The sequence below is a fragment of the Dromiciops gliroides genome, chromosome 2 (genome assembly GCF_019393635.1).
Source record: "Dromiciops gliroides isolate mDroGli1 chromosome 2, mDroGli1.pri, whole genome shotgun sequence".
Taxonomy (NCBI): Eukaryota; Metazoa; Chordata; class Mammalia; order Microbiotheria; family Microbiotheriidae; genus Dromiciops; species Dromiciops gliroides.
This window is the reverse complement of record NC_057862.1, coordinates 98,310,084-98,371,031: the sequence shown is the minus strand read 5'-3', so window position 1 is coordinate 98,371,031 and position 60,948 is coordinate 98,310,084. Positions and strand designations below refer to the sequence as shown.

Here is a 60,948-nt window from a genome sequence, read left to right as displayed (position 1 = left end):
CAGATATTGTTGCTGATAAGATTTTTTTTAAATTAAGTTTCTTGATGCAGCTGACCAACCAACCTCTTAATTTTAATCTGACTATATATATCTTTTGCATTAAATGTTTCTTGTAAGCAGTATGCTATTTATGAACAAAAATTGTGGTATAAACATAGGAGAATAAAATGTATTGCCTTTTTTGCTCTTCAAAGTTATGTATCCACAGTGTAGAGAAACATTTGATTTAGTAATTGATCCGTAATATAGCTAATTTAAGGAACTATCTCTTAAACATTTTTCTTCCCTTAGGTATCTGTGATTTTAAACCAGTTTGATAAGATGTCAAGAAATAATTCAGATATATCTGCTTGCAAAGTGACTGAGCAGTTAAATATAGAGAGGAATGAAATCAAGCCTCCACATGAACCTTTACGAAGCCCTCGATCATATCCCAACTTTAAGTTGAAAAGCCCAGAGCATGCAAGTAAAACAGTGGGAATTGCCAAAAAAAATTTTTTGTTTTGTGAACAGACTAAACGATATTTTGCTAGTTGTGAAAACAGTTCAGCGCCTTCTAACCCTAACTGTATTAACAAAGAAGCAGTTGGATCAAAAATCGACAAGAAAACATCAACAGGTGATTTCAAATAGCATTCTTTGGTTATCTTTATTTTAGATGTTTTTGTATCTCTTGTCAAATGTATATAACCATACCATAAAAGATAGAACTTTAGAAAGGTCTCCTTAGTTTGAAATTTCAAAAGACTACCTTCAAAAATCAAAATATAAATTAAAGATCAGTTTAGATGCAAAAGTCTACTTTCTGTTACTTAACTTTTTTGTATTACCTACGTGGCTAAAATAGTAATGGTAGGCAGAAATCAAGTTTTTATATAAAAAACATGCCAGAAGCAGGTGATTATGAAGTAACTTTACTTGTGAGACTCTAATGGCTTAAATATTTTTGTTACTGTTTTAGGGTTTGATCTGTTTTGTTCTTGATGTGTCTCTTCCTTGAAGCTTTCCAGGATCTCTGTCCAACCCTGCAGCTAGAAATTTCGCCTTTATTTTATCTCCTGGAATTTTACTTCTCCCATGCATGTGTGATTATTTTAATTTGCATTACATTTATTAGTATTTCTTCTATAACATCAATATGCTCCTTGAGGACAAAGACTTTTATTTATCTTTGAATCTCTTTAAGGACCTTGAATTGTGCAGTGTACATTTTAGGGGCTTAATAAAGGTCTATGGAATAATGAAATAAATTATATATGCAAACTTTTCCACCAAAGTCCTACACTAATGTTTCATCTTGGTGTGGTGACCTTGGTGTTTTTTTTTAAAGACCGTTACCAGAGCATGAGCTCTGGTCATAAAGAGCCAGCATAGTTGAGAAACATCAGGAGAAAGTTTACTATGGGCTGACTTTTTTTTAATGAGGGGAATGGGGAGAAAGGGGTATGGTGCATAGAGGCCAATGAAGTGGTTTGTCCACTAAGGGGTAGAGGAGTTGTGAGCTGCATTGATTGGAGAGTACTTAATTTATGAAATCACAAATCTTATGAATTGTTGCAGTGTAGCCCATTTAAATGAATTAGTGATATCAGCCCTAGATATATGGATGCTATGGATTTCTCAAAAAGATGGAATTGATTACATCCTAACAGACAGAAAAAAGGCTAGTGGTCATTTCATTTCTTTTCCACAGTCAGATGACTTTTCAGTTAAAGCACCAGTTAAAACCAATACCATGGGCAGCTAGGTGGTGCAGTAGATAGAGCACTGGCCCTGGAGTCAGGAGTACCTGAGTTCAAATCTGGCCTCAGACACTTAACACTTACTAGCTGTGTGACCCTGGGCAAGTCACTTAACCCCAATTGCCTCACTAAAAAAAACAAAAACCAATACCATTCAGGAACTGAATATTGATGAGAACATATTGTATGTGATTATAGGCAGCTACCTTAGTGTAAGACCTAACTTAAGTCAGATCATCCCAAGATAATTTTTAAATGAAACTGGAAAGATGATCAATAGTCATAAATTGGAATGAGGCTGATGCTATTATTTTAACAGTTTGTGGTCATAAATATTGATAATAGGACTACAATATTTGGTTCCACCATCTCAGTAATTTTATATCGGGTGATACAGTGGCAACTAAGATGAATTTCTGAAGATGTGCTGGATCCTGTCTCAGTATATATAGAGGAAATCTACATTGAAGATAGCACAATTCTAAAGGCTTATGGGGAATCTAGTTTCCAAAATTTCTTAAGGAAATAAATATTACTGAAAAATGGGAAGGACCTACAGATTCCTGAAGAATAGAATGGATCATCATCAACTACTGACCCATATGCTGACTTGATCATTTCTACAAAATCTTTTGAGGGTGCTGTATACCTTGAAAATAGTTTTAATGAGAGGGCAGCTAGGTGGCGCAGTGGATAAAGCACCGGCCCTGGATTCAGGAGGACCTGAGTTCAAATTCAACCTCAGACACTTGACATTTACTAGCTGTGTGACCCTGGGCAAGTCACTTAATCCTCATTGCCCTGCAAAAAACAAAAACAAACATAAAAGAATGTTAAAATAGCTTTAATGAAACTAAGAAGGGAAATAGTCAATTTAATAAGCATTCGTTAAGTTTCTTCTAGGGATAGTAATGTTCTACATTATACCTTCTTAGTCATACTGTTAACTGAAAGGCATAGAAAACAAAAGGTCCTGGTATATCTTTTATTTGTTTATTAACAAAGAACATTTCATCCAGAACAGTAAATAGCCTTAAAGGCTCTTAAGTGCATATATTAAGTTCATTTAAGAATCAATTAGAGATTCTATCTCATTGAACTTGGTTTAATCATCTATAGACAGATAGATGGAAAGATAGATATTAATAACAGTAGCCAACATTTATATAGTATTTTAAGGTTTGCAAAGCACTTTACACAGATCCTCACAACTTTGTGGTAGAGTTGTGCAGATAATAAGTATTTGAAGTAGATTTTGAGCTCAAGTATTAATGATTACAAATGCAGTGCACTCTTCTCTATGCCACATAGTTAGCTACATTGTTGTTGTTTGTTCTTTTTCCCAAAGAGGACCATGATATCAGGAGGTGATGTCATGGCTTTCAGTGAATTGAATTTAAGTGAGGGAGGGCTGTGCAGCATCACCAACCTCACTCTGTCCCCCCGAACCACCTACATCCAGTGGCAAGATATATATGTGTGTATGTATGTGTGTGGAGATGGGCCTGGATATTTTAAGGCAGTTGGAGCCAAGTGACTTGTCCAGAGTCACACAGCTTGTGTCTTGAGTTAAGATTTGAACTTGGATCCTCTCAACTTGTTGGGTAGCTAGGTGGCACAGTAAGTGGATAGAGCACTGGCCCTGAAGTTGGGAGGGCCTGAGTTCAAATCTGATCTTAGATACTAACTCTGTGACCCCAAGCAAGTCACTTAACCCCAATTGCCTTAAATGTCTAGGCCCATCTTCAGTCACCCTGATATATGTTTTGCGACTGGACCCAGATGGCTCTGGAGGAGAGAGTAAGGTTGGTTACTCTCCACAGTCCTCCCTCACTTGAAATCTAATTCACTGCAGGTCATGATATCACCCCAGTGTCATGGTCCTCTTTGAGAACTAAGGACAGACAACAATAGTTACCTACAATATAGAGTATAGAATATTTTAGATAGTCAAGAGAATTTGAATCCTGCCTTAAACACTTTATAACTGTGAGACCCAAGGTAAATCACTTAACTTCCCTGAGTCTCACTTTCCGTATTTATAAAATGCAAATAACAATCGTTTTCATTTACATGGTTACTCTGAGAATCAAATGAGATAATATTGGTAAAGAGCTATGTAAATGTTAGCCAGTGTTATCATCATCATCATTAAATGAGAAATAAAATAAGGACTTGGGTGTTCTTCCCATGTCCACATTCCTTGGGATGTACTCTATACAAAGGTCAAACAGAAGAGGGTTTGCCCACTGACAAGCAGTTTCTTCAGATAACCCTATTTGCCTTTGACATTTTATGCATTACCTTGAATGACATTCTCACAGGAAACAGTTGATGAAGAATGTGTCTTGTACTATGGCATATACGAACAGGAAGTCCACTGAGTTAGTCTGTTAGTACACCCAATTTTGGACAGGAACTGTGGATGAAGGAACCAGGGCAGGATTGCATTTGAGAAGTTATACGGCAATTTGTTTGAACACAACCACTAACTACTACTAAAGCCTGTCGTTTTGTATCCCTGTTGCCGTATTTTGGCTGCAGATTGTCAAACACTGTGATCTCATAAGAATTAAAATTACAAATGACCTAAAGAGCAATGGAAAGATATAAAGCAGGTATAAAAGTGCTGCTGCATATTAATCATAATGCCTGTATCAGAAGTAGTTTGAGTCCTCAAGGACAAATATTATCAGAAAAGGAGAAGCAGAAATGAAGTTTATCAATCTGAACACTGCACCAGTGTCCATAAGATAGTAAAGATGCAGAAGATGGTTTCCATACTTGGGGTAGATCCTCTAAGGAGGATTTACAGAAAGGCATATTTGGGAATCACAAGGTTGTGACTTATACCAATAAGTAAGTAGCTACTCTGAGGTCACACATTCATTGAAATAACCAAGGTATCAATCTATAAAGTAACTCTTCCTTTGTATTTCTCAAGTAAAGCCTTTTTTGATAGTGAAATAATGATTTTTTATTTAGAGACAAGTTTTGTGAATAACAGTACTTTTAGACCATATTGATCATATAGGAAATTGGGACCATAGCTTATTTTATACTTGCCACTTTCTACCCCCATTTACATACCTATTATGTTTAGAACACTGAAAGTAGAGATGCAAAGATTAGAATAAATACTGTTACTGCTCTATTGGAGCTTTTTATCTAAAAGTAGTTATAATAAGTACTTTTATCTTAGATTCAAAAATCATTCTTAGTGTGTTTCAAGTTTTCATTTAAGTGAATTTTAGCATTATTTTTGTTTTATGAAAGAAGACTATATATAGGTATCATTTTTTTCTTCCCCAGGAAATTCAGTAACAACATTAAACATTGGAAATAATTTACCAACCAAAGAACTGAACACTGTAAGTTATCATAAGGTTTTTTAATTGTTTCTTTTCGGTTAAAAATCTAATATTGCATTGGACATAGGAATTCTTTAAATTGGAAGTAATCATGTTTAGATTCAGTTTTCTAATCTTTTATCCTGTGAAAGGCATCATGCCATAGTGAATTGAGAGCTGACCTTGGAGACAAGAAGATCTGGATTCAAGTCCCACCTCTGACATAGGTTGTGTGACATTAGGCAGTTCACCTCTTAGTTCCCTGGGCAGCTCTCTATGGTGGGTTCTTAACTTGGGGGCCATGAATCCAAAGAGAGATTGCAGGGCATACACTTAGAGGGGGGGAAATTATATTTTTATTTGAATATAATCAGTCTCCTTTCTGTTCCTTTGTATTTTATTTTATGTACTTAAAAACATTCAGAGAAAAGATCCACAGGCTTCACCGGGTTGTCAAAGGGATCCTTGTTACAAAAAAGATTAATATGTATAAATTACAGAGAAGGCAAAGGTTCCTTATCTGGAAAGTTCATCTGCTGCAGGTCTAATCCCTGTCCTTTGAACCTTTTAGCTACTAACTTATGAAAATTATCTAGATTTTAATACTGCTATATTTTCTTTATAGAAGCTTAGTACTCATTTGTCTCCTGCAAAACCAAAAATGCTACAGAATTTGAGTGAGAATCCTTTGTCTCTAAACTATGATTCTAAACTATTTAACTCATTAATACCATCACCTCGGTCAACGACTTGCCATCGGTGTGGGCTATATGGTAAGTGTATCATTTTCTCTGGGGACTCTTGCTGTGTTAAGTGTATATATCTTAAGTATTTCTGAATCTACATAACCAGTGCAACTCCAAACTTTTAGAAAAGAAAATTGGGTGATTTAAGTAAATGAATTTAACTAAATATGGGCTCTTATGTAGTGGCATAGCAAAAGGTATGATTTAAAAAAAATTAAAATGGGATCTAACTGCCATAATAGGCAACATGGTATTGTAGATAGCTAGAATTGGAATTAGAGGACCTGGGTTTGAATCCTGGATGTGTTGTGTGTAATGTAAGATTCTAAATGGGGATTCTAATCTGTTGCCCCAGTTTTGGGGGAAACTGACTAAAATCCCTGATAAAACGAGTTTAGGTTTTTATGGGTTTATTGGAAAATAGAAAGAAAAAGATTGAGAACAGAATTCCAACAGCCTGGCATTCCTATCTTTCCTCAAATTTCCTGTGAAGTCCTCTGCTGCCACCACCACCATCAAGTCAGGAACCCAAAAGAGAGAGAGCTCTCTGTGCAGGCCCTCTTTCCTCCTTCCTGTCTCCTCCCAGAAAATAGGAGGCTCCTCAAGTTGATTGGCTGGTAGCCTTGATAGACAGCACCCATGAGCAAACGTCACTTCCTGATGCCAAGGAAAAGCCACATGGCCTTGCCCTCTGAGGCATTTTCCTCATGGCGGAGCTTTCCCACAGCAAGTCTCCAGTAGGTGGCATCATTCCAGTTGATTGCACAGGTTGTGCATGTAGGGTGTCTTGGAGCACAATTTAATGGGCCAGCAGCCCTCTTTTCTTTAGTGTGTTGGGGATGCAGGGATAACTCCCAATTTCTGTGTATTTCGGGTTGCAACAGCTGCCACAGCTACTTCTAATTTCTTCGTCTGCATCCAGCTAACTTCTCTTGTTTCTGAGGACCGTTGTGGAAAGGAGGAGTGCCTTGGTTATCCCTCTTCAGTATCTCTCCCTGGAATTGCCTCACCTGCTCCAGTGGGCCATTTGCGTGGAGGAGTCCAAGGCTTGTTGACATCAGGGGGTCTGTCTGCTCTCTTCCTACCCTCCCAGCTGGCAAAAAGAATTAACATTTTTGAAAGATGTACCTCTTGTTAGTAGATCTTAAATTTCATAGAAGGTCCAGTTGGAAAGATGCTTTTATTAACCAACAAGATAATGGCCAAAAGTTTGTTGTCTGTTTGTGGGGAGGGTTTGATTCAAAGGAGCCATTTGCAAAGTTTGGTTGGGTTGTGTGTGTGTGTGTTTTGTTTTGGGGTTTTTTTTTGGTGAAGTTTGAGTTGTTTTTTAGAAATTAAGTTTGTTTTAGTTTCTTTAATTTGGTGAATAAACATAAGGTCTTTATAGTTGAATATTCCACATTTGATCCTCCCAAAATAAAATTCGCTGGGGTCACACATATCAAGTGCCTTTGGTGACCTTGTGGCCTTTGCATCTAAACAGGTCACTTGCTTCTGTGAACTTGAAGTAGATGATCTTTGAGGTCTTTTCTAATCCAAATCCTGTTGTTCTGTGTGATCTTAAATGCTGAAAAGTGAACTTTGATTCAGAGTCAGCATGGCAGAGTAGATAGAGGATTGACCTTGGAATTAGAAGCAAAGACCTGGGCTTGAGCCTTTCCATTTGACACAGAGGAGTTATAGGACTGTGAGCAAGATCAACTGACTTCTCAGGACCTTGGCAACTCTCTGAGACACTTGATTTAGAAATAAATTGCCAATACACATTTGTGGAGAGAATTTTCAGACCAGGAAGTTCTCCACAGAATAGATTTAGAGCTTCCTTCTCCCCTTCAAGGGAAACCAGCCTTTGTAAAAAAGAATTTACTTCTACTACAGCAATGTATTATCTCAATTTTACTAATGAGGAAAGAGGCTTATAGAATTAAGTGACTTGACCATCATTATATAGCTATTGGATATCTGAGGCAGGATTCAAACCTAGTTCTCTCCTACCTCCAAGTCCCAAGATTCTTTTCATTAATAACAACCACAGGGGCAGCTAGGTGGTGCAGTGGATAGAGCACCGGCCCTGAAGTCAGGAGTACCTGAGTTCAAATCTGGCCTCAGACACTTAACACTTACTAGCTGTGTGACCCTGGGCAAGTCACTTAATTAACCCTAATTGCCTCACTTAAAAAAAAACTATAAATAAAAATGTTTTAAAAAATAATAATAACAACCGCAGCAGGAGTAGCAACTAAAATTTAGATTGTACTTAAAGTCTGGAAAACACTTTGAATATATTATCTCATTTGACCCTTATAACCACCTTGTGAGGTGTAGGTACAATCAGTGTAATCATTACTGCTATAGTGATTCACAAATTTGTGCATTGTCCCAATATATTAGGACCTTTTTGTATACTAAAAAATATGCTTTAGACTTTGCTTAAAGCCTTGGAAGGAACTTTGAGGGCAGAATAATAGCATAATATAGCATATATAAGATAATAAATAATAATAATAATAAATAATAGCATATATAAGATAATAAATTTTTGGCCTTTATCATCCTAGGTTGAGGTACAGACTGAAAATATAGCTTCAGAAAAAGTTAAGAAAATCTGCTCTGGACTTGCTGCTCCTTAAATTAGAAAAGAAAACTAGGGCGATGGTTTATTATTATTATTATTATTATTATTATTATTATTATTATTATTATTATTATTATTATTATTTCACTGAAATTTTGAGGTTGATGGCATTCCACAATATGTCTTTTTACCATTGAGAGAGAACATGAGGTTAGATTGACCATTTGGGTTTAACCTAGTATAATAATTCTGATGGTCTTAATTAATACATTTTGGGTTTTTTTGGTTTGGTTTGTTTGCAGGGCAGTGAGGGTTAAGTGGCTTGCCCAGGGTCACACAGCTAGTAAGTGTCAAGTGTCTGAAGCTGGATTTGAACTCAGGTCCTCCTGAATCCAGGGCCTGTACTTTATCCACTGCGCCACCTAGCTGCCCCCTAATTAATCCATTTTTAATCTCCCAATAGGGATTATGAGTCAAAACTTTTGCAAAATAAATTTTAAAACTATAAACAGTACACTAATGTGTTGACCTGTTAATAGTTATATTAATGTTTAATCCTGACACAAATGTAGGCATAAGTAGTAGCATAAAATAGCATTCTCAGGGGCAGCTAGGTGGCGCAGTGGATAAAGCACTGACCCTGGATTCAGGAGGACCTGAGTTCAAATTCGGAACACTTACTAGCTGTGTGACCCTGGGCAAGTCACTTGATCCTCATTGCCCCACAAAAAAAAAATAACATTTAGACTTTCATCTTTGGGAGTTAAGGATAGACTAACAAGATGTTACTGAAAAAATTGTAAATTCTAATTAACTAAAATTTTGGATTTTAATTTGGTACAACACAGTAGTAACTTTTTATATTGTTTAGGATCCCTGAGGTGTTCACAGTGCAAGCAAACATACTATTGCTGTGTAGCATGCCAGAGAAGAGACTGGTCTGCACACAGCATTGTGTGCAAACCTATTAAACAAAAGTGAGTATATGAGATTTGTACTTTATTATGAAGAAAGTTGTTTTAAAATAAGAAAAGTTAAAACTGAAAGATCAATAGCTATTCATGATATTTAGAAAAATCAGTTTATTAGAGTTTTGCTATTGGAGACATTAATATTTGAAGTTCCAAGTAATATTTAACTTTTTCTTAGGGTTAGTTGCCTTTTTATTTCTTGTCACCTTGTGACAGGTGATGTAGATGATAAATATCCACTTGGTGGTGCTGCTAAAACTTAACCTATTCATATCTAGCTGATTTCCTTGAGTGTATAATACATTTAAGTCAGCAGGTGGTGCTGCTATCAGGCCACCAACCCCTTGGCTACATCAAAACCTGTTATTCTTAAGTGTCTTTGCACTGGGTTTTCCAGTGGTTATGATATCAGCGTGTGCTTGCCTACAACTTCATAGCCTGCTCTCCTCTCCCATTGTTCTTTCTCATAGGCCTGTGATGCTGACCATAGTTTAAAATTGAGCTAGGAAAATAAAAAATAGAACTATCAGTTAGAATTAAGGAAATCCCTGTAGGGCTCTGTCCCTACCCTCTATCTGAGAAATTCTCTTTAATCTGACCAACTTTCTGTATTTCATGACTACATACTATATATGTGTTCATTATACAAAGAAAAGGATTCAGTGCTTTTTAAGAGTTACTTGGTATAGCACTCACAGAGGGATGGCTTCACCCCCTCCCTCAGTTCTCAAGCATTTCTTGAAGTAGAAAATTTCCTTCTGAAAACTATTTATTTCACTCAGATGGTGAAAGTATTAGGGGAAGGAGTTGTGAGAACAAAGAAACATTGTAGGAGGCAAGAAAAGTGAGTACCCCTTCCATCTCACCAGTTGATACCTCTAGAAGCTATTAGTCCAGGTACCTTGCAATCAAGCTCTGCTTCTGATCCAACTCAGGTATTAATTCCCCATAGTTATAGAAGGCAGTAAGCATTATTGGGTCTTAGCTCTTTAACTGTCCTGTTAATGGGAGGTCCCCCTGAATCACTGCCTTGTCATGACAGAGAGGCTTGCATAGCTCAGTGATCTAAGCCTTACAGAGTTACCTAAGATGGACAGGTCATAATACAGTTCTGACAAAAGGTGATCCACTGGAGAAGGAAATAGCAAACCACTCCAGTATCTTTGCCAAGAAAAACCCAAGGACAGTACTAAAATAATAAAAGAGATGAAGTGACATTGGAAAATGTACCCTTCTAGTCAGAAAGGGCCCAATAAACTACTGGGGAAGAATGGAGGGCAACTACAAGTAGTTTCAGTATTAATGAATCAGCTGGGCCAAAACAGAAAGGAAGCTCAGGTGCAGATGGGTCTGATTTAAACACAGGAAGATGAGTCTTCCTGAGTCCAGGTTGTTGCTCTGTCCACTGTGCCACCTAGCTTTCCTAGTCACTCAGGTACTTAAGCACAAAACTAGTGTTTGATTTGACTTCTCTTTTCCTTGCTTCTCATATCTAAATAGTTATCAAGACATGTAGTTTCTAGCTCCAGCATATTTCAGATGTCAGATTTTTTTTCCTTTTTTCATTTCCAGCAGGCTAGTTTAAAAACACACACACACACACACACACACACACACACACTTGCAGTCTTTCATCTCTCTTGATTTGTTCTTTGTATTACTGTCAGATTAGTCTCAACTGTACACAGTTTTTTTTTTTTAATGGGGCAGTGAGGGTTAAGTGACTGGCCCAAGGTCACACAGCTAGTAAGTATCAAGTATCTGAGGCCGGATTTGAACTCAGGTCCTCCTGAATCCAGGGCCAGTACTTTATCCACTGTGCCACCTAGCTGCCCCCCACAGTTCTAATCATTATTTTGCTCAGATCACTTTATTGACTCTACAGCAAACCAAATAAACATTTTAGGCCTTCACCCCTGGGTTTTTTTTGTTTGTTTGTTTTTTTACCTTAGAGGTATCTCCCTTGTACTTATATAGATCTTTTACTGATTGAACTATTTGATCTGCCTTGCACATAATCTTGCACATTCCTGTTGTACCTATGTTCAAGGAATTCTCTACAATTAGAAATTCCTTTATTGCCTATTTCTTTGTGATTTTTACCTACCCTTCAAAACCCAGATTTAATGCTACTTCCTCCAGGAAAACTTTGAATTTTCTTACTTTCTTCCCCTTCAGAAATTATCTTTCCTTTTCACCTTAAACTTTTCTTGTGTGCTGATTATATTCTGTACTATGGTTATTGTATTATAAGTATATTTGTCTGCTTGTCATTTCAACAAATGTGCAAGATCTCTTTTGGATTAGAAACCTGATGAAGGAAGAGAGTATGTCTTATTTAGAATTTATTTTTCCCAGCACCTAGTATGGTGGTCTACACATATGACATACTTAATAAATAGTGGGTAAATAAATCAATTAAAAGGTACCTTATCAATGTTAATACAGAATAATTTTCAGTACCTCTTTAAGTAGTTTGTATGTTATGGGGAACCATAATACTTTCATTGCTCAGCTGTCAGGAAAAATTTTGGATATTGAAGCCATCATTTACTGTGTTTATCACAAAGAATTAATGTTTTACTTTATTGTTGCATTTTTCTGTAGAGAGATTAAGCTATTTTTGTTTTTAAGGATAGTTGTGTTTTGATTGCTGCTTTAGTTCTGTAGTATTAATATTTTAATCATTTGCTATATTCCAGTTTCCCTAAACCTGAAGATACTAAATTATCTTGTGAAACAAAGAAAGTGGAAGTAAATAAAGAGGTAAACATATTTTTCTTTACTATTAGATTTAGAATTTGGACAGCGTTTTTATTGAATTAAGAGAAACAACTTAATTATTATAACCAATCTACATTACTTCTTTGGACTTTTTTTTAATAGTACTTGTTTTGTTGGAGCAGTGGTATACCATCATATGCAATATTAAGAGTAGGGCCAAATGTTGCCAGAAATCACTTTGTAAAATGTGTTTAAAGTTCTCTTATGAGAATCTTCCCTTCTCCCCAAAGTAATCTTTTATGCATGCCCTCCAACTGTGAATTCCTGACCTTTTAAAAAATATGTAGGAAGACTGTAGCTCCTTTGATGCCAATTCTTTGTTATTATATGGGCTAGATCATTACAAATCACTACAAATTTAGCAACTGTGACTCCCACCACTTAATTGTAGACTTTTCTATAGATTCCTTACTCCTTATGTAATCATGAAATATTAATCTATCTCTGAAAAGTTCATGTTAAGATATTATTAATACACATTTCTATATATTCAAAAGGAAGCACAGAATAAATTATTATTTACTAGGAATTTAGACTATTTTGTGGCTGGGCAAATCATCTATATATTTCTCTTGAAGTATTGGTTGAATATTAGAAATAGAATAAAGGTAAAGACTATATGGTCTTTAGGATTTTAATGTTTCTCAAGTCTAAGTAGTAAAATTGGTTTTAAGGATTCTGGGAATTTTTGCTTCATGTAATATAGCATGAGAGTCAAATCATTTAAGTTAGTAACTTTCTATTTCTAAACAGGATGATTATCAACTTGGAATCACCACAGAAATAATAGGATGTAATAAGAAAATAATGTTTTCTGATTTACAAAATCTGCAGCTAAGAAAAACTATGGAAATAAAGGTATTGATTATATATCTAATATGTTCAGATATTTTCGAAGGATTGTAGATAGTTAACATTCTTACATATCCCCAGCCACCTTTATTTTCTTCACTGTTAACTTTTAGTGAAATTATGAAACTTTTCTTTGCAAATATCATTGATAAAATCATTAACATAGATAGCATTTGTAAGCTATTTTGAATATTCTTTGAATCTTTTGTTCATAAAATGTTTCTAAGAAATTAATGTTTCATTTGAATGTTAGTAATTATATATTTTCATTCTTAATGTCAAAAAAGGGTACAGTTACTGAATTCAAGCACCCAGGTGAATTTTATATACAGATCTGTTCTTCAGAAGTTTTAGAATATATCAGAAAACTGTCTACAAGCTTGAAAGAATCATATATGAATACAATGCCTCAAGAAGAATACATCCCTATCAAAGGGGAAATCTGTGTTGCCAAGTACTCTGTGGATCAGGTAATCTCTAAAATGAAACCATAATAACTATTAAGTAGAACTACTGTACACATTTATTTTTATCATTTAATCCATAGGAATACCAGTGCTTAGAAAGTCCGTTGAGTACTAATTTTAAGTCTTATCCCATAATATTTTTCTCTTTTGTATTCCTACCATTTGCTAGTTTTAGTAGCTTAGTGACTTTTTTTAATAGCTTGTACATATTCAATTGAAACAAAACATGACAGTATTACAGATACAATATTTAGTTGTACATATTAAAATGTACAATAATTGTAATAAACTTTTAGAGAGGCTTCTTGGTATTCCTTGAAAAGAAAAAAAAAGTTTTTCTTTATTGCCCATTTAAATTAATGAGATCTCATTCCATTTATGCAAAACATAGATTGCTTGAATTTTGTGTTAGATTCTAAAATTCTATAACAAAGGAGTGTGTTTTATTTTCCTGTAGACCTGGAACAGAGTAATAGTACAAGATGTTGATGTACAGCAGAAGAAAGCACAAGTGTTATATATTGATTACGGAAATGGAGAAGTTATTCCAATTAGCCGAATTCAGCAACTAAACAAAAATATTGAACTCTTTCCCCCCTGTGTGAGTTTCTTCATTTTTGTTTTCCATTAAGCTCTTAGTAGTATAAGATTGAGTTCTAGGGAACCTGAGGTTTACTTGCATTTTTTAATGGGACACTGTGAACAGGCTTTAGTAGAGATATTTCCCCTCCAGAATATTAATTATGAAATTTTATCATATCTGTGGAGATTTTAAAAAATTTTGAAAATATATGTAACATGATAAAATTTACCTAGTCCCTCCTTCCTTCATCTTTGGGGAATGCTTCTTAGACCATAATTTATAGGTTCTGTTCATATTTGAAGTACAAGTTATAAATGCTAATTGATTATGCCCAAATTAATTTAGAAATTATTGGTGTGAGATACATTGATTATGGAACAACTAGCTTTAATATGCAGGATAATTGCATTGTGAATTCACACATGTGAATTCACTGTTTTTGCTTGTTCTGCTCTTCGACTACATCTGAATATAGCACTTGGATTTTTAGTAAAACATTGATGCACGCTCTTTGAAAACCTCATTTTCGTTGCTGTTTTCCTTCCTTTTCTCCCTTTCCCCTTCTTTTTCTTCTCTACCAACCCACCCATACCACCACCACCCCCAGCTTCTTTCTCTCTCTTTATGAATAGGGATTGACTCATATTTCTACCCTTTGGAACATAGTAAGTGCTTAATAAATGTTATATTTTTCCCTTTAAAATATGCTAAATTTAGTAAAGTTCTGGTCACAAATGAGGGATTATTTCCACTTCTCAGCACATCATTTTGTTTTTTAAAAATTAGTTAAATACAACTTTGTCATACACATTCTGGAATTATTCATCCTTTTCACAAGCATTAAGTACGTCCTATGTACCAGGTGTTGTGCTAGGCACCAATGATTCAAAAGCAAAAATGAAACACTCCTTGCTCTCAAGGACCTTTTATCAAGGACACAACATATGTTTATATGATAGTATATACAGAATAAATGCAAGATAGGTTTTTTTTGTTTGTTTTTTTTGTTTGTTTGTTTGTTTGTTTTTTTTTTTTTTTGCGGGGCAATGGGGGTTAAGTGACTTGCCCAGGGTCACACAGCTAGTTAAGTGTCAAGTGTCTGAGGCCGGATTTGAACTCAGGTACTCCTGAATCCAGGGCCGGTGCTTTATTCACTGCGCCACCTAGCCGCCCCCGCAAGATAGGTTTTTAAGGGAGGCACTACCATTTTGGAAGGAATCAGGCAAGGTTTCAGTCAGTCAATAAGTATGTAGAAAGGTGGTACTTGTGTTGTGTCTTGAAAGGAAAAAAATTTTATAGGACACAGGTGAGGCAAAAGAGTATTCTAGGAGTGGGAACCCTGAAAAGACATGGAGATGGGAGGGAATATCTACTGGAAGGAACAAAAGGTGATCAGGCTGTAGTGTATAAAAAAATGGGATATTACATAATTAGGCTGGAGAGGTGGTGAATGGCCTTAAAAGCCTAAAAGAAAAGTTTTACGTGACAAATAGTGAAATATGTTTTACATGATTGCACATATATAATCTATGTCAAATTGCTTACTGTTTTAGGAATGGGGGAGGTAAGGGCGTGAGGAAGAAATTCTGGAACTCAATTTTTAAAAAATGAATATTAAAAATTATTGTTAAATGTAATTGGAAAAAATAAAATGCCATTAAAAATAAATAAAAGATAAGTTTTATATTTTATCCCAGAAGCTATAGTTAGAATCTGCAGTTAAAAATTGTTTCATATTACAAAAATAAAGGAGTTTTTAAAAGATCTACTTCTATAATTTCTCTAAACCAAAATAACTCCAAATAAACATACATGTAATATACATTTGTACAATGGTTGGCAATAAAACGTTTTTTATGGAATTTTAAAGCTTTCCATAAAAGTTTGAGGTTTCTGGATAATGCTTGAATATAAAATACAAACTTACATGTCTTTATAGGTTCTTAAAGAGGAAAATCAGTTATCATTGCCCATTCTTTCTGTATAGAATACTTTTAATTTCTTGCAGGCCATAAAGTGCTTTGTTGCCAGTGTAATCCCAGCAGAAGGAAATTGGAATAATGACTGTACCAATGCTATTAAACCCTTAATAGTAGAACAGTATTGTTCTTTTAAAATTCTTGATATATTACAAGATGACATGATTTCTTTTGCTGTTGACGTTTTGCTTCCAGGCTCTGGTAAGATCAGAAAATAATTTATTTCTCCATCCTTCTGTACAATTTAAGACATTTCAGTTTTCTCATTTATTTTCCAAGTATTCCTGAGGAGAAGGTAAGGAAACATGAGATTCATGCTAGTCATTTTTCATTATAGTATTGTTTTTAATTGTGAAAGAGATTCTTTCCTTTTCTAAGTAATTGATGTTTAAATCTGGTCAGCTGGAGGCAACTAGGTGGCACAGTAGATAAAACAACGGCCCTGGATTCAGGAGGACCCAAGTTCAAATGTGGCCTCAGATACTTGGCACTTACCAGCTGTGTGACCCTGGGCAAGTCACTTAACCCTCATTGCCCTTTTCAAAAAAAAAAAAAAAATTGGTCAGCAAACTCTCTTTGAGCAATCTGCACAAATTTGTATTTAGTCAATGTATCAACCAGGCACTGTAAGCACCTAAAAGTAATTGGGCTTTTAAATTTTTTTTAAAAGAACTTTGTATTCTAGACTTCTGGATGAATTTACAACTAGTCTTCCTTGATTCAAGCCTAATGAATTTGAAATGTTAGACATAGTGAATTCAGTTAATATGATATACTTAACACTGATCTCCCTTTCAGTTTCTTCGCTATTTTAAAATTCTCATTATTTATAATGAAATTTCTGTAACTGGACAGAGCATGGGCTTTGGATTTAGGAGGACCTGAATTCAAATATGGCCTCAGACGTTTACTAGCTATGTGCAAGTCATTTTATCAATTGCCTCCAAAACCAAAAAACAACCCCAAAAAATGGCTATAACTCTTGTCGGGCCTTTTAGAAAATATACTTTGTTAGAAGTTGTATAGGTATTAACTAGTCAAGTGACTTAGCACTATTTGACTGAAATATATGTATACTTTATTTTATTTATTTTTTTTTTTTTAGTGAGGCAATTGGGGTTAAGTGACTTGCCCAGGGTCACACAGCTAGTTAAGTGTTAAGTGTCTGAGGCCAGATTTGAACTCAGGTACTCCTGATTCCAGGGCTGGTGCTCTATCCACTGCACCACCTAGCTGCCCCATATGTATACTTTATAATAATATCAGTATTTTAATATCATTTCAGAAAATTTTTGATAATCTTAATTTTACTGTATTTTCAGTAATTCTCAATGAGATAGCCTTTAGGTATGTTAAATAATTACTATCCCAAAGTTCATGTTTTTTACATTATGCAAAATTTCCCCTTTAAATTTTATTAAATAACTAGCTATTTCTAAAACATAATCCCCTTAAGCTCAAAAGAGTTCTATTTACTAAATATTTCAAGTCTGTGGCTGCCCTTTGCGCCCAGTTTCCTGATAAATAATGTGATATTTCATAAAAGGACATTATACATTTTTTAAAGAAATAATCACTTTCTATCTTATAGGAAAACACTTAGACCATGTCCTTTTGGAAATGGGGTATGGTTTGAGACCCAAGGGACAAAATTCCAAGATGCAAAGTTCAGATAAAAGTGAGTATTTGTGTTGTTGAAATATTTTGTATGCCAATAACATTGACTTCAGATGAAGAAAATTTTTCCATTTTGAGAGTGTGGGATAAAATCTGTCTTATTGCTTTCTCCTCCACACTATTTATATAGTTTCTTGTTCCATGTATAATAGGTCACCATCTTCAATTTAATTGTGAAGAAATCTTTTTCTCCTTTTGTTTTAAATGAAGTCATACTTAATAATTTGGGGGAGAAGCTAGACTTATTTTGTTGGCATGAGAAACTTTCTACCAATGCAAATCAGCAACTCATATGTAATTCAGTCTTGGACAGTTTGGCCAGGGTACTGAAAGAATGCTAGGTGACCAGAGGAAGGATGTCAACAACCAGTCCCCCAGGTTTCCATGGCCAGACTCCTTCAGTAGACCACACTACTTAAAATAAAAATGGACATTCCCATGGTGCTTTTAAGGTTTACAAAGTACTTTCCCCATAACAGCCCTATGAAAGAGGTATGAAAATAGTTATCTCTACTTAAAAAATAAGGGATATAGGATTCAGAGGGGTTGTTTCTCCTTGATCATACAGCTAATAAGTATCAAAATGTGGATTTTCAATTCAATAAGCCGTTATTAAGTACCTTCTATATGCCAGACACTGTACTGAGCACTGGGGATACAAATAAAAAAGATTATCCCTCGTCTTCAAGGAGCTTACTATCCATTGGGGAAAGACAGCACACAAAAGGAAGCTGGAAAGGGGACGGTCAGGTTTAACAGTTTCATCTAACTGTGATTAAAATATACATATTAAATTAATGGAATAGTACCTAAAAATTGTTGGCAAATGAAGATCACTCAGATAATGGAATAAATAAAGGAATCATAAAAATTGATGTTTATTAAGAGTAATGTCTCCTTTTATAAGTGACTAAAATATATTTACAAGTTTGTGTTATTATAATTTTAATTAATTCTAAATGTGTGTTATTTGAATTTTCTGAGAAGGTGATTTTGAAGATCCTGGAGAAAAAACAAACAAAGATAAAACACTGGTTGAGTGTAAGAGTAATCTTATTCCAAAGGTGTTATCCCTAAATATTGGAGATGAATTTTGTGGTGTCGTTGCCCATATTCAAACTCCAGAAGACTTCTTTTGTCAACAGCTACAAAGTGGCCGTAAGTAAATTTCATTTTATCTACTACCTGAAGAATGTTAGCACCCGTCCTCTTTTATAAGTCTTCATATATTTTCTTATGAATTTACAAATGGATATTTTTATTTTTAAAAGCATACTTTTTTGTCTATAGGCCAGCTTGCTGAACTTCAGTTGTCTCTCAGTGAGTACTGTAATAAAATGTCTACCCAATCAGACTTTTATCCAGCCATTGGAGATATTTGTTGTGCACAATTCTCAGGTAAGAGCAAATTATAGTGTTAATTCTATTATGTTTGATCAAGGCTGCACCAGTCTAACGGCCCACTGCTACTGTTGATTTTCAACAAAATTATCTTTTTTTCTCTTTAAGTGATTTCTTGTAATTAGGACTAATTACAAACTTAGAGCAATAAAAATAAATCTTTCACAGTTTGCACCCCAAATTAGCAATAACAAAAGCTGAATTATCAAAATGAATCAATTCAGTTTTTTTTTAAAGCAATTGAGGAAGCAGAGCCAAGATGGTGGAGTATAGGCATGAGCTCACCTCAGCACTCCCAAATTACCCTCCAAATAACTTTAAGATAACACCTAAAATCTAATTCTAGAGTGGCAGAATTAACAAAAGGTTGGTAACAATTTTCCAGCTCAAGACATTGTAGGAGATTGGCAGGAAAGTTCTGCCTCACTGGGATGGTGGTAGGACTTAGAGAATAGTTCAGTGTGTCTGTGCCCTGGCAAGCCAGCAGCAGGCTTTGGAGGCAGTTCAGCCACAGCAATGACTGCATCAGCAGTTATCAGCCCACAGACTTTAAGAGGGTCAGACAACTAGTCAGAAGGAGAGTACAGGGGATCCTTTGCTGGCACTGCGTATAAGACCCTGTTGCATTGACAGTACACAATTCCAGGTTGCAGTCTCAAGGTGAAAAGGAACACAACCCCATTAACCTTTATGGCCATAGCAGAGCAGGAGCCCTGGTCACAGGTCCAGAAATGAGAATAGTACTTGTGGTTGCTCAAAAAGGAATAGGGTCCTGGTCTCAGGTTTAGGGTTTCCAAGAGACTTTGTGGTTGCTCACATAGTAGAGCACAGTCCAAGAGAACAGTGACTACACCTCTCCTTAGCTCATACCACCTTGGATGAATTGAAAATTTACAGACCAACCAAAACTAGCTCTGAAAACAGCAGCACAAAACAACCCAGAAAGTTGGGCAGTGCCTCATATACCTCAGGAGCAGAGCCTAACTTTAACACAAAGTAAAAAGTCAAGAAATAGGCTGGGAAAATGAGAAAATAACTACAACAACAAAGAACCTGACCATATAGGTTCCTGTGGTGACAGGGAAGCTCAAACTATAATCTCAGAAGACAAGGATAAACTCAAAACACCTACATGTAGGGGCATCTAGGTGGTGCAATGTGGATAAAGCACTGGCCCTGGATTCAGGAGGACTTGAGTTCAAATCCAGTCTCAGACAGTTGATGACACTTATTAGCTGTGTGACCCTGGGCAAGTCACTTAACCCCCATTGCCCCCACAAAAACAAAGCAAGCCAACAAACAAACAAACAAAAACACCTACGTGTAAATCCTCAAAGAAAAAAATGTCAGTTGATTACAAGCCCAAAAAGAATTCCTGGAAGAGCTGAAAAAGGATTTTAAAAATCAAATAAGAGAAGTGGAGGAAAAATTGGGGAAAGAAATGAAAGTGATGGAAGAAAATAATGAAAAAATCAACATGTTGGTAAAAAAGCCACAAAAAAAAATATTGAAGAAATCAACACCTTTAAAAACAGAATAGGCCAAATGATAAAAGACACAAAAATCCACCGAAGAGAACTCCTTTAAAAAGCAGAATTGACCAAATGGAAAAAGAGGTACAAAAGCTCAGTAGAAAAAAATAATTGCTTAAAAATTTGAATTGGGCAGGTAGAAGCTAAGGATTCCAGGAGACATCAAGAAACAATAAAACAAAATTGAAAGAATGAAAAAAATATGGAAAAACAACTGACGTAGAAAATATATCAAGTAGAGATAATTTAAGAATTATTGTACTACCTGAAAGCCATGATCAAAAAAAGAACCTACACCTTATCTTTCTGCATTAGTCATGTTATAAGAGAAAAAATCAGAGCAATGATGAAAAACCTCAAAATAGAAAAAAAACAAAACAACAGCACCAAAAACACAAGAAATAGTATGGTTCATTCAGCATCTATACTCCACAGTTCTTTGTTTCTTTTTTTTCTTCTTGGATTTGGAGATCCTCTTCTATCATGAGTGCCCTGGAACTATTCTGTACCATTGCATTGGTGAGAAGAATATAGTCTATCACAGTAGATCAACACTCAATGTTGATGATACTGTGTACAGTGTTCTTCTGGTTCTGCTCATCTCACTCATCATCAGCTCATGTAAGACCCTCCAGGTTTCTCTGAACTCCTCCTGCTCATCATTTCTTACAGCACAATAATATTCCATTGTATTCATATACCACAACTTGTCCAGCCATTCCCCAATTGATGGGCACCCCCTCAATTTCCAATTCCTTGCTACCACGTAAAGAGCAGCTATAAATATTTTTGTACATGTGGGTCCCTTTCCCCTTTCCATGATTTCTTTGGGGAAAAGACCTAAAAGTGGTATCACTTACACCTTATCTTTCAAGAAATTATCAAGGAAAAATGGCCCAATATCCTAGAATTAGAGGGTAAAATAGAAATTGAAAGAATCCACTGAACACCTCCAGAGCTGAGTAGAAAATTTGACTTTCAAATACAAGACTCAGGAGAAGTGTGACAAGTAAGCATGAAAGAGAAATCATAAGGGATTAAGTAATGGTTAAACTAGTTACATTCCCATATGGGAAGATGATACTTGTAACTCCTAATAATTTTATCATTATTAGGGCAGTTAGAAGGAGACAGAGGACATGAGTGTGAGTTGACTATGATGGGGTGATTTTTGAATAGGTGCTGTGTACCATTGAGAAAAAGGTATATTCCTTTCTATCCCCATTCAGTTTTCTCCAGACATCTATCATATCTAACTTTTCTAACATTCTATTCACCTCTTTAATTTCTTTCTTATTTATTTTGTGGCTAGATTTACTTAATTCTGAGAGGGGAAGATTCAGATCCCCCACTAGTATAGTTTTGCTGTTTATTTCCTCTTGTAACTCATTTAACTTCTGTAAGAATTTGGATACTATACCACTTGACGCATACATGTTTAGTATTGATATTACTTCATTATCTGTCATACATTTTAGCAAGATGTAGTTTCCTTCCTTATCTCTTTTAAATAGATCTATTTTTGCCTTTGCTTTGTCTGATTTAAGGATTGCTACCCCAGCTTTTTTTTTACTTCAGCTGAAGCATAATATAGTCTGCTCCAACCTTTTACCTTTACTCTGTATGTATCTCTCTGCTTCAAATGTGTTTCTTATAAACAGCATATTGTAGGATTTTGGTTTTTAATCCACTCTGCTATTCGCTTCCGTTTTATGGCAGAGTTCATCCCATTCAAATTCATAGTTATTACTGTCTATTTCCCTCCATCCTATTTACCCCCTTTATACTTTTTCCCCCTTCTTTCACCCTATTCCTCCTCACCAACATTTTGCTTCTTCCCCTGCCTCCCCCAATCTGCTCTACCCTTTATCAGCCCCTCTCCCTTTTATTTACCCTTTTCTCTGATGGGGTGATTTTTAAAAATTAAAATTATGGGCTAAGAGAGGGATTCACTGGGAGAAGGTCGAGGGTACAATAGGGAAAATTATCTCATGTAAAAGAGGTGCTAAAGGAAGAGTTTTTACCGTAGAGGGGAAGATGGGAGATGGTAACACTTGAATGTTACTCTCATCAGAATTGGCTCGAAGAGGAAATAACACACACAGTTGGATATAGAAATCTATCTTACCTAACAGGGAAGTAGAAAGGGAAAGGAATGGGAGAAGGGGAGGGTACTAATAGAAGGTAGGGTGGATTAAGGGAAGCGGTAGTCAAAAACCAAACAGATTTTTGAGGAGGGATAGCTTAAAGAGAAAGCAAGAAAAGGATAAATGGGAAAAAATAGGATAGAGAGATACATAGAAATCATAATTGTGAATGCGGTTGCATGAACTCACCCAAAAAAACAAGCAGATGGCAGTATGGATTAAAATCAAAATCCAACGTTTTTATAAGAAACACACTTGAAACAGAGAAACACACAGAATAAAAATAAAGGGCTGCTGGAGCAGAATCTATTATGCTAAAAAAGCAGGGTTTTTAGTCATGATCTCAGAGCAAAAGCAAAAATAGACCTAATTAAAAGAAATAAGAAAGGATTACATTATGTTAAATGAGAACAAAGACAATGAAGAAATATCAGTACTAAACATATGCACCAAATAGTGTACCATCCAGATTCTTAAAGACGTTTAATTAAAGTAGGAAATAGACAATAAAAGTATACTAGCAGGGTATCTCAACTTCCCTATCTCAGAACTAAGTAAATCTAACCAAAAAAAAAAACAAAACAAAAAGTTAAAGAGATAAATAGAATCTTGGAAATGTTAGATATATAATAGACCTCTAGAGAAAATTGAATGGGAACAGAAGGGAGTATATCTTTATTTTTTTCACCTTCACAAAAATTGACCATGTATTGGGGCATAAAAACCTCACCGCCAAATGCAGAAAGACAGAAATGCATCCTTTTCAGATCATAAATGCATTGAAAATTATATTCAATAAAGGGCCATGGAAACAGATTAAAAATCTGTTGGAAATGAAATAATCTAACCCTAAAGAATATTCTCTGAAGCTGAGAACAGGAGTGGAACCGAGAAGCAGCCCCCCACACACACACACCACCCCCCCATAACCCCCCAGTGGAGAGTTTAAAATCAAATGAAAGTGAGGCCAGGCAGGCTGAGAAGAAGCCCAACCATCCCCCGTGCCACGCTGTAGCTTGAACAGTGTGTCCTGGAAGCAGCACCACACTTTAAGAAGGAGTTAAAAGCCAAGAAATAATAGTAAGCCAGGATGAGTAGGCAGAGAAAGCAGAAGACCATCGAAAACTTTTTTGAGGGTAAGGTAGACCACAATACAACCTCAGAAGAAGAAGATAATAGGGTCAAAGCTCCAACATCCAAAGCTTCCAAGAAAAATATGAACTGGTCTCAGGCCATGAAAACTCTCAAAAGGGACTTTGAAGAGAAAGTAGGAGAAATAGAAGATGTAGAGAAAAGGAAGAAAGAATGGAAAGGGAAATGAGAATGATGCAGGAGAGTCATGAGAAAAAAGTCAACACTTTGAAAAGCCAAATGGAAAAGGAGATTAAAAAACTGTCTGATGAAAATAACTGCCTAAGAATTAGGATTGAACAAATGGAAGCTAGTGACCTTATGAGAAACCAAGACACCGTAAAGGAAATCCAATTGAATGAAAAAATAGAGGGCAATGTGAAATATCTCCTTGGAAAAACAGCTGACCTGGAAAATAAATCTAGGAAAGATAATTTGAAAATCATTGGTCTACCTGAAAACCATGACCAAATAAAAGCTTAGACACCATCCTTCAAGAGATTGTGAGGAAAAATTGCCCTGATATTCTAGAAGCAGAAGCTAAAATAGAAATTGAAATAATCCACCAATCACCTCCTGAAAGAGATCCCAAAAGGAAACCCTCCAGGAATATTATAGCCAAACTCCAGAACTCCCAGGTGAAGGAGAAAATACTGCAAGCAGCTAGAAAAAAGTAATTCAAATACTGTGGAGCTCCAATAAGGATAAAGCAAGATCTAGCAGCTTCTACGTTAAAGGACCGAAGGGCATGGAATATGATATTCCAGAGGGCAAAGGAACTGGGACTACAGCCAAAAATCATGTACCCAGCAAAACTGAGTATAATCTTTCAGAGGCAAAAATGGGATTTCAATGAGAAAGAGGTCTTTCAAGCATTTGTGATGAAAAGACCTGAACTGAATAGAAAATTTGACTTTCAAATACAAGACCCTGGAGAAACATAAAAAGATAAACAGGAAAAAGACTTCATGAGGGATATTAAAAGATCAAACTGTTTACATTGCTACGTGGGAAGATAATACTTTGAAATCATAAGAACTATCTCAGTAAGAAACTTAGAGAAGACACAGTTCTGAACTGAATATGGAGGGATGATATCTGTAAAGCATTTATGTTTTGTTCTTTGTGGGGCAGACAGGGTGGGGTGTCTTATGTCTGGGACTGGATTTGGGCTTGGGACCTCCTGGGTCCAGGGCTGGTGCCTTGTCCACTGTGCCACCTAGTTAGGTGATGACATCATTAAAATAGGGTTGAAGTATAGGAGGAACAAACTGGGGGAGGGAGAAGGGAAGTGATGGTCTGGGGAGAGGTAGTTCACATGAAGGAAACAAGAAAAACGCTTATGGAAGAGAGTAGAAGAGGGGGAAGGAGTTGGGGAGTGAGTGAACCTTAATATCAGAATTGGCTCAAAGAAGGACTAACATACATACTCGAGTAGGTATAGTAATACATTTTTGCCGTGAGGGAGGGTAGGGAGAAAAGGGGGAGGGGGGAGAAGGGAAGGAAGAAAGGGCAGATTTGGGGAGAGAGCAGTAAAAAGCAAAACACTTTCAAAGAAGATGAAGATGTTCTGCATTACTGCACCAGTATGACATATTGAATTGCTGATCTCATAGGGAGGGTTGAGGAGGGATGAAGAAAAAATTAGAACACAGAATTAGCTCAGGGACCCTGATCACATTGGAGCGGGCTCATGGAGGGAATAGATTTCATACCCAATTGGGAGGAGTAATCTATTTAACTCTGCAGGAAAGTAGGAGGGGAAGAGGATAAGGAAGGAAAGGTGAAAAAAGAGGGTGCAGAGCAAGGGAGAGGATAGTCAGAAGTAAAACACTTTTGAGGAGGAATAGGTAAAAAGAAGATAGAGTAAATGTCATGGGAAGGGAGTGGGATGGAGGGAAATAGTTATGATGACTGATTATAATGGCAAAACATATGGTACCTACTTTGTTGGGCTTTTATGAAGAAAACTCTGTCAAGCTTAAGGTATTATATACAGGTTATGATGAACAGGGTACTATCAGAAAAACCTGGAAAGACCTACATGAACTTCTGAAGGACTCATGAAGATTGCAGCCCATCTGCAGAGAAAGAACTGATAGTATCTGAAAACAGATGGAAACCCATTTAAAATTTTTTTTTCTTTTCCTCTTTGACAATTCCTTAATCTGAAGTTTTGGTTTTTTTGACTGTTTTCTCTCACAACTAGCTAATATGGGAATTTTTCCATGACAACTCATGTATAACTTACTTTGAATTGCTTGAGTTCTTGTGGGTGGGGGGTGGAAATGGAGGGGGGAAGAGAAATTGGAACACAAAGTTTTTTAAAAATTGATGTTAAAATTTTGTTTTTACATATATTTTAGAAAATAAAATTCTATTCAAAACAAACAAAAAAGATTAGAAGGGAAAGCAGAAAACTGGGGGTGGGGGTATTTTTATAACAAATTTCTCTGATAAAGGCCTCATTTCTCAAATATATAGAGAACTGAGTCTACTTTATGAGTCGTTCCCCAATTAATAAATTGTCAAAAGATATAAACAAGCAGTTTACAGACAAATCAAAGCTAGTTATAGCCACATGAAAAAATACTCTAAATCACTATTGGTTAGAGAAATGCAAATTAAAATAACTCTGAGGTACTACTACCTCATACCTATCAGGTTAGCTAATATGACAGAAAAGGAAAGTAGCAAATGCTGGAGGGGATGTGAAAAAATAGATATATTAATGAAACTGTTGGTTAAGCTGTGAACTGGACCAACTATTCTGGAGAAAAATTTGGAACTGTGGTCAAAGGGCTATAAAACTCTTCATATACACTGACCCTGCAATACCACTAGTATTAGAAATCCCAAAGAGATGAAAGGAAAAGGACCTACAGTGTACTAAATATTTATAGCAGCTCATTTTGTTGTTGCAAAGAATTAGAAATTAAGAAGATGCCCATCTGTTGTGGGATGGCTGAACAAGTTGTGGTATTTAATTGTGACAGAATATTATCATGCTATAAAAAATGATGAGCAGGATGTTTTCAGAAAAACCTGAGAAGACTCCTACAAATCAATGCAGAGTGAAGTGAACAGAACCAGGAGTACATTGTACACAGTAATGGCAATATTGTATGACATAATTATTCTCAGCTATAAATGATCCAAGACGTATGATGAAAGATGTTATTCACCTCCCAAGAAAGAATTGATGGAGTCTAAATGCAGATCAAAGCATATTTTTTTATTTTCTGGATTATTCTTTGAATTTTTTAGTCAGATTTCTATTGTAACATGATTTATATAGAAATATTTTGCATTACTACACATGATATAGATATATCAAATTGCTTGCCTTCTCAAGAAGAGGTGTGAAGGAGGAGGAGAGAATTTGGAACTCAAAATTTTTAAAAAACCAAACATTAAAAACTATTTTATATATAATTGAGAAAAGTGAAAAAAAATTTAAATTTTAAAAAGTAATCAGTCTTTGTATGAAGTAAAGTTGAATGTTTATAGAATTATGAACTTTGCTGAGATGTCCAAAAAGTGAGTTACTAACTGTAGTCTTTTCAGTACTATAGAAGCATTGAAGTTTACTGTATAGAAAATTGGCCTCAAAGTTAGGAAAACTTGGGGCAGCTAGGTGGCACAGTGGATAAACTACCAGCCCTGGATTCAGAAGGACCTGAGTTCAAAAGTGGCCTCAGACACTTGATACTTACTAGCTATGTGACCCTGGGCAAGTCACTTAATCCTCATTGCCCTGAAAAAAAAAAAGTTAGAAAAACTTTTATCCCAAGCCTTGCCTTGCTCTGACTAGCTATAACTGTAGACAAGTCCTTCAAACTGTGGTTGATCCGGGCAACTCCACAACACTGGTTTTGCACCTGAACTGGTAAAAGAAGTTTCCTTACAACAGTTTCATCTAACAGTGGACCCTCAGGCCGCCCTGGAAACTCGTGTACACACACACACACACACACACGCCATTTTTATTTTTAACCTTTCTGAAGTCAGGTCATCAGCCATCATTAATACTCTGTATCTGGCACTGTGCTAAACACTGGGGATACAAAGGCTAAAAACCAGCCCTTGCTCCCAAGGAGCTCACGCCCTGATGTAGGAGACAACAAACAACCAACCATGTACAAACGAAGACATATATAGGCTAGTTTGGGCACTATCTTGGAGGGAAGGCTCTGTGGTAGAGGCTTCTCGCTGAAAGTGGGAGTTGAGCTAGAGACCTGAGGTAAAAATGGAGGTGAGGAAGGAGAGATCCAGGCACAGAGAATGGTCAGAGAGAATGCCAGGAGCAAAGCAATTGAATGATGGCCTTGGGAATCAGAATGAAATCTTTGAGCCTTTTTTTTTGTGGAGATTTGGATAGAGGAAGACGTGTAATTTTTCTATTGCAGAGTTCTTTATTTTTGTGACATAATTAATAATAGTTACCACCAAAATGAGGTTGTATTGGGCACATTGTGAGTACATAGTAAGGAATTGTTTCTTTATATAACAGTTAACAAGGAGCGGCTAGGTGGCGCAGTGGATAAAGCACCGGCCCTGGATTCAGGAGTTCCTGAGTTCAAATCCGGCCTCAGACACTTGACACTTACTAGCTGTGTGACCTTGGGCAAGTCACTTAAGCCCCATTGCCCTGCCCCCAAAAAAAAAAAGCTAACAGTTCAAATATCTTCTTAAATGAAAGATGTTCATGATGTCTTGGCAACTACATTTTAGGAAGTGGTGGCTAAAGAAGAAATGTGCTACTGTTGTTGAAAACAGATTCCAGATTGCTTAAAATAGATTTAATATTAAATAGATGTGTTAATATAATTGTTAGAAAAGCATTTTGGTTCTAACTTACATATGTCTGTATTTTTCAGAGGATAATCAATGGTACCGTGCCTCAGTTCTGGCTTATGCTTCTGAAGAGTCTGCTTTAGTTGGCTATGTAGATTATGGAAATTTCGAAATTCTTAAATTAAATAGACTTTGTCCCATGGCACCAAGATTATTGGAATTGCCAATGCAGGCCATAAAGTGTATCTTGGCAGGTATGAAGTAGTTATAATAATAATAGCTAACATTTTTATAACATTTTAGGGTTCAGAATTTTTAAAATTAGCATACAGCTATTTACAGATTAATGTCCAAAGTAAAGGTGCTAGAGTTAGAATGAAAAGGGTATTGCTTTTTCTTGGAAGTTGAAAAGATTAGAAGAGGGTGGTATAAAAAGAATGTGAGATTTATACTATAATAATTTCAATAACGGGATGAATTTTCCTCATAACTTAGAAGAAGGTGACTTAAATAATTGGGAATTCATACTATAATTTCCATGAAAGTGTTTTACTCATTGTTTAGTATTTTGTTTTATTTTGGCTCTATGCCTCTATTAGTTGTTGAATTATTGCTTTGAGAAACATAAGTAATGTTTTTAAAATACTATTTTAAGGAGTAAAGCCATCATCAGGAGTCTGGTCTCCAGAGGCAATTTGTCTCATGAAAAAATTAATACGAAATAAGATGATTACAGTGAAAGTTGTAGACAAGAAGGAAAATAGTTCTGTCGTGGAGCTCATAGATAAGTCGGTAAAACCCAGTGTCAATGTTTCTAAAATCCTCATCGAAGCCGGCTTTGCTGTAGGAGAAGGCAAGATATTGACAACAGATGCATCCAGTGACTTGAGAGAAATTAGTGGTAAGTAAATGTTTGATTAGCAACTCTAGTAGTGTATATAGTAGAGTACTAAATGGGAAATGGTCTAACAAAATCATGCATAAAACTCAACATATGACTGATAACTTGGTTCATTCACAGTATAGGTAGACTGTGATAAGAAGAGAAATGATAGGGTTCATTTAAATATCAAGATAGTAGGGAAGCACTTATTTGCCTAGCATTGGGGATACCAAGCAAAAGTGGTCCAGTCCTTGTTCTCAAGGAGCTTATATTCTATTGGGAGAGACAAGAACATTTATAAATAGAGACAGGATTAATACAAAGTAAGCAAAAGGTAATTTTGGGAGAACACTAGTAGCTGCAGAGATCAGGAAAGGGGTTTTTTTTTTTTTTGCTTTGCTTTGCTTTGCTTTTGCGGGGACAGTGAGGGTTAAGTCAATTGCCCAGGGTCGCATAGCTAGTAAGTGTCAAGTGTCCGAGGCCAAATTTGAACACATGCCCTCCTGAATCCAGGGCCAATGCTTTATCCACTGTACCACCTAGCTGCCCCCCATCAAGAAAGATTTTATAAAGAAGGTGGTGCTTGATCTGAGGATCACAGATTCAACAGATACAACAGATTGTGCCGGGTTAAGGCAACAAGAGAAGTATTGTAGGCATGGGGTACAGCTAGTGATGAGGACAACAAGAAAAGAGTAATGTATAATAAAACTGAAATGGGCAGGATGAGGCCAAGTTTTTATGGCCTTAAATACAACAGGAGTTTATATAGTTGATACTAATATTAATTGCATGATATGTTACATGAATTATGTACATTACAACCAGTTCTTCATTAGGGAGCTGCTGGAGTTAGAGCAGGGTAGTGACATGGTCTAACCCCTAAGGAAAATTACTTTGGAAAAACCCTAGGAAGAGTTGTGTTAAGTGATATATAGTGAAGTAAGCAGAACCAGGAGAACAGTTTTTATAGTAATAACAGTATTATAAAGAAAATCAACTTTAAAAGATCATAATGATCAACCATAATTTCAAATGACATGATGAAACATGATACCTATCTCCACATAGCCTATAGGCTGAGAATACAAATTGAAGCATATTTCCTTTCTCTTTATTTTTCTGTTTAATTTTGGACATAACAAATGCAGAAATTTGTTTTGTGTGACTATATATTTTTAAGATGTTTTTAAGTGGAGGATGGGGGAAGGTAGAAAGGACAGACTTTAGACGTTAAAACAAAATAGAATTATTGGAGAAAAATAAAATTTTTAAAAATGGATTGGAAGGTGGAGAGATTTGAGTCAGAGAGGCCAGTTAGGAAGCTTTTATAATAGTTCAGACAGTAGGTAATGCAGGTTTAAACTATGGTGCTGGTTGTATGAATAATGAGAAGGGTTCAGGTAAAGATGATGCTGGGATTGGGGCATAGAAATAAGGTTTGGCAAGCATTTGAGAATATGGGGTGAGATACACTTGAGCATAATGCCAGCGTTGCAAATCTGGATAATTGGAAGAATGGTAGTGCTTTTGACAGAAATAATTAAGTTCCAAGATGGCTAAGTTATTGAATTTGAGATATACATAGGTCATCTAATTTGAAATATCTAATGCACAGGACTGAGGCTGAGGCTGAGGCTGAATATATGGATCTAAGAGTTATTTCCATAGAAATGAGAGAGACTGACATTTAAAAAACAAGAAGGGAGTGGTGGAGGGAGCAGTCTGAAGAAGGAAGGGAATTGAGATCAAGAGCACTTGTCAAGGGGCTGGCTCTGAAAGACTGACTTGTTAAAGAGTGGGAGGAGGTGATGTGGGTTTTGAAGTGCAGTAAAGGAATGGATAGGAAAACATTTTGTTGACAGATCCAGTTACCATTAGGAGACTAAGGGCTTAATGTTAAAGGTAACATCCAACTGAGATAGCTAGGTGGCACAATGGATAGAGCACAGGTCCTGGACTCAGGAGAACCTGAGTTCAAATCCACCCTCAGATAGTTACTAGCTGTGTGACCCTGGGCAAGTCACTTAACCCTGTTTGCCTCAGTTCTACTCTGTAAAAATGAGTTGGAGAAGAAAGTGGCAAACTACTCCAGTATTTTTGCCAAGAAAACCCCAAATAGGGTTACAGAGAGTTGGACAGAACTGAAGTGACTCAACAAAACAACAGCTAATTGATAATCCATCAGAAATAGACAATGTGACATATTGGACAGAATCCTGAGCTTTAAGTCAGGAACCCAGGAGTGTGAGTCCTGCTAGACACTTGATTAACTGAGTGATCATGGGTAAATCATTTAACCCCTCAGTCCCAGTTTCCTAATTTGTGAAGTAGGAATGATAAAAGCACTTTCTTTTACAGTTTTGAGGCTCAAATCAAACAACATATGTAAATCTTAACATGCTATAGAAATGTTAGCTATTAAAGGTAATACATTTGAGGTCTGTAGTATATTCATGGGAAAGTAATTTATGATCACAAAATCATAAATTTAGAGCAGAAAAGGGCTTTAGAAATCATTGAGTTAAATGATGCTCATTTTGCACATGAGGAAACTGATGCCATAGATGTTAAATAAGTACATAGCTAGTGCCTGAAGTGGAATTTTAACCTAGGTTTCTCTGATTTCATGTCTTACCTTACCAAGCTACTTATACAGTCTGATTAGCCTTGTTAGGAGCAGGCCATCCAGCCTTTCTTCCAAGACCTCTGATAAAGGAGAACCTCTTTGACTTCCATAGTTTATTACTCTTCCTCCTGTTCTCACTGTTGTTCTTATCTTCTTTCTTTGCTCCTTCTCACCCCAACATACAAAATCATAAACTCGGTCTCTGATTCTCAACAGCATCCATGTGTAAGGCATGCCAGGTGATAAGGGATATATAAAAATAACTGTTAAAATAATCCTTACCTTCAAGAGCTTAAAGTCCTAGAAAAAGAGAAAAATGTATGTACAAATAACCATAACATTAAAATAAAAGACAGATTCATAAACATATAAAATACTGTGTATTGGGGATTTTTTCTTTCGATATTCTAATGCAGTTTTCTTTTTGTCTTCATAGCTCCCCTAACTGCAGAAGAAATAGAAGACAAATTTGAATGGACTTGGGTTGAACTAGCTATTAATGAGACTGTAAATGTTATGGTTTGTATGTTATATAATCCTGGAGAATTCTATTGTCATATACTTAAAGATGATGGTAAGTTACTTATAGTTCTATACCAATTTATCTTTATATAATCTTCATTTTATTAATGTGTTAGTTTTTGACACAATATAAACATTCATCTCTTTAAAGGAAAGAAGTAAGTTATCTTTCTGTTTTTAAGAGGTAATTTACTTCAAATAACTTGACTTTCATACTTCCTATGTTAATGATTCTGTCCTTTCACTTATGTAGGTGTTCCTTCCTGTAGTGCTAATCATAACCCATCCAGGTCCTCTCACAAGTCCTCCAGAGGATCTCCCCAATGTGATAGAAACATTTGTTCATTTTTAACATCATTTAGGTACCAGTGTATCCTGTGGGTTGCCCTTGTGATTCCTTGCTCTTAATACATAATAACCAAACCACCTACTTTTCTTATCACATATATTAATGATTTTTTTCTCTTCCTGTGCATAAATTCATAATTTATATGCTAAAAACACCATTATTTTGCAGCCTGTCATTTCATTCTTTGCAGATTATAATGCTGCATAATTTGAAATCACAGCACCAGAAAAATATTGGTGTTCATAGGTTTTTGTTTGACATAATTCCTTATTATCATTGAAAGTACTATGTAGTTTCTAAAGCAGGATTCATCCTGATCTCTAACCCCTATTCAGTTTCACACCCAGATTATTATCCAGCTAGAATATCTGTCCAAGATTCATGTACTAATGTAACATCTCAGTGGACTTTTAAAAACAGTTTTGTTGCCTTTGATTCTTACACTGTAGAATCATATCCTTATCAACAGTGTATGTAACATTCTTTGTCTGTAGCTCCTTGCCTCTTAAAATTTTTTTTAGGGGGCAGCTAAGTGGTGCAGTGGATAAAGCACCGGCCTTGGATTCAGAAGGACCTGAGTTCAAATCCAACCTCAGACACTTGGCATTTACTGGCTGTTTGACCCTGGGCAAATCACTTAACCCTCATTGCCCCACAAAAGAAAAAAAAAACAATTAACAACAAAAAAATATTTTTTAAAATACATTCAAACACTAAGATAAACAGAAATGTATGTATATACATATATGAAACAAATTTCATTGATTGTTTTTTAATTATATATTAAATTTAATAAGTAACAAAATTGCCTTTTTGTTTTTTCTTTTCTGTTTTACTTAATGGACATCTTATATAACTACATATAATAGTCTAGTCGAGTAGTCTTGAGCTTATTTTTTCTGCATGGCTTTTTAGACCATACTTTTAAATGGTAAGGAAGCTCCGTACATATTTCAGGGCCTAATGCAATCTGAAAGACCAGATCATCTATAGAAAAGCCCTCTTCCATATTTTCTATGCACTGGATCTCCTTCATGACATAGGCAGTCCTTTTGGCAAGCATGTATTTCCCTATTACATGTTTTACTTGAGATTGATAACCAGAGGATTGTTATGTCTATTAGGGAATCTTCTACAATATTAACATAGTCATGGAAGATGCTTTGTTAGGAAAGTCTTTAATGCTGAATTTTGCTCTGAGTCAAATATATATTTTATAGTAAAAAATAACAATAAACCAAGGCTGGATCTTATATTCTCTCAACTTTTTAGTCAGGTATGTTAGCTATGAAGATGTGTGCTAAGCAAAAGCCTGTTTCCTTCTTAATTTTATTAAGACTCTCAATTATGTGAGTAAATAGTACTTAAAGAATTTCTAGATATGAGAAAATAGACATATGGCTTAGTAGTTATTGATTTTCTTGGTTGCCTTTTTTCAGTAGTAATATCTTTTAATTTTTCCTGATCATCTGATATCTTACTCTCTCTCTTCAGAGGTCTGAAAAATTGATCTGTCAGTGCCCTCAGAATCATCTTTTGTTCCCTTTGTATATACTTGGTATCTTACAGTTTCTCTTCCTGTCACTTCTTTGGCATATTGGGCATGGAGACGAACCCAAATGTGTTCCATTCACATACATAAAATAGCTTGCAATAGAAACATTGACAGAATTTTTCCATTTTTCATGTTGGTGGAAACTTCATGTTTCACTTCTAAATAATCATTGAGTGATTTGGGTTTTTATTTTGCTACATGTTGAACTATATAATAGCCTCTAAGGTCCCTTTTTTAATACTGAATTCTGTGATAACTAGTCATTTCTTATCAGTTTTATTTTTGTGATATTCACAACTTACCATTTCCAGAACTTTCCATTTCTCTTTTTGATGAAAGTTTTCTGGATATATAGGTATGGAGCTTTTGTGCAGTTTACAAGCCTTTGTTTGGCCTCTTAAGTATTATAATTCTGAATCTTATTTACTTTTTTTTTTTACTGTCTTCCCCTGCCCAGAGCACTAAGTTATAGGTTAAATTAGTTTATAGTTAAATTAGTTGAGAATCTTCTCAAACTCTGAATTTTCTACCCTCAAAATCCTTTACAGCAAATGTTGGGATATAAACTGCAGTTATCTTCATTGTGATCTTAAAAGTTTGGACTCTTGTTGAAACCAGTTTTTACAGACTCTTAATTTGCTTCTCCAAGGAAAGCTTATGAACCATAGTTCCATGTACTTGCATCTTTCTTATATCTTTTGATATGGTTTGTAGTAAACATGTCAATATTGACATGATTCAGTTCCTATAGTATTAGTTCAACTCACAGTCATTAGAAGATGGTCTCTTATTTAGTGTATCAATTTAAATTAACATTTATAGGCAGGCTAAAAACTGAGTCTTAGTGCCTTTTGCCCCATTTTCCAAACTATCCCAACATCACTCTGTACAAACTGAAAGCCATTTGGTATTTTTGTTTGTTTCATGGTTTGTCATGAGACTTGTGATGGTGAGCCTGTCTGTTAGGCTGATCTTTAGGTAGTAAATATAATGTCTCGCAGGTATAATGTCTCTCAGGGACCATGCTTCTGAAGCCTTTCCTGCTTAGTATGATGGTATTAACCTACATTTATGTAGCATTTTAAGGATTGCAAAGTGCTTTAATATGCCTTCTTTCTTGAGCCTCACAATGATTATTTTCTCCATCTTATATATGAATAGACTGAAGCTTAGTGAGGGTAAGTAATGTTTCCATGGTCACATAGAACTAGAAAATAAAGAGGGGAGGTTTTTTGCTTTTTGGTTGTTTTTGTTTCTTTTTTTTTTTTTTTTGCAGGGCAATGAGGATTAAGTGATTTACCCAGGGTCACACAGCTAGTAAGTTTCAAGCGTCTGAGGCCGGATTTGAATTCAGATCCTCCGGAATCCAGGGCCAGTGCTTTATCCACTGCGCCACCTAGCTGCCCCAACAGGGGAGGTTTTAAACTCAAGTATCTCTATTTATAAGGCCAGTGTTCTGTCCTTTCTATGTTGGCATGTTTTTTGCTTTGTTTTGTTTTTTAACACTTCATGAGCACCTCTAAACCATAAGCCATTGGAGTTATACTTGTAAGAAATACCTAAACAACCCAGTTTGGTTTTATATCACTTGTATTATTAAACCACTATTTGTTTTTCCAAAAATTTCTAAATTTTGAGCAAATTTTAAGTAATAAGCTTACATTTTACAAAGGAAAAAATATTAAATATTCTCCTTAAGTTTAAAAAAAGGAATCATCAGCAGAGATCAATCCCCATATAACCTGGGTTCTTGATTAATTCTTTCTTAAATGTTGATTTAATAAAATAAACTTAGATTTTATGACTGAACCCATAAGAGACACTTGGGAGATCATACAGTAAATTAGCCTTTTCATTTTATGGCTATGGAAACTGAGCACCATGGAGTTTCTGAAGTAGCTTGCCCAAAGGCATAGAGCTAACAAGAATAGAACCCAGGTCTTGTGGGTTCCTAAGCAGTGCCACAAAATTGTACCTGGCTGGTCTCAAGTTAATAGTTTCTTGTGGGGTTGGTTTGTTTGGTTCGGTTTGGTTTGGTTTGGGGGTTTTTTTTGTGGGGTAGTGAGGGTTAAGTGACTTGCCCAGAGTCACACAGCTAGTAAGTGTCAAGTCTCCGAGGTTGAATTTGAACTCAGGTCCTCCTGAATCCAGGGCCAGTGCTTTATCTACTGTGCCACCTAACTGCTCCCCAAATTAATAGTTTCTTGAAGGAAAATGAGGTCATAGTGGGATTCTATCAGTTAAATTATCAAGGTTTTCAGGGGTCTGGATTTCAGGATAAAAAACATGTAGAAGGATGTTATCCATTCTAATCCCACATTTATCACTGTTTGCTGGACAGTTCTAGTTGGATAGAAGATACTTGAACTGGGCTAGATTCCCATACAAGGAGAAAAAAGGGAAAATTCTTTCCAGGTAGAGAAACATCTTATGGAAAATTAATGGGACAAGAAGGGGCAAGATATTTTTAAGTGATTGGTCATATGGCAACCCAGGTGGAACAGTGGATAGAGTGTGGGCCTGAAGTCAGGAAGACACACTTAATAGCTCTGTGACACTGTCAAGTCATTTAACCCTTTTTGCCTCAGTTCCCCATCTGTAAAATGGAGGTGGATAAGAAAATGATAAACCAATCCAGTATCTTTGCCAAGAAAACCCCAAATGAGGTTATGAAGAGTTAGACATGACTGAACAACAACATGTGGCAAGACCAAGGCAGCTTTCCTACTCCTCTATTACTCTCACTTTATCAAGAGAACATGGTGAATATCACCAACATTTTGGGTAAACTTCCTATGGTATATTTATAGGTAGACATGTACAAATGAAATATGAGTTCAGCAGGCATGGATGGGTTATAGTCTGTGTCACTGAAAGAAATACTCATGTTGACAGAGGCACAGATTATTTCATGAGACCAGTTTGGTTGGACAAGGGAGTTTGAACAGATTAGTAGTCAGTGATGAATCTAGAAAGACAGATTGGCTTGAGGACTATGGAGGGAAAGACTTAAGCCCATGGTAAGGAGTTAGAATTGTGTCTCATGCACAATAAATGGCATTTTGATGTATTAGAAATTTTTTACCCATAGAACTTTAAAAAATTCAGAGTTAGCACCTTTATGGTCATGTAAAGTCAATAATATCATATGACAGACTAAAATATTTGAATCGTCTATTGTTGGTTATGGAACTCTACTTAAATTTGTCTGAATAACAATGTTTTTTGATGTAAGAATATCACTGTCATGGATTATTTAGGAAGATTGTGGAAATGTTTCTCTGAAAACATTTAAATGTAGAATAAGAGTTTCCTCAATCTGTAAGCGTTTGGTTATTTTATAATAAGGTATATTATTATTGCTACTGTTACTAAATACAGTTAACTTAATACTTATATGACCTTAGGATCTCTAAAAGTACTGTGATTTCATTTTACTTTTTTCTTTTAAAATAACATTTTTCCTAATTAAAATTTTTTTATCTCTGCTCATATAGTAAAATATTATTCAGGACTGCGTTTTTTCCATTTTGTGTTTTCAGCTTTAAATAGGTTAAATGAAGTGAATAGGTCTCTAGCAGAATTCTGCCAACAAAAAATGTCCAATGATTTTAAACCTGAAATTGGAGAGCCTTGTTGTGCTTATTTTACAGGTAAAATACCCATGATATATTATTGACTTCATTAGAATCTCTGTTCTTTGTACTTTTTTTGCCTTTTTACTAAAAGTATCCTTTCTTTTTAGTCCTTAAATTGAGCTTTCCTTTTGACATGGATTTTCTCTTCATTCTTCTGAGAATCTTTATATAACACTTCCTTTTGTCAGATAAATTTTTAAAAGATTATTTAAATGTTTTTTCATTCTGGAACATGTGTTAATATGTGTGAACTTCTGCTTAAACTAAGTTGATCTTTATCTTTTTTGTGCTTTAAACACATTTGTCCATCTGGTGAAATGTATGGACCCCTTCTCAGAATAATGATTTTAAATACATAAAGTGAAATATGTAAGATGACAGACCATTTATATATAAATAGTTATTAAAATATTAACTTAATGGATATAAGGTTAAGAGCCCTTGTCTAACATAGGGGTAAATTTTAGTTGAAAGACTAGCCAAATTCATTTTTTTGCAATTTAAAGGATTGTTATCGTCTATTATAAATGTTGTTTTGAAAATGTCCCAAATGAAATTTGAATTTAGGAATGAATTTGCTTGCTATTATTTGCTACTGTCATTTTATTATTTATGTCACATAAAATAAGACCTGAGATTAAAAGTAATAAAGGTAAATTATTGCAAATTAATTATCTTTTTTTTTTCAAACTTAAAAATCTTAGCTACAGCTTAACATTTATTTAATAGGTGGATTGTGTATATAACCTTTATCTTATGTAAAAATGCCTTCCCAGAATAGCTGATACTCCCCTAAGAGAGTAGAACTAAGGGACTATCTAAAAGGACAGCTAGGTGGAATAGGGGATGGAACACAGGCTTTGAAGTTAAGAAGACTTATCTTCCTGAATTCAAATCTGGTCTCGGATGCTTGCCTGCTGTGGGACCCTGGGCAAGTCTCTTTAACCCTGTTTGTCTCAGTTTTCTCATATGTAAAATGAGCTGGAGAGGGAAAGTACTCTAGGATCTCTGCCAAAAAAACTCCAAATTGGGTCACAAGTAGTTGGACATGACTGAAAAACAACTGAACAACCACAAATGATTTAGTCCAATAGCAATGAAAGATAGCAAATAACTACAGTTTACTTAACACAAAACGTTAACTTGCATACTATTGTCAATATGTAGCATGTTGAAGAAAAAAAAGTATTTTGTCATAGATGTACTCAAATTCTTTATGTAAAATCTAGGTGATGGTAACTGGTATCGTGCTTTAGTAAAAGAGATATTACCAAGTGCAACTGTTAAAGTGCACTTTGTGGATTATGGAAACATTGAAGAGGTTACTACAGATAAACTTAGAAAGATGTCATCCAAGTTCTTAAAACTTCCATTTCAAGGAATCCGATGCTGGCTAGTAGGTATGTTGGGGAATATAAAATTATTTTAATAGTAAAAATACTTAGAAAGCTCTGATTATTAAACAATATTAAATGTAAAGGCATCACATTAAATTTTTTGTTGTGTTCAGATGCTTCCATTACAATGGAAGATACTACTTCCTATTATGAAATCTTGAGAAATATGTGTTTTAAACACTGGCCCAAATAGTCATACCAGTTCCTATGAAAAGCAATTTTGAATAAGTTGAGTAATTTTAAATTATTTGGGAAGAAGATCAAATAAAGGTAAACTTAACCATTGAAATTAGAAAGTGGCTTTTGACAGTTGTTGCTAGAATAATTTTAAAGCTTTTTGAGTCTTACATGTGCCACCATGACTTAATGTTACTAAATAATGTTTTTAATTTCTGAAAGGAATTTAGGTAAGGTGTATAATTGGAAAGGTCCTAAAGCACAATTCTATTTTTTTTGTTTTATAAATTTATTTTATTTTAAAAGTGGGATTTGCAAATATAGCCTTTATGCTTAGGGATAAAAGGCATAATTGATTGAAAATTGTTAGCCTAAGTGAGCAACAAGATAATTATTCCTGGAAATTCTGTTAATGAAATTGTTGTTCTCCAGATATAAAGCCTAGAAACAAGCATTGGAGTAAAGAAGCCACAGCAAGATTTCAGATGTGTGTTGCAGGGATAAAACTTCAGGCTAAAGTAGTAGATCTCACAGACAGTGGTGCTGGAGTTGAACTCACTGACCTTTCTACTGCTTATCCAAAAATTATAAGTGATATACTTATTGATGAACATTTGGTTTTAAAAGATGAACCACCATGTAAAGATATACCAAATAACAAATCTGTTAGTAAAATTGACTTGCCATTTGAACCTGATGTGCTTCAAGGTAAGACTTCATTTAAAAATGTAATTTGTTGTAATAAAACATTCCCTTATAAATAAAGATTTTAGGATTTCTTTTTCAAGCTGGCACAATTTTCCAATAGCAATTTAATTCAGTGAACATATGGTGAGTATATAGTGTACATAAAGTACTATGTTCATGGAGTTTCAAATCTTGTATATGACCTTTCAGAAAATGAATTATATATTGGATCCAAGCCTCAGTGGTTTTGTCAATATCTATTAACTGTTGAAATGCTATAAGAAGCCACTTTGTTGAAAACTAATATTATATACAGGGCAGCTAGGTAACACAGTGGATAGAGTGCTGGGCCTGGAGTCAGGAGTACCTGAGTTCAGATCTGTACTCAGACATGTAATAGCTGCCTAGGCCAGTCACGACCCTGCTCAAGTTAGTTAAACCTTCTTTGCTTCTGTTTTATCATCTGTCAAATGAGCTGGAGAAGGAAGTGGCAAATCACTCCAGTATCTTTAGAAAACCCTAAATTGGGTCATAAAGAGTTGGACATGACTGAACAACAATAACAAAAATATTATATACATTTCTAATATAATTTTCCTAACAGGTATGATAATAGCTAACATTTATTTATGCAGTTCTTGATATAGGAAACTCCTTAGTAAGGAAATTTCCTCTCTTTATACAGGTTGGCATCTTCTCTACAACTTAGTTTTTTTTGGTTTGTTTGTTTTTGGGCAGGGCAATGAGGGTTAAGTGACTTGCCCAGGGTCACACAGCTAGTAAGTGTCAAGTGTCTGAGGTCAGATTTGAACTCGGGTCCTCCTGAATCCAGGGCCGGTGTTTTATCCACTGTGCCACCTAGCTGCCCCTCTACAACTTAGTTTTAAAGGGCTTTAAAAGGCAAATAGAAGATTTTATATTTGATCTGGAAAGGTATACTAGAGAGCCAAGAGTTTACTGAATAAGGGGATGACATCGTCAGACCTGTGCTTTAAGATCAATTTGACAGCTGAGTGGGAGGTAGGGTGCCAATTGAGTCTGGGAGACTACCCAGAAGACTCTTGAAATAATCTAGGTATGAGGGCATGAGGACCTGCACTATGGTGGTGGCAATGTCAGAGTGATGTCATTGAAGGTAAAAGAAGATTCGGCAATTGATTGCATATACAAGATGAGAAAGACTGAGGAACCAAGGGGCAGCTAATTGCACAGTGGATAAAGCACCGGCCCTGGATTCAGGAGGACTTAAGTTCAAATCCAGCCTCGGACACTTGACACTAGCTGCATGACCTTGGGCAAGTCACTTAACCCTCATTGCCCCACCAAATCAAAAAACAAAACAAAACAAAAAAAAGACTGAGGAGTCAAGCCTGGTGACTAAGAAGATTGTGGTACCCTTGGCAGTGTTTGGGGGAAAAGGGACAGAATCATGGACTAAAATCTGTATGATTCTCATAGTATTTGAATAATAATTTTTTATGCTTACTAGACTTTACCATCCCCACAAGATAATCATCTAATATATTTTTCCTGCTGACCTTTTAAAAAGCCATCTACTAGAAGTAGTGAGTTTCCTCACTACTTTTCTCATTCACTTCTAAACTGACTGCATTATAACTTCTGATCTCCCATTCATCTCAAACTGCTTTCTCCAGAATTACCAATGAACTCTTCTTAATTACCAAATCTTAGGGCCTTTTCTAAATCTCATCCTTCTTGACAGTGTTTTATAATGTCAATCATTTCTCCTTTCTGGGTTTTTGTGACACTAATCTCTCTTAGTTTTCTTCCTATGCCCGTCTGACCACTTACATTCTTCTTGCTTGCTAGATCTTTACTAGTGTCACACTTAGTAGCTATAGATCTTTACTGAAGGCTCTGTCCTAGGCCCTCTTCTCTTTGTCTATATATTCTCATTTGATTATCTCATCAACTCCCATAGGTTCAATTATCATCCCAGATCTATGTATCCAGCCCTCCAAACAGTCAGCAAGCATTGATTAAGCACCTACTATGTGCCAGGCATTGTGCTAAGAACTGGGATACAAAGAAAGGATAAAAAAAAAACCAGCCCTTGTTCTCAAGCAACTCTAACTCAGCCTAATGGTGGAGGCAGCATGCAAACAACTATGTATAAACAGGAAATGTAAAGAATATATTGGAGATGATCTCAGAACAAAGGCAGTAAGATCAAGAAGGACTAGAAAAATGTTCTTATTCTAAGGTGAGAGTTTAGCCAGGGAGGCAGAAATGAACAGAAAATTCCAGGCTTGAGGGATAACCAGTGAAAATGCCTGGAGTTGGAAGATGGATTGAGGGTCACATGCAAAGAAAAGCAAAGAGGCCAGTATTATTAGATCACATAATACCAGAGGGATGGGAGTAACCTGTAAGAAGACTTTAAAGGTGGGAAGAACTTGAGTTATGGCATGCTTTAGAATTCAAATAGAGGATTTTATATTTATTCCCAGAGGCAATAGAGAGCCACCATCGTTTATTGAGTGGAGGCAGAGGGGGAACAGTGTCAGACTTGTGGTTTGTTTGTTTGTTTTTTTGCAGGGCAGTGGTGGTTAAGTGACTTGCCCAGGGTCACACAGCTAGTAAGTGTCAAGTCTCTGAGGCTGGATTTGAACTCAGTTCCTCCTGAATTCAGGGCTGGTGCTTTATCCACTGCGCCACCTAGCTGTCCCAGATTTGTGTTTTAGGAACATTCATTTGACACCTGAGTGCAGGTTCACATGGAGGGGGAGAGACTTGAGGCAGGGAAACCAACCCAAAGACTATTGCAGTATTCCAGACATGAGATGATGAGGGTCTTCAGGCTGGTGGAAGTGTCAGAGACAAAAAGGGGGGTATATATGAGACTTGTTCCAGAGCTAAAAACAACAGGACTTGGCAACTCATTAGATACGATGGATGAGAGAATAAGGAGTTGAGGATGGGTTCACGAGGATAGTGGTACCCTTGACAGTAATAGGAAAGTTAGGATAAACTCTTTCTGGGGAAAATATATTCAGTTTCAGTTTTGGACATGTTGAGTTTAAGGTGTCTATTGGACATCGAATTTGAGATACCCAGTGTGCAATTGGAGATGTGATACTGAAGGTCAGGAGAGGTTAGGGTTGGAGAAATAGACCTGAGAATCATTTTTATATAGAGATGATTGAAATTATGGGAACTGATGAGATCACTGAGTGAAATACTATAGAGGGAGAAGAGAGCCTAAGACATAACCTTGGGGAACATTAATGGTTGTTACTTGGATAAAGATAAAGAAAAAGAAAAAAAAGATAAAGCGAAAGAACAAGGAGATGTCAGACAAAAGGAGAATCAGAAGAGTGTAGTGCCACAAAAACCTAGGAAAAATAAAGTAATTGAAGGAGATTGACAGTGTCACAGGCTGCAGAGAGGTCAAGAATAAAGATTGAGAAAAGGCATTAAATTTTACAATTAATAATTCTTTGCTAACTTTGGCGGGGGAAAAGTTTCAGTTGGATGATGTCAGAAGCCAAACTGCAAAGAGTTAAGAGAATGAGAGGAAAGGAAATGGAGACATTGATTGTATGTGGGTTCGTCAAGGAGTTTAGCCACAAAAGAGGAGAGATATAGGATAACTACTAAAGATGGATGAATCAAGTAAGAGCTTTTGGAGGATAGGAGAGACATGGGTGTGTCTATAGATCATCGGGAAGCAGCCAGGAGACAGAAAGATTAAAGATATGTGAGAGAATGGGGTTAATCGAGGGGGCCAATCTGTTGGAGAAAATCGGATGGAATGTAATCCCTTTTTCACGCAGAGATGTTTTCTTTGGCAAGGAGAAGGGCCCCATTGGATATTTTGACTGGATGTCCTGTAAGGATCTAAGAACATATCCCAAACTGAACTCATCCCTTCCTTCCCTCCTCCTGCCCCCAGCCACTCAAACTAGTTCATTTCCACAAATTCTACATTCCAGCCATTCTGCCCTACTTGTTATTTCTCACACAGGATGCTCAGTCTCCAATATCCATGCCTTCCCACTAGCTAAGCCCATGTTCTGAATTCTCTTTCCTTACCTCCACTTCTTAGAATCTCTTACTTGTTTCAAGACTCAGCTAAATACTACTTTATGCAGAAAGTCTTTTCTGGCCCCTCTTATTTGTTATTGTCTTCCTTCCTGTCTGTTAACTTTGTACCTATTCTGTATATACTATTTTTATTCAATTTTCTTTTATTTTCAGTTTTGAATTCTCTCTTTTCTCTCCCTTCTCCAACTATTTAGAAGGAAAGAAAAATAAAACCCATTACAAATATGTATAGTCAAGCAAAACAAATTCCAGCATTAGCCATATTTCCTTCCCCCTCCCCCCAAAGGAAGCAAAGAAAATATGCTTCAGTCTTCACTAAGTCTGTTAGCTCTCAAACTAGAGGCAGATAGTGTTCCATATAGTTGGGGTTTTTTGTTGGTTTGGTTTGGTTTTGGTTTTTTTGCAGGGCAGTAAGGGTTAAGTTACTTGCCCAGGGTCACACAGCTAGTAAGTGTCAAGTGTCTGAGGCTGGGTTTGAACTCAGGTCCTCCTGAATCCAGTGCCAGTGCTTTATCTACTGTGCCACCTAGCTGTCCCCTCCATATAGTTTTTAAAGTACATGCTGTCTCATTAGAAAATAACTCCATAAGGGCAGAGACTGTTTTAGTTTTTTTCTTTGTATTCTCAGTATTTACCAAAATGCTTGCCATTAAGTACTTAATAACTGCACCTTGATGAATCACATTCTTCCCATTTTGTATAGATTTAATATAAGAACTACATTTTGTATCCTCTTAGCTACCTCTTCTCCTGAGGAGTGGAAGACAATAGAATTCCCAGTTGATGAAATTGTACCAGCTTGTATACTAGAAATAATAAGCCCAAGCTTATTTTATGCATTACCAATTGAGAGTAGAGGTAAGAAAGTAAATTTCAATGCCTAGTATTTATGAAAGTTTGCTTAAAGTAATATTTATGTACACATATATAGTAAACACACACGTGTGTGTTTGTGTGTCTGTGTGTGTGTGTATATATATATATATATATATATATGCACACCCATTTAGTGAAATCTGAGTTATTTTGTATTCTTTACTGTAGTTTTGTTGTGCCCTAGATTTTTAAGAGAGAAATTTACCTGTAATTTGCTTGTCAGTGATGTAGTTTTCAAAATAGACCAAAACAAACTCTTCTGGCTGTATCTGGGTCAACACATCAACCTTGTTTCTTTGTAGTATATTTATGATATTGCATAGTAATAATAATCATAATTGCATAGTAATAATATTCAAAAAACCCAATTCATCAAAGAAACTTTAAATTTTGTTCAGTGTGTTAAGAAAGGAAGGCGCATATATCAAAAATATTTTCAGCAATGAGGGTTGAAGTGAAAAAGATTTTCTGATCAAAAGACATTGCCTAAGAATTCTGATTAATCAAGGTTTTACTGCATCTAAGTGTTTCAAGCCAGTGTTTTCTAATTTAGCCATGATAATTTTATTACTACTCATACCTTTCTACTTTTTGCATAGAAATTTATAATTGGAAGACTCTGGTATTTGGATATGAGATAATAAATTATCAACAGGAGTTGGACAAATCTATGTTGGATGGAGTTGCTTTTAAAATGGTGTAAATTAGACCTTAAAAGAGGTCTTTTTTAAAAAATAATTTAAGTTTAGAAGCACAATGAAAGCTAAAATCTGCTTTGTACATGACTTCATCTTCTCAACTAATATTGAAGTTAACTATGTATAGAGAACTGTCCCCAAAAATCTAGGGATCAAGAATTCTGACAACCCTGCAAATAACAGAAGCCAAAATAAGCATGAATATCTTTTTTTGAAAACTGCAGACACTTGACACTTACTAACTGTATGACCCTGGGCAAGTCACTTAACCCTCATTGCCCCACAAAAATCAGAAACTACAAAGGACAACATACAGACACACAGGTGTATGTCTATTTGTCTAAATACACTTGAAAGATGGATTAACTTGCTATTACTATTAATTTTGATTAAAATGTAGTATACGTAAGCTAAAACTGCTCACAGAATAAATTTTTATATGTTTTAAGCAGACCAAGAAAAATTAAATTTGATGACAGTTAAATTAACAGAACATTGCAACTCTCAGAAAAATAGAGTACTCTTTAAACCAAGAATTGGAGATGTGTGCTGTGCCAGATTCACAAGTAAGGATCTTTCCATTAAAGGAGTAACTATGTTTCTTTTTATAGGTAACTAGAACTTAAAAATGAATTAAGTGCTAAGCTCCTAAAGGTAAGGGGCTCTGTCTCTTCACTTATAGCTAGGCTGTTTAGAAGAATGTTAACAAGGCCAAGGCCATGGTGTGGTCCTAGCATGTGGAAAAACGTATATGTCAGTTCTGTATCTAGCTATTGCAGAAACCTATGCCTTTAGTCACAATTGGAAATCGGGCAAGAACATACGTTGATTTGTACAAACCCATCAACACTTCTAGAAATACAATTTGTCCATGCCCTACCTGTGGTTGGTGAGAAATGTTTTGTTTTGTTTTGTTTTTAAGTGAGGCCATTGGGGTTAAGTGACTTGCCCAGGGTCACACAGCTAGTAAGTATGTGTTAAGTGTCTGAGGCCAGATTTGAACTCAGGTACTCCTGACTCCAGGGCCAGTGCTCTATCCACTGCGCCACCTAGCTGCCCCTTAGAGAAATGCCTTATTTATATATGAAAGTGTTGTGTGCATGTGAATAATGAAAGAGATTCCATGCCATGCAGCATACAGTGGAGAGTAGTTGATTTTATTTAAAAAGATTAGAAGAGTAGAGATATATAAGCAGATCCAAATAGTCATATTTACATAAGCAGATGTGTTGGGTGTCTCAGATGTTGTTGGTTTATATCAAAAGTGATGCTTCTAGGAGCAGCTAGGTGGCACAGTGGATAAAGCATTGGCCCTGGATTCAGGAGGACCTGAGTTCAAATCTGGCCTCAGACACCTGACATTTACTAGCTGTATGACCCTGGGCAAGTCACTTAACCCCCATTGCCCTGCAAGCAAAAAAAAAGTGATGCTTCTAAGTGGATTTGTACATTCTAAGTTAAACTGATGCTTGTTGGCTATATTTTGAGTTACTGTATAAAATGCTAACTTTAAAAAAATCTAGTGGTTTGATAACAATAGAAGCCCATAATTATTATACTTAAATTTGTTCTTAAGAAATGAAAATAAACAAACTGGAATAAAATGAAAGATTAATCTTTAAACTTCTGAGTTAGATATATTTGGGAAAAAAGCATACAGATTGGCTAATCTCTCAGATTTTAGGACAGGGAAATAGTCTTGTGTGCCTATTGGCTCAACTTCTCATTTTCTGCCATAGCAGGCTTTAAGTTTGGTAACAAAAGAGGATGAAACAGTTTTAGTAGGACTGGTTAAGAGTAAAGAAATATGTATCATTTCTCTTTTCTTCGTATATGTGGATTGAAAATTTTTGAGTGACTTAGAATTATTACTGGTCAACTTTCAAGGGATGAGAACATTAAATGTAATTTCTTATTTGAGGTCTCATCTTTTAGGTGACAATTATTGGTACCGTGCTATCATCCTGAAAGTCTCAGAATCTGAGGTAAAAGTACTTTATGCTGACTATGGAAACATTGAAACTTTACCTTTTTCTCGGGTTCAGCCAATCACTACCAGCTACTTGGAACTTCCTTTTCAAATAATTAGGTGCTCATTTGAAGGTAAAGTTTTAATAGTTCTTTTCCAAATGTGAATTTTTTGTAAGTTTGTCCCATCTTGTTGACATGTCTCCCGACCGTGAACTGATGTTCTTCTAACCTCACAGCCTTCTAAGTGTTAATGTTACATACTGTATTTACCTGCTTCTGTTTAATAATATAATTGACTTGTCAATGAACATTTTAATGAGTCTAATAAGGTTTTTAAAATATATACAAATAAAGGCCATTTTTTTGATATCCCAGTTATAGATACAACTAGATGGGATAATACTGGTTCATACTACAAAGACTATTTTCTTTTTGAGAGAAGCCAGATTTATTATTAAAATTCTCTTTTCTAGGAAAAGGCAGTTTTATAAACCCAGCTAAAATATGTAAAATTATTTTGACCTTCATCAGCTGATTAAGACTACTAACTTTCATGACTTTTATAATTAAGATTATCCCTTACAGAATAAGAGATTGTAGGAATGCTGTCATTTTTCTCAGCTAATTATTGTAACTATTTTTTTTCCAGGAATAATGGAATTGGATGGGGGATGGTCTTCATTAGTAATAGAGCAACTAAAAAAACTCATGTTGAACCAGAATGTCATGGTTTCAGTAAAAGGAATCACTAAGAATGTCCATACAGTGTCTGTTGAAAAACGTTCTGAAAATGGTACTGTTAACATAGCTGATAAGCTAGTGATGGAAGGTCTGGCAAAGAACATCACAACTAAAAGTGTTTTGAATAAAGGTAATTTTCTCCAAACTTAAAATTGCACTTTTAGAATTGTTTGTTAGTAAAACTCAGTTGAATACCTCTCACAACTTTTTTTTCTTTTAATATAGAAATAGCTGAAGTGGAAGATGTGTTTGTGTTGAGTATTTTTATTTTTGTCATTATAGCACATTTTATTGATGTGCTAATAGTTTCTTATATTTTCTTATAGGACAGACTAATTGTTGCTGCATAGAGTTAAGGAAACAAGTAAGTTAAATCCCATTAAAATGAAAAGAATTTTGTAAGGTTTTAGTAATAGTGAATATAATTTTTTCTTTTATACCCATAGGTGGAAAAACATGAGGAGATACTACTCTTCCTTTTAAATAACCCAACAAATCAAGATAAATTTACCGAAATGAAAAAGTTGCTAAAAAGTTAAGTATGTTAAATGACATGTGATTTATTTTTTATACCTATTGAGTAAAATCATAGTGAAGTATGTTGTTTGAATGTATCTTACTGAATAACGTTTTGGAGTAACTTTATTCCAAAATCTAATGACCTAGAATCTGGTTTCAGGTTATCTTAATTTTTACATAATTATAGCTTTCATAATTTACTACTGCTGATGAAAATCCTATGCAAAAGAAGTTGGGGTTATAGATAGTTTGGTTCACTTCTGTAGAAAAAGTTTTGCACATATGTTTATATATACACTTTTGTAGTGGGAGCCAAAAAGCACACAGAGGTAGCAATATATTTCATGTCTAAACAAATCTCTTATTTGTGACTTTGATGACTCAGGGTTGATAAATCTGCAAATCTAGGCTTTCAATAAATGTTAGAGCAGTGTGGTGGTAGTTTCCCCATCATTTTTGTTTGCTGGCTTTCTTTGTTTTGTTTTGTTTTCAGAAAAACTATCCAAATTCTAAACCAATCTAGTCAATTAATGGAAGATAAATGGGATTTTAGGATTTTTTGTTCTGTTTTTTAAATTAGGATCACAGATTTAATTTAATTAAGGGTTTTCAGGTTTTTTTTTAAAAAATGCTTACTGACTTCTGTAGAGTTGTAAAATTTATCCTTTGTTCAGTTACTTATAAGTTGAACACATATTAAAAATCAAAGCCAGTTTCATAAACACTACTGTTGATCAATATGAACATGTATGCTAAGAACATAGCTATTCTGCCACTAAATCACAGTAAAACATTAAACAAGTCATTTAACTTCGCTGTGCCTCAGTCTTCTCATCTGTAAAATGTGCCTATCTCACAGGGGTGTTGTGAGGATGAGTTTTTAAAACAATCTATTTCGATGGAAAATGGTGTATATTTCCAGTTTTGTTAATCCCTAAAGGCAGCCTTTTGACAGGACTGGTAGATGAACCAGAAATCTGTGTAATGGAACACTGTTCTTGAGTACGTCAAAAGAGCTGTGATTTCATCGGTGTGGGCGTGCCCATCATTCAACTCCTTCATGTTTAATAGGTGGTTTCATAAGTTGCTCTGGCCAAAAAGCTCATCACCTGGTGGCTGGTCTTCTTGAAACTTAGCTAGATTGGTCCTCATGGTGATGACATTGCACCACAAGGCCTGAACTGGAGGCCTTTCCAGCTTGGTTGTAGGACCTACCAGAGCTTGTGCTCTGTTGATGTAACTTTCAAGAATCCAGGGCCACTTCTGTGCCATGATACAGCATGGAAATGGAATTTTAATGGAGAGTGACCTTCCCTATTCAGGGAACACATGTAGGATTTCATCTGCACCCTGGATGCAATGTTAGAATAACGTTTTTAGAAGAGACGAATGTCAGAAACCAAGGTCTGTGTTACGAAAAATGTTTACTTGATTGCTCAAATATGCTTTCTCCTTTTTATACAAGTCATTATTTTTTCACCCTTACAAAGCCTACCTTCAGTGGATATGTCAGATAGGTTTGAAATATATTATGAATGTTTTCTAACCATTGGAGGAATTTGTGAATTTGTGTCATGATGTATTCTACATCTTGGGGTGGAGGGTGATAAAGGACTTCACTAATAATGAGTAATTGGATTGAGAATAACTTTTATAAATATGTTATTTTTGTTTCAACCTTTTCAGTAAAATAATTGACCAAAACCAGAGAGTGCTGTGGTGATTAGGACACAAGTGGCATTGCAAGCGGGCTGTCATCTCTCACAACTGGTGGAACTATTGCCATGAATATACACATCAATGTAAAATGTATTTTCTTTTGTTTAATCATGTGGAGAGGTGGAAACTTCTATTGTATATCAAATATAAAGCCGTAGGGATGGCACAATGGAATTATTTTCTAACTGCTTGGAAGATCTGTCAGATTATATAAGCTGCTTCACTTAGACAAAACTGATTTCTGTTAGGTATGCTTAGTTTATTTATGCTCAAAAAGATGGAGGAAAAATGAATAATTTGAGAACCATAATAAGTGAGCCTGTTGTATATTGAATACACTAGGGCTACTGATTTTCCATTTTATCAGAAATGTAGTTATTACAAGAAAGAAGCACTTCAAAATGGGAAATAAAAATGGCTAGCAAAAGGACATAGTGAAATTAAGCAGTAGAGAGTCTAGACTTGTTTAGGAGAGAAAATTAAGAATCCTTGTGTTCTGGATTCTGCTTTCCTTCACCTCTACTTTTTTTGTGTTTTTTTTTCATATAGCTAACTTCAGCCATCTTCCTTCCCCACCCCCCCCATGCGGTGCAATGCTTACTTGTGTTTTTTCCTTTAAGAACAGAGCCATATAAGGCATACTCCCCTTTCACCCCGGCAGCACCACCATATCTTTCTATTTCCATTTTTTTCTATCCAATTCCAACTCTAAGCTGACTTTTTTCAGTAGCATTAGCATAAAGCATCTTTCCCACAATTTTTCTTTTTCAAATATATGGCCATTCCATCAGTGGTAAGTAGAATTTGATTCTGAATAGCATTTACTAAGCTTTGTAACAAAAAAAAGGCAGTTGCTCTGATAAGAGTATAAATTTCTTCAAAACAGCCCAGTTGAAAGGATTGAAAAAGTTTCCATGAAAACAAAGGTGCATATATTAAGGATGTCCTAAATCCATATTCTGGCAATGCAATTCAGTTTCTAGGATAGTACTTTGTATTTTCTCCTTTTCCCCCTCACAGTTTTGGGAAAGTTCAAGTCATGAATTCATAAAAAAATCTATTCAAATTTGAGACTTACCATTATTCTTCAACTTTTATTATGCTTCAAATATTATTCTTTTTCTGAGGCAAATATTTTTCTCTTCAACCAAATGTTAAAATTTTGCCATTTTGTTTAGTTGTTTTTATCTCTCGTTTCCAAACAGACTTATCCTGTCCTACTTATACATGATACCATGTATCAATATTTTTTTCATTTCCTTTTCTTATTTGAAAATAGGCTAAAAACAGTGTTTTTACTCTATTGTATTTACTATTCATACAAATTCCAGCTAAAAATATTTCCTGAAGCATCAGTGAGATGTGAAAACAGTTGAAAACATGGAATCTCAACCTTGGTTTTTTTGTACGAGAGAGAGGAAAAAAAAATATGTAAAAGCTTTAGTAAATTAGAAATCTTTCTACTTAAAAAAAACACCATGATAGCTTAAAAGATTTTATTTTATGCTTAGGTTCCTTACTCAAAAGGTGTTCTGATTCTCCCTTTGTACTTAACAATATATGAAAATCTGACTTACTTACAAAAAAAAGTTAAAGAATATAGTTTTTTATATCATCATCTCCTTATTTCCCCCCCAAAGGAGTTAAAATCAGAGGGAAAAAATAGGAAAAAACATCTTTTGAAAGAAAGTTAACTTTGAAGTGGGTTGGCAACACATGTAGTAATAGCACAAAATAGGTGTTATTTCAAATCCAGGTCAGGTTCCATTATGTCAGAGGAGTGTACATCTTATTCTGTTGTTGTACTGGAATCTAGTTGTATGGAATATTGCTTGAAATAAGTGCAGGGTGGTAATCTGTTGTTATCTACCTATTTTGTTATAACAGTTATTTATTGAAATGACAGTTGACCTTTACCAGTAGAGTTTTGGTTTGAATTTTCTGTAAAAGATCGCTTTTGATCTTAGAATTCATTTCTATGTGAAGAATTTTAAGGAGGGCGGCAAGTGATCCACAAGTTTGGCCCTCCTGCTTACTTTTATGCTTGTTCTACATGCTTGTGTTTGAAGGGCTATTGAATCCACAGTGTTGTTGAAGTAAACTCCTGTGTAAGTAACTAGTGCCTATTAATCATAATTTTGTTTTGACTTGTAATTATTTCTTTACTTCTTGATTTTGATGATAGTTTTTGTTAATTAAAAAAACTTAGTGTCATTAAATGTTCTACTAATGTTCTGGTTTGCTCTTCTATATTGTGATGAACATATCTTTTATACTTAATATAGTATGGGTTTACAAATATAGTTGATGCTAATAACTGAGTGTGGATCAAGGTATCAAGAATTTAGAGTCTTTGAGGGCAAGAAACACCTCACTTTACCTCATTAGATGATACAGGGGTAGTGTCTTTGAATAACTGAAGGAATAAAATATATTTATATTAACTTAGATTTTTGAGCCCAGATAGCAGGGGTTCTTAACCTGGGGTCAGTGGATTAGATTTTAGGGGGGTCCATGAATTTTAAATGGGAAAAAACATTACATCTTTATTTTCACTAACCTGTAACTGAAATTTAGCATTTCCTTGAATTATTTAAAAACAATATTCTAAGAATGAGTCTTTATGTTTTATCACACTTCCAAAAATGTTCATCTCTCTCTCTCTCTCTCTCACACACACACACACACACACACAAGATTAAGAACCCCTGCCTTAGAAAGGAGACCATAAATCCATTTCAGTGTGAGGGAACATGTAAAGCACTTTGTAAACTTTAAAGTGCTATATAAATGCCTGCAGTTATTATTATAATAAAATGAATTTTAATGAATATCTTTATTAAAAGGTTCTAGAAACACCAGAAAATTCCAAATTGTTCATTTGTTGCTGTGGATTGATTCCATGATAGAATTAACCCATTCATTTATTGCTTATTTTTATGGTTGCCATGATTTCTATAAATCCCCCCTCCATCATCAAAAAGCAGGATTTGAATTTGTGCCTGTTTGGTATTTTTGTTGTTTAGTTGTGTCTGATTCTTCATGACCCTGTGGACTATACCATCCATGGGGTTTTCTTAACAGAGATACTGGAGTGTTTTTCCATTTCCTTCTCCAATGGATTAAGGCAGACAGAGGTTAAGTGACTTGCCCAAGGTCACAAAGCTAGTGTCTGAAGCTGGACTTGAAAATTGGTTTTCTTGACTCCAGACCCTGCACACTACTCAATGAAACATCCAGCTGCCACTGTTTGATATTTAGCTCTGTTAAAAAATAAAATGTGTAAAAATTCATTTTGCTTTACAAGTTTACAGTATATTTTGTTTTTAGTATTGTCTTTTGCAAGGGATATGTGTTATATGTATATGTACATGTGTATGTCATATGTGCACATATATGTATATTTGTGCACACATATATAAACACTATACATAAACTAAATTTAATTAAAATAAATTATATATCTCACTTTTAAGAACTGGGTAGAGTTTTTCCCCTTGCATTCTATTCACAACTTTCAACCTATTGAATCTTGAACTCTGATGGGAAGGTGGTATATTGTTCTCTCTTTTTCTTACTCTTAATTCAGCAGTCCTTTATCCCATAAGATTTGTTATCTAGCAAGAACTGTAGAAATAGGCCTTTTATGCTTTTGTTCAGATTTTCAAGAACACCTTCATCTTTTGGTTTGTTTTAAATGTATTTGGATTTATTGTACTTTTGGGACTCCTTTTTCTTATCTACCCCCTTTGCCAGTATCACTATGGATCAAGAAAACATAATTAAAAACAATTTATAGTAATAGCCAAATGTGGGGAAATTAACCTACTTAAAATACGCATGCCCTATACAGAGAGATAATGAATCCTCTGATTGAAATAATGGAAGAATTAAGTAATTGAAGGGGCAGTCAATATTTATGAATGAAATTAGACTAATAGAATATTTCACAAATAATTTACATATTTCATACAGTAGTCATGGCATATAGAGAATTGGCTTCAGAGTCAAGAAAAACTGAGTTAAAGTTCCACCTCTGACAGACATTGGCTTAGTGGCTTTGCACAAGTTATTTAGCCTTTCATTAGCCCAGATGACTCACTGAGGTGATAAATTGCAAACAGGTATTGATCTGCCTTGGTTGTGGGAGTTTCTTCAGGGGTAATTTATACCCATTAAATCACAGGTCTTGTCTTTTCTTTTTTAAAAAAGAAATTATCAAGGAATTTCTTTATAGAACTGGATAAAATTATAATGAAATGCATGTAGAAAAGCACATAGACTAGGAATATCAAGGGACATGCTGGGTGGGGGGATGGGGGGATGTAATAATTATTGATTAAGACAGTCTTTCATTCCCACACAAACATAACCAGTTATCAAAACTATCTAGTAGAGAAATAAAATAGAATAACGATAGTTGATATCCAAACAAATCCACACAAAAGATTAGTTTTTATAAATTTGTAGAGACAAAAGACTGAAGAAAGATTTAACAAATATACTTGGAAAAACTCAGCCATTTGGTAAGGAATATATATAACAAGGCATTCTTAACCTGGATTTCTTATACTTCGTGGATAAATTTCAAGAGGAGCTATGAACTTGGATGGGGAAAAGTATTACCTCTTCCTTTGCTTTCCTTTGTAACACCTCAGTTGTGACAGGGAGATTAATGAGAACATGAAAATGTGCCAATTCATCAGACATAAATTTCTGTAGAATGACCCCCCCCAAAATCAAAATTAGATTAGGAAAATAGCAAATATGATTTAAAGTTGATAAGTAAAATGAGGAAATGTGAAAAATATTACAAAGAGAACTTCCAGGCCATAGCAGATAAAATGATCAAAGTGTGTGAAGAGATCATTTTCAAAAGAAGAAATAGTTAAATTTATTTCAAATGCTTATCTTGAATTCTAATCAAGAACTATCAACTTCATGAACACATCAAATTGGTGAAAAATAAAACTGCACTCAGTGCTGGCAGGATCGTTGAGAAACAGATGCTGCTGCTGGATCATCTTGGAGCCTAGTAATCTGAAGTGAGTTTTAAAAATCATACCCTTTGATGCAATAATTCCATTGTTGGTGCTATACTAAATGTTATTTTTTTCTCGGGGGGGGGGGTGCTGCAGGGCAATGAGGGTTAATCGACTTGCCCAGGGTCACACAGCTAATAAGTATCAAGTGTCTGAGACTAGATTTGAACTCAGGTTCTCCTTAATCCAAAGCCAGTGCTTTATCCACTGCACCACCTAGCTGCTGTAAGGTTATTTTTTTTTTAATCAAAGAGTTCATATTTATCCTAAGATTTTTGTATCATTTTAATTGCAAAAAACTAGAAGCAACTTAAATGTCCAGCAATGGAGGTGAAGGCTGAAAAAATTATGGCATATTAATGTTATATATTATAATGTAATTAAGACCAGGTATGAGAAATAAAAAGAAATAGGAAAAGAACTTCTAAAATAATGCAGAGCAAAATGAGTATTGTACATCTAAGGAAAAGGATAACTGGACAAAATCCAGTGGAGTGAGAAGGAGTGATTAAAAAGTTATATTTTACAACTTGAAATTCATTTATTTCAATGTAAATCATTTCAGTGCAACTGGTATTGATATTTAATATTTACAATAAGTCATTTTGAGATTTCATTATTAGGGAGTTGAGACTAAACTTGATGAGAGCATTATCAATGAAGATTTGAATAATTCTTCTAGCAGTGATCTTTCTTTATAATAAACTAAGTAGTTACATGTAGTAGATTTGCTTATCATGAAAATAGTTAATGGCCTTATATGATTGGCTTAGAAATGTAAAACTTTAAAATAAAGGCATTTTTTTAAATTATAAAAAATTTTTCCAAATTATTTCAAGTACATAAGGAAGACTTAGAACTTACAAAAATCCTGTGTGTAAGATAACAATTCTGTATTTTCTCATTTTTATAAATTCAAATTGTAATAGATTTGCTTATATTGTGGTAAAAATCATTTGAAGATTCTGAAAGATCTTTATATGTATTAGTCCCTTTATCCATAGTACTCCCAGTTCAATAACAGTAGTTGAGATTTGATAATTAGAAATTTCTGTCATATGTAGTGATATTCATGCAGTTACACTTAAGTATATTCTTTCTGGATACACCATTCTCAGATTTTCATGATACTGTTTTCTCTTGGTTCTCTCTATTTCCCTCTCCTCAGTCATCTTTGTTGGATCATCATCCACATCACAGCCTGTAATTTTGGTTGCATCCTAGGCTTTTCTTCCTGTATGTGCTCTCTTTTGGTGATCTCATTATACAGATTACTTCTTGATCTGTATATATACAATCCTAGTGTCTCTTGAGCTCCATTTCCACTCTGGACATTTCTAACTGGATATCCCATAAAAATCTCAAATGTAGCCTACCCAAAATGGAGGTCTTATATTTTCTTTCTTTCTTTCTTTTTTTTTTTTTACATCTTCCCTCAGGGGGCTACAGTTTATTGAGTTTACTTACATGAGACATATTTAAGTAGTCATTAGTGGAATAGGTGTTTTTTTTAGTTTTTATTTTAAAAAATTTTAATATAGTATTTTATTATTTTCTAGTTACATGTAGAGATAGTTTTCAACATTTGTTTTTGTAAGATTTCTAGTTTCAAATTTTTCTCCCTCTCTCCCCTCCTTCACCTCTTCCCAAGACAGCAAGCAATCTGATATAGGTTATATATCTACAATCACATTAAACATTTCTGCATTAGTCATGCTGTGAAAGAAGAATCAGAGCAAAAGGGGAAGACCCCAAAAAAGGAAAACAACAAAAAAAGTAGAAATAGTATGGTTCAATCTGCATCTAGATGCCACAGTTCTTTTTTTCTGGATTTAGAGAGCATTTTCCATCATTAGTCCTTTGGAACTATCTAGAACCATTATGTTGCTGAGAAGAGTCAAGTCTATCATAGTTGATCAACACACAATGTTGATACTGTATACAATGTTGTGGTTCTGTTCATCTCACTCAGCATCAGTTCATATAAGTCCTTCTGGGTTTCTCTGAAATCTGCCTCCTCATCGTTTCTTTTTTTTCCTTTTTTTTTTCCTCATCGTTTCTTTACATTGATTTTTAAAAAACTTTGTGTTCTAAATTTTCTTCCTCCTCAATCTGGATGGAATCAAGAAATTCAATATAAGTCATACATGTGCAGTTATGCCAAGCATCTTCACATTAGTCAAGTTGTGAAAGAAAATAGAATAACTTAAGAAAGATGAATTTACAAATAAAATTATACTTCAATCTGTATTCAAATACAATTAGTTCTTCCTCTGTTGATGGTTTGCATTTTTCATACATCTTTCTGATAGCATCCTGCTCATCATTTCTTTCACAGTTACTATTGCTAACTGTATTACCCTCCATCCCATTCGCTCCCCTTGATATTACTCTATTTTATATCTTCTTTCACCCTATCCCTCCTCAAAAGTGTTTTGCCTTTTACTGACCCCTCCCCCAATCTGCCTTCCCTTCCTTCACCTCTCCCCACCTTTTTCCCTTTCCCCTCCCATTTTCCCTCAGGAAAAAATATATTACTATACCCACTTGAGTGATTCTGTTGAAAGTAAGGCTCATTCTCTCTCCCACTCCTTCCCCACTTTCCCCTCCACTCCATAAGCTTTTTCTTGTTTCTTTTATGTGAGCTACTTTACACCCTTCCACCTCTGTCTTTCCCTTTTCTTCCAGTGCATTTCTCTCATGCCTTAACTTTATTTTAAATATGTCTTCATGGGTCAGTTAGTTGACACAGTGGACAAAACACCAGCCCTGGATCCTGGAGGCCCTGAGCCCAAATCTAGTCCCAGATATAAGCCACCCCACCATGTCTGCCCCACAAAAAACCAAGGATAAATGATTTATAGATACCATCCCTTCATATTCATTTCATACCTGTGCCCTCTAAGTATATTCCTTTCAGCTTCCATAATACTGAGATAGTTCTTATGAGTTGGAAATATTATCTTCTCATGTAAGAATATAAACAGTTTATCCTTTTAATGTCCCTCATGATTTGTTTTTCCTGTTTACCTTTTTATGCTTCTCTAGGGTCTTGTATTTGTTTGTTTGTTGGTTTTGTTGTTGTTGGTTTTGGTTTTGGTTTTTTGGTTTTTTGCGGGGCAATGAGGGTTAAGTGACTTGCCCAGGGTCACACAGCTAGTAAGTGTCAAGTGTCTGAGGCCGGATTTGAACTCAGGTACTCCTGAATCCAGGGCCAGTGCTTTATCCACTGTGCCACCTAGCCGCCCCCTAGGGTCTTGTATTTGAAAGTCAAATTTTCTATTCAGTTCAGATCTTTTCATCATGAATATCTGAAAGGGGGGGCAGCTAGGTAGCGCAGTGGATAAAGCACCAGCCCTGGATTCAGGAGTACCCGAGTTCAAATCTGGCCTCAGACACTTGACACTTACTAGTTGTGTGATTCTGGGCAAGTCACTTAACCCTCATTGTCCTTCTCCCCACACCCCCCACCCCCCCAAAAAAACAAAATCCCTGAAAGTCCTCTTTTTCATTGAAGTCCCATTTTTTTTCTTGAAAGATTATACACAGTTTTGCTGGGTAGGTGATTTTAGGTTGTAGTACCAGTTCATTTGCCCTCCAGGAATATCATATCTATGCCCTGTGGTCCTTTAATATAATCCTTATTGTAGCTCCACAGTATTTGAATTCTTTTCTAACTGCTTGAAATATTTTCTCCTTGACCTGGGATCTCTGGAATTTGGCTGTAATATTCCTGGAAGTTTTCTTTTTGGAATCTCTTTCAGGATTTGATAGGTAGATTCTTTCAATTTCTATTTTGCCTTCTGCTTCTAGAATATCAGGGCAATTTTCCCTGGCAATCTCTTGGAAGATGCTATCTAAATTCTTATTTTGGTCATGGTTTTCAGATAGTCCAATGATTTTCAAATTCTCTCTCCTGGATCTCTTTTTTAGGTTAGCTATTTTTCCAAGGAGATATTTCATATTGCCCTCTATTTTTTATTCCCTTGGATTTGCTTTACTATGTCTTGGTTTCTCATAAAGTCACTAGCTTCCATTTGTTCGATCCTAATTCTTAGGCAATTATTTTCTTCAGAGAGCTCTTTATCTCCTTTTCCATTTGGCTTTTCAAGCTGTTGACTTTTTTTCTCATGACTCCTGCATCGCTCTCATTTCCCTTTCTATTCTTCCCTCCACCTCTCTAAATCTTCCTTCTCTCTCTCCTCCTTTCTCTTCAAAGTCCTTTTTGAGTGCTTCCATGGCCTGAGACCAATTCATATTTTTTTTTGGAAGCTTTGGATGCAGAAGCTTTAACTTTGTTATTATCTTCTGAGGGTATATTCTGGTCTACCTTTCCCCCAAAGAAGCTTTTGATGGTCTGCTCTTTTCTTTGCCTACTCATCTTGACCCCCTAATTCTTGGCTTTTAACTCCTTCTTAAAGTGTAGTGTTGCTTCCAGGACACACTGTTCTGAGTTATAGTTTGGCCCAGGGGGTGATTAGGCTTCTTCTTAGCCTGTCTGGCCTGTGAGTAACCACAGCTGCTTTCTCTGACCCGGAAACAGAAGTCAGATTGAAATCTGATTCTCTGTCGTCCAAAGTTTGGCATGCCCCTCCTCCACTGGGTGGCTGTCCCTAGAGGTTGCTTGCAGGTTCAGAACTTGGGCACCCTGCCCCAGTTCCAGCAGAGACTGCAGCTATTTCCCCCAACCACTGGACCCCCTCACCAGTCTGAGCCAAGCATCAGAAGAAGCAGCTGAAGATT

The 60,948-nt window shown here is 35.4% G+C and overlaps 1 protein-coding gene across 1 annotated transcript; it reads left to right on the top strand.

Moving 5' to 3' along the window:
• The first annotated feature begins 321 nt into the window (after positions 1–321).
• On the top strand, positions 322–49,500 carry TDRD1 (tudor domain containing 1). Its single transcript, XM_043987801.1, has 24 exons — positions 322–619; positions 5,055–5,113; positions 5,718–5,865; positions 9,285–9,390; positions 12,087–12,150; positions 12,922–13,026; positions 13,308–13,490; positions 13,945–14,088; positions 16,079–16,250; positions 17,641–17,727; positions 18,714–18,884; positions 19,017–19,124; positions 28,818–28,988; positions 29,390–29,635; positions 32,683–32,820; positions 38,215–38,325; positions 39,540–39,710; positions 40,317–40,592; positions 45,378–45,497; positions 46,663–46,779; positions 48,149–48,316; positions 48,834–49,055; positions 49,252–49,289; positions 49,372–49,500. The coding sequence occupies exons 1-24, from the start codon at positions 322–324 to the stop codon at positions 49,462–49,464; spliced, it is 3,516 nt and encodes a 1,171-aa protein (XP_043843736.1). The 3' UTR covers positions 49,465–49,500.
• The last annotated feature ends 11,448 nt before the right edge of the window (positions 49,501–60,948 follow it).

Excerpts from the sequence above, each read along its gene's own strand:
- TDRD1 (XM_043987801.1), top strand. The coding sequence starts at position 322 with ATGTCAAGAAATAATTCAGATATATCTGCTTGCAAAGTGACTGAGCAG. Across the intron at positions 9,391-12,086 it reads TGCAAACCTATTAAACAAAA|TTTCCCTAAACCTGAAGATA; the intron begins GTGAGTATATGA and ends GCTATATTCCAG. Across the intron at positions 49,056-49,251 it reads TAAAAGTGTTTTGAATAAAG|GACAGACTAATTGTTGCTGC; the intron begins GTAATTTTCTCC and ends ATTTTCTTATAG.